The sequence below is a fragment of the Arvicola amphibius genome, chromosome X, assembly GCF_903992535.2.
Source record: "Arvicola amphibius chromosome X, mArvAmp1.2, whole genome shotgun sequence".
NCBI lineage: Eukaryota > Metazoa > Chordata > Mammalia > Rodentia > Cricetidae > Arvicola > Arvicola amphibius.
In genome coordinates this window covers 87,440,743-87,512,831 of record NC_052065.1, presented here as the reverse complement: position 1 = coordinate 87,512,831, position 72,089 = coordinate 87,440,743, and the positions used below count along the sequence as shown (strand labels likewise).

Here is a 72,089-nt window from a genome sequence, read left to right as displayed (position 1 = left end):
AGTCCCTTATGTAAAAAAGCAAAGAGCTTTTATTTAATCAAATTTGCAAACTCTGTTTCTCAGCATGGCCAACGTATTGGAATAACCGGAGAACCCCAAGCTCAGTTAGAAATGGGTTTTTATAGTAGTAAAGGTGGGGGTAAAGGCTTTCTGAGGTTTTAAGACCCCTGACTGGCTGACATTTGTCTAGGGATGTCCTGTTGAGTGTGTGCTGGCAGGTGATCCTATCTACAGTGGTTGGACTGCCAGGCATTTCTTTGAATGATCTGTTCTTGGGTGTTAATAATGTTCTTGGTCAGGTGATCTCAGTTTGAGGTTCCTCCTGCAACCAGACATTGCCTCAGGGTAAACTACTGAGACTCAGGCCTCCATTTAAATTTATCTATGGGCCAGTTCTACTCTGATAGGTGATAATGGTTGGAAATAAAAGAACTTCCTTTGGGTGACCTGCCCATTCTTAGCTTATCATGGCTGGTCATGGCTGGCCCCCACAGGAACTACTGAGGTCTCCATGGATAGGTGAGTTAGAGGGTAGAGTGGGACTTGTAGATTACAAGTCTGACTGATGCTGGGTGTTAAGTAGCTGCCTGTTGGCTAGCTAATGATACTTTGGCAGGTAGTAGAGGGCCCCCGGTTTTGCATCAGTATCAAAGGCCTAGAGAATGGGCTGTCCAGCATGGGAGCTGGTCACTCACATCTTGGTCCCCTCTGTGTATCAGAGATACTCTGAGATCACAGAGGATGGGTTTGAGAGAGGAGTGGGAGTTGTAGCTTACAAGGTCTGATCGATTGGGTGGGGGTGTTGGAGCAGCCTCTCTGCAGGATCCTTGCCTGCTGACTGGCTAGTGAAGCTGAGGCAGGTAGGGGAGGGGCTCAGAATTTTCTCCCAGTACCTAGGGCCTAGAGACTGGGCTGTCCACCTGGGGAGTTGGCCACTTACCTCTTGGTCTACTCTGTGTAGTTACAGTCTGTGCCTAAGAGATCCTCCGGAGTCATGGGGGGATGGGTGGGTTTGGGGTCAGAGTGACAGTTGCAGCTTACAGGGTCCAATCAATGGGTGGGGAGTGTTGGAGCATCAGGTTGTCAGATCCCTTACCCCAAATGAGAATTTTTAACAGAAGAACACAATGACAAAGGAGACAAAACGAACCACCACCACCATCACCACCACCACCCCCACCACCACCAGCAGCAGCAGCAGCAGCAGCAGCAGCAGCAGCAGCAGCAGCAGCAGCAGCAGCAGCAGGGCTATAACCACACTAAAGGAACTGGCCATCCAGAGAACCAGGACAGTGGCCACACACAGAGGCCACGCTTGAAAAAAGTGAGAGTTGTCTCTCCTACCACTACCTCAGGTGGACTCATCATGACCTCTGACTATCAGCGTTCCAATCCACATGCTGCTTATCCCAACCCTGGACCAAGCACATCACAGCCCCAGAGCAGCATGGGATACTCAGCTACCTCCCAGCAGCCTCCACAGTACTCACATCAGACACATGGGTACCGAGCCCTGCTGGAGTCTGTCAGTGCACTGTTGCTCATGTTTCAGGGCTGGCTGCAGCCCTCTGTGGGAACCTGGTGTGGGCCATGAGAATGTACTGTACAACCACATCTTCACAATGTCCAGTAGCCAAGTTCCACCAGTTGTCACAGACTGGGGTGGTAGCTTCCAGGTTGTACCTAAGTTTGGAGTTCGACTTGAAAAGAAAAGTGCTAGCACAGTTGTGTCGTGGTTTGCTACTTCCATAGTTTACTTGACAGGGTTCAGACTGACCAAGCATAGTTTTCAGTGACAGTCTGTAGCAGTTGAAGCTGTGAAATGTGCTAGGGCAAGCCTTTGTCCTCGTGTGTGGTGACTTTCAGTGGAACAGCGTTATCTGAAACAGAGACGTAAAGTTTAACTGGTACTTGAAACACAGATTATGTTAACAAAATAACTGAGATTTAAAAGATTATTTTGTACACCTTTCTTATTAGTGTCTTATCAGTGGGTTGATTCATTTTCTACATAAATCAGTGTTTTATGACCAAGAATATTGCTTGGGTTGTTTTGAAAGTATAAAAGTGTAACCCTGCTGGCAGGGTCGGCTATTCAGGGTCTTCTGAAGGGGTGCTACCTGAAAGACATGGGCTGAAGAGAGGCAAGAGACCAAGCAAGATTCTATTTGTCAAGGTCTCGTTTATTAGGGTGAAGGTTACAGCTTATATAGCCTTGAAAGAGGAACTTGACATGGGGTGGGGGTAGGGGTAGGAACTTTGCCGGTGTAGTGGAAGGTCATCAGTCAGTACACCTGGTGTAAGTCGAAACATGTGATTCCATTAACATTTTTCAAGATAGTTGGAATAAGGGGCGGGTTCCTTTAACGGATAGTTCTCAAGATAGTTGGGATATGAGGTGGGTTCTCTGCAAGCATCCTTAGGGCAATGATCTCTACTATCGTTTAGGACAATGGTCCCTGACAAATCCCCCTTCCTTTTATTAAGGCAGGCAGCTGATAAGTGAAGGGCATCAGGTCAGAATCTAACCACATTGTCAGACCTATAGGAGAAGGGACTGGGACATGGAGGACCCTCCTCTTGAGTGTAGGAGTCTCCTTTCCTCTCCTGGGTGTCTTATGGGTAGTATTAATTATTTTTTATTTTGGCCCTTAATGATGGCCTGTGATGAGGTCTCTTGTCTTAGGTCGAATGGGGACAAGGTTTTTCTCCCCATTACCCATCATAGGGTTCCCAGGGCCCTGTCTTAGTTTGGGGGTGGTCCCGCCACCAGCTGCCCGTACTTGGAGCTCCTCAAAAAGGTATCTAGGAAGACCAAAGTAAGCAGGTCTTTGACCGCAGGGTCCCTGTCTTAGGCTATATGGAGGGCAATCCTCATCCCCTGACATCATGCCATGTTGAGCCGGCCTGTACGGCCTCTGTATGATGTGCTGTTCAGGGGAGGGTTCCACAATATTCCCATCATTGGGCTTCTGTGTGGATTATTAATGAAAAGACTGCGAGGAGCTTCTAAAATAAAAGGTATCTCATATAGATTGAGTAAAAGATATAATTTGGACACCAATGACTCCCTCTCTGGACAAGAAGAAAGGGCACCTTCCAAACCCAGTATTCACCGTTTAGTCTGGCCTATGGTATGTACTCCTTCCTAAGTGCCTTCTCCAACATAAGATTACGAGTGCTGCTTGCCAAAATTTTTTCCAGGGATCCCAAGGTCTAACGGGTTTGGGGTCTGTAACAAGGGTAGAAAATTGAAGAGCGGCTGCAGGTCGTTCTGTCTCTAAAGTTCTGAGGTCCTCCATGGAACCATGAGTATTCAGGCGATGATAATGAACAGCAACGGAATCTTTTGTTATTTCATCAACATGAGTCTTAATAAAGCAGGTTAGTTTTGAAAAGGCCCGTGGGGCAGAGGATAAGAGCAATAATAGTCCCACAAGAGAGCCCAATAAACTAGGCAAGAGTGTGGATAACCAGGGGGAGGTAGAAAACCAGTTTTGATACCAAGATTCCTGTTTTTCTCTGTTTCTTTTTCTTTCTTCTAAACTGTTTTTTACCTTTTGTATGCTATCCTGTACTAGGCCTGTTTTATCTGAATAAAAGCAACATTCTTCTTTAAGGGCAACACAAAGTCCCCCTTCTTTAAGAAAAACCAGATCAAGGCCTCGTCTATTCTGCAGAACCACCTCTGACAGAGAGACTAATGTGTCCTTTAGGTTCTCCAGGCTCTTTTGTAATTCCTGGATGTCTCTGTCCACCGCCAAACTAAGTTGGGCATATTGCTGTTGGGAGGTGATGAGAGGCTATCTCTGTTCCTGCACCTGTGGCTCCTAATCCCAAAATAATAACCAAGGTGATGGCTGTAATAGGTTCTCTCTTGTTTTGGGGCATAGTAGTGCCCTGTTCTCAAAAGTGGAGGAGATCCTCTGACTCATGTATCATCAGACGACGAGTACACAATAATCTTTATTGATCAAAAAGTTATTGGTAATTATATAAGTGGTGAGGCCCGAGGCACAAGCAAAATAAAATTCTTCAGGTGCAGAAATATAAGAAAAAGAGATATTAACAATAAATGTCTGATTGCAGGTATACTGCAATAGTTGGGGAAAGCGTAAAGCTGGTCCCCTAAGGTATAGTCCTATGCCAGAGACCTGGCTTATCGTAAAACCTTCACCGTCAACAGGATGCCACCTTCAATGCTTTGTATCATTAGTTAAATGGTGGGAGCCAAAAGCAGCCACACCTTCATAAAAGGGGGGCTTTGGTGAAAAGCAAACCCAGCATTCCTCATATAGGGAATTATTAATGGCATGTAAAGCAATTATAGAAGCATTGACCATAGATAGAATAAGATCAGCAGAAGAGGGAAGTCCTCGGGGTAAGGTGGGTTGAAAAGGAGGGGCTGTTACAGAGGAACCATTGGTTGGGGTTTGTTTGTGAGATGAAGGACAACTAGGTTGCTCATTGGCCAGAGAATGTAATCCCTTATTGGGGCCTACTGTGGTAACGGTGGATTGGGGACCGTTCTTAGTAACTTTATTTTAAAAGTCACCCCAAAGCCCCTTCTGACCTTATAGAGACGGAGCCCCCATTCTACCCCTCTAGAGCTGGCCCAGTCAAATTTTTTTCCTGCTTCTGTAAAGGAAATTACCAAGGGGTTACACCAGCCCTTAAATTGGCTGTCAGATGCACATTGAGCAGATAGCTTTGGGGCTGGATCTTTTCTCTTTACTTGAATATAATCCCAGGAAGAAGAGGGATTCCAATATGTATCCCCAGTAGTTTCATAGCCCCATGAGGCACAGAAATAATCAGGACTATATCCACATTTGGAGGCCAGGGAGCGATTTCTGTGGGAGGCCCTGGGGCAAACATATATTGATGTGAGAGCAAGGGAGGTCCTACTAAGTTTGGTGGCACAGCCAGGCTCCGTGGTATGACATGAATCTTCTGGAGCCTGAGTTAAAGGGAGAAACTTATCAGCCACTCCCCAATCTGTATGGCCTCCCAGAGCCAGTTTGCAGAGATCTACCTCTAGAGGGCCCCAATCAGAAGTTGCGGCTATGGTGGAGGAGGAGTTAGCAGTGTCACCTGCTTCATTTATGACCTGCCAGGTAAAATTGAAAAGTTGATACAGGGGTGTTGTCACTCCGATATGGTGGACCCAAATTAGAAGGAGCCATAGCCAAGGTGGTTTCAAGATTTCTGTCAGCAACTGAAAGAAAACACAAGAGGAAATTTTCTCAGGGTTTATTTTCCCTGGTTGGATTATACAATTTTATCAAACGCTCAGGGAGCCACCTGGCATTTTGAGCCTTGGTATCATAAATACATGCATGGCCTTTTCCCCAAATAAGTACAGGGTCAGGGCCAGCCCAGACTCCCAACAGGGGGTCCTTCCATAGGGCTTGTGCTTATGTAGATTGGGTAGAAGCGTGCCACAATCTGTCCGCAGCAGACTGCCCCTGATTGTTCAAAGTTAGGAAATTAAGCACAAAGAGAGCATGGGCCAATATTGTCTTAGCATTGCCTTTTATGGGGTAAAGGGTCTCTTGTGCTATTAATTTAGAGATGGTATGCTTAAGAGTCTGACTGGCACGTTCAACAATGCCCTGGCCTTGTGGGTTGTAGGGAATACCAGTACAATGTTTTATATTTAACTGGGCACAGAATTGTTTAAATTTTTGGCTAGTATAGCCAGGTCCACTGTCAGTCTTAAGCATTTTGTGCTGTCCCATCGCAGAAAATGCAAGAAATAAGTGAGCAATGACCTGTTTAGTTGCTTCCCCGATCTGAGCAGATGCATACAGGAAGCCACTATAAGTATCAATAGTAACATGAACATATTTAAGTTTACCAAAGGAGGGGACATGAGTAACATCCATTTGCCATAGTTCCCCTGGGATCAGGCCCCGAGGGTTGACTCCCAGAGGAGGTTCAGGTAAAAAGGTCACATAATTCTTGCAATTTTTAACAATTTGTCTGGCTTGTTCTCTAGTTATACCAAATCTAAGACGCAAGGTTGAGGCATTAAGATGATGGAGTAAGTGAGCAGCCTGAGCCTACTGTACAGGATCCTGTACGGAGACCGAGGTAACTAAACGAGTGCTCTTGTCCGCCAATTCATTTCCCCGCGTCAAAGGTCCAGGCAAACCTGAATGTGCTCGAATATGGCCCACAAAAAATAAATATGAGCAGTCTCTAATTAATCTATGAAGTTTGGAGAACAGTTGAAACGTAGGTGTTGAAGGCTGAATGGTAGGAACCATTTCGAGGACCTGAAGAGCCCTCACAACATATTGACTATCAGAGAACAAATTAAATTCCTGGTGGCGGATCAATTGGAATATGGTGAAAGCTGCATACAATTCTACCATCTGAGCAGATCTGTATGGGGTATCAGCAGAGTAGGCCTTATCATTAATAACATATGAGGCTTTCTCATTTTTTGAGCCATCTATAAACACAAGTAAGGCATTTGGAATGGGCTGCAAGCATGTATTCTTTAAAAATGTAAAAGGTGTAATATTAAGAAATTGGATAAGCCTGTTTCTTGGCATGTGGGTATCAAACGTTCCCTGAAAACCAGCAAGTAGTATGGCCCATTCATCATGTCTCTGTTGTAGCCAGGCTATCTGATCTCCTGAATATGAGGTAACAATAACATCTGGGTCATGGCCAAAGTATCGAACCGCAGTCTTGATACCTGAGAACAGAACCTGATTCACAAAAAAGGGATAGGAGGGCAAAACCTTGGATGAGGTAGCAGGCGCATGTATCCAAAGAAGTGGCTGTTCCTCTTGCCATAGGAGCCCCGATGGCATATAATCAGTGGCAAATGTCAATAGATAAAGGATTTTTTCAGGATCAAAATATCCTGAGCCTTGCTGGGAGATAGCTTCTTCTACCCCTATAAGTGCGGCTTCTGCCTCTAATGTAAGGCTCCTAGGGGAACTAGGGTCAGGATCTCCTTGTAATATATTAAATAATGGTTTTAAATCTCTTGTTGTGAGTCACAAATAAGGGCGTAACCAGTTAATATCACCTAAAAGTTTTTGAAAATCATTCAGACAACGTAAACTCGTTCTTTTTATATGGATTTTTAAGGTGGGAATTAAGGTTGGTTCCAATTGAAACCCCCAAAACAAAAAGTAATAGCAAGTCTGAATTTTTTCTGGGGATATAATAAAGCCCCTGTATTGCAAAGCCAAGACTAAATCCTGAGCTATTTTTTTGTGCCATATCAGCCTTGTCTGCAGCTATTAGCAGGTCATCCATGTAGTGGATGAGGTACGCAGAGGGGTAAAGTAACCTTATGGGATCCACAGATTGTGCTACAAAGCGCTGGCATAGAGTGGGTGAGTTGGCCATGCCCTGTGGCAAGACTCACCATTGCAACCGAGGGTTTGAGCCAACATGATTAGTAATTGGGATGGAAAACACAAATCGCTTACAATCTGCAGGATGAAGGGGGATAGAAAAAAAGCAGTTTTTTTATGTCGATAACAAACTTGTGAAAATCTTTGGGAATAGCAACTGGTGATGGCAGGCCAGGCTGCAAAGCTCCCATGGGTAGCATGGTTTTATTAACCTCCCTTAAGTCCTGTAACAGTCTCCAGTCCCCATTTTTCTTTTTAATGACAAATATAGGGATGTTCCATGGGGATGTGGAGGGCTTGAAATGTCCCTGCTCTAATTGTTCCTGCACCAACTGCAGAGCTGCCTGAACCTTTTCCTGAGGCATGGACCACTGGTCGATCCAGACTGGGTCGTTAGACCTCCAAGGTATCTTATTAGCCTGGAGTGCAGGAGGATCAGTAGCCCTTAGGAAAAAAGGTCTGTGCCTAAGCCTAACCGACCTTGGCGCTGGCCAACAGCAATAGGGTCTGTAAGTCCTTGTTCTTCCTTTCCTAATCCTTTACCCGGGAGGAATCCCATATTAAGCATCTGTTTAGTTACAATTTCATTAGGACTAAGCATGATAACTCCCATTTGTTTTAAGATGTCCCTTCCCCAGAGGTTAACTGGGAGGCCTGGGACTATAAAAGGCTGAATGGTGCCTGAATTACCCTCTTTATCTTTCCAGGTTAACAATTTAGAACTTTGTAAAGTACTCTGGGTTTGTCCTATACCTTGTAAGTGGGTGGCAGTGGAATCTACAGGCCATGCTTTAGGCCAGTATCTGGATGATAGTTCAGTGGCATCTGCACCTGTGTCTAAAAGACCCTGGAATTGTTTATTATCTAGCCATAAAGTCATCATAGGTCGGGTATCAGAAAGCTGTTGTACCCAATATATGTCAGAAGAGCCGGGGCTCAAGGCACCACGTTTGTTTCCTTGGCAGGGGAATTGTCCCATCATAGGTAATGGCAGGGCTTGTGCTATGCGATGTCTAGCTCTAAGAGTTAAGGGGCCTTCAGTAGCAGTGGTGAGCAATTTAATTTCTCCTTCATAATCAGCATCAACCACAGAGGGAATAACAGAAAGCCCCTTTAGGGAGCATGAAGCTCTCCCTATAATGAGATAGAACATGCCAGGAGGAGGAGGGCCATACAGACCAGTCTCTACAATCGTGGTCCCATCCTTGGGGGTTATAATCTGGGTGGAGGAGGGGCACAAGTCCAATCCTGCGCTCCCTGGGGTGGCCCTGTAAAGGGGTTTTGACGTTGGGTTGCTCCCCTTACATGAGCTGGCTGGTACAGAATTGGTGAGTAATGGCCCCCGATCGGGGCCCCTTTCCCGTTTCCCTGAACCGCAGTAGCAGAGGCAGGGGTTAGGGAGTTGCCCATATTATCAATCTTGGTTTTGCATTCCCTTGTCCAATGTTTGCCCTGCCTACATCGGGGGCAGGGTCCTGGAGGGCCACCCCCTCTATTCTCAGGACAATTTTGGTTATTCCCAACTATTGATCGAGAGGGGCATTCTCTCGCAAAGTGTCCCAGTTGACTACAGGTGAAACATGCCTTCCCTCCGGGGCGAGAGTGTCCCCTTTGTCCCTGAAATACTGCACCGATGGCCAGGCTGATTGACTTTGATAGCTGGTGACCAAAATTATCTACCTCATTGCACACCTTAATCATACCAGAAACATCAATGTCCCTCATTTTTCCCCTTAATGCAGCTTTACATGCTGTATCGGCATTCTTGAAGGTCAGCTGTTTGACCAAGGTCCCTTCCATTTCCTCTAGCCCCAAGATGCTTTCTGCTGTTTCTTGGAGCCAACCCATAAACTGAGCATATGGTTCCTGAGGCCCCTGAATGATTTTAGTGAGCGGGGTGGTAGTGGCTCCAGTGGAGGCTGCCAAAGCAGCCTGTGCTGTCTGGGAAAGTATCCCGGTGGACAGTCCTTTTTGCTTTTCTTCATCTGCAAACTTGCCTTTACCGGCAATTTCATCAGCTGTCCAGGAGGCAGTCTGACTTAATGGGTTTCTTCTATTTTTGTTTGCAAAGGCTTCAGCCCTATCGAGAAACTCAGACTTCCAAGTCAGGTATTGTCATCTAGTCAATACTGACTGGACCACCCTGCTCCATTCTATGGGCAGCATAAATCCTTCTCCTGCCAATCCCTCCAATATAGAAAAAGTAAAAGGTGAATTTATCCCATAATTTTTAACAGCAGAGTGAAGATCTTTAATATGTTTAATTTTTAATTTTTTATATATGGGCCAGAAGGTTTCATATTCATTTTGTTCAGGCTCTTCCTCCGAATCAGAGGCCATCTGATCTTGCTCATAATTGTCCTCTTGTCTTGGCTCTAGCCCTGGGGGGTTTCTGTGGTGTGAGGCTGAGACTCAGCAGCCTCTTCAGCTTGCCTGGCTCGTGACCAGGTCAGGACTGGATAAGCCATTTTACGATTAAGTTTAGAGTTTGCCTGTTTGTCTAAAGTCGTGCCTTTTCCCATAGTGAACTGTAAATCCTGAATCTGAGCAGAAAGGTCTGAGAGCTCATGTTGTAATGCAAGCACTTGTTTGAGACCTCCTATTTGCGCCTTAAGTGCAGCTTTTGTATTAAGTAATTCCTGAATCAAGGGAGTGGGCAAAGGCATGCTATGGGGGGGGGGCGGTCAGAGCATAAGGCAGCGGCCACGGAGTCCTTTTTGGCTGACTAAGAAAGACCCGGGGAGTTTTATCCCCTCTACCATACCTTCCTTCCTCATATCTAGCCGCTTCTACTTCTAACTCATTTTCGGACTCTGAATCCAAAGGCTCCTCTGAACTTTGAATCCAGTGATCCGAGTCCTGCTGGCAGGGTTTGGTTTCATTTTTAAGAGCGACCAGTGATGGATAAATGCTTTTAGGCGGTTTTTGGCTCTTATCTCCAGCAAGCACGGTCTCTTTTTGGAGAGCTGTTATAGATTTAATAGGTCCTGGGGAGGGGTCTTTGGGGATACTAATAATAACCAAAAGACAGGGGGAAGGACACCCACCCTCGTCATCTTTATGAGATGGCGGGCGGGATGCCTCTAAGAATTCAGCGACTATCGTTAGGAGACGGGAACCATCCCCTCCGTTTTCTGGACTATTTATGACGTCCCTGATCAGGGACCAGTAGCTAAGAACAATTTCTGGCACAGAATCACCTGCTTTAATCATCTTACTAAGATCTTTGCCCACTTTGTCCCAAGTTTTAGGGTGTATTTCTGGGCCGGTTAAAACTAACCAGGGGCATTTTTCATCTATAAAACAAAAGAATTCAGCTAAATCTCTCTTTTTAACTCTTACTCCTCTCTCCCTGAGTGACTGTTTAAATTCCTCTATGAATTTCTCTTCCTTTGAAAGCGATTGTCCCATGTCTTATAGATGACAACGAACCTGCACCTACCTCGTACTGCAGATCTGTCCGAGTACCACAGCTGATCAGGACTTATTTTCCTTCATCCCAGGACTGCGCCTCCGTTGTCCAGTTAGTTGGCTGTACTTCAGGGTCCCTGTTCGGGCGCCACTGTTACCCCACCGGCAGGGTAAGCTATTCAGGGTCCTCTGAAGGGGTGCTACCTGAAAGACATGGGCTGAAGAGAGGAAGGAGACCAAGCAAGATCCTATTTGTCAAGGTCTCGTTTATTAGGTGAAGGTTACAGCTTATATAGCCCTTGAAAGAGGAACTTGACATGGGGTGGGGGTAGGGATAGGAACTTGGCCAGGGTAGCAGAAAGTCATCAGTCAGTACACCTGGTGTAAGTCGAAACATGTGATTCCATTAACATTTTTCAAATTAGTTGGAATAAGGGGTGGGTTCCGTTAACAGATAGTTCTCAAGATAGTTGGGATGTGGGGCGGGTTTTCTGCAAACATCCTTAGGGCAATGACCTCTGCTATCCTTTAGGACAATGGTCCCTGACACAAAAGAGCGACATAGTTTCTACTGACAGGTTTCAGAACTCCCAAAGATTAATTTCCAACTTAGAGGTTTGTTTTAATTTTCAACCTATGACTTGACTGGTCTTAAAGCTGCTATTTGATAGTAATTAAATATGTTGTCATTGATATAAACCTGTTTGGTTCAGCAAACAAACTAAAATGATTGTCACAGACAGTGTTTTATTTTTCTTGTTGGTGCTGCTGATTTGTGAGCATGCTTTCAGATGAAAAGAGCATGAGTGGTAACCTCCTTAAAAAGGCAGGGCATCCAATTCACATTCTTTGTCCTGATTTTAAAGCTGGTTAGTGTAGTGCTATTAAAATTTTATTCAGTTGACTTTATTTTTAAAAAGTTGTTCACACATATTTTAGAGTGCCCTTACTTCAGCAAAGGAGAAGTAGGAGAGCCTTAGTATTTTTGAGGGGAAAATAAAAAGCTACAATATACAACATACTGTATCAAACTATTTTACATGAATGACACAAGTATTCTGATTAAAAAAAATTGAACATTGTTAAAAGCAAGGTGTTATGTAATAAATCTATTTTTCATAAATCAAAAAAGCAAGAATGGAGAATTAATGTCATTCATATTTCTCATATTGCTTATATTATGGCATGTTAATGTACAAAATTTTAAAAAAACTGATTAAAATGTCAGTGATGTAACCAGCAAATGATTTATATTGCTTCCTTGTTTATCAGGTACCAGGCTTGATAAAAAATACCACTTGCTAGGGTAGGGCCTTTGGGATCAGAAAAATAAATAAATAGTACAATGATGCAAATAAAATAATAATACAGAAACCATCGAATAGTACTGGGAGGGAGTTCTAGTGAATACTGAAATCACCCACGTTTAATTTTCCACACATTTTATACCCGAGTACAACAGGGAGCAGAAGGCAGAAGACTGCTTTAACATTATACAAAGGACAACCCAAACAGTTATTTACTTCAACACTTTGAGACATCAAGTCATTAGCATTCTGTTATTTAGGCAGTGAACCTGCCCTAGTCCAAGTATGCTAAAGGCAGCCATTCCCAACATCAAACCTTCAATTTCAAAAGAAGGAGCAGATATACGGTTGCATATCCTAGCCATCTGTCAGGGTGGAGTGGATCTACCTGTACGGGCCATCTTAATGTCAAAAGAAGCAAGTAACCACATCCTGACCCAGGATGTTTAAAATGCAAGTTGTCAACAATTTTGAGCAACCCCAAACTCTCTGACTTTCAGACAAGGTGGAAATTGACTCACATTTTTGGGCTTCCACATGTTTTAATTTGAAGTATTTATATTAAATATTTAAAAGATTGTTACAATTTAATTTCATGAATTTCATTTAACTTCTTCTTTTAGTTTTCCTGTTTCCAGCGTGACTCTATGTATTTTCTGGGAAAATTTCTGTAGGTTGCTCTAAATTGTTTGCTTTCATCTGATTTAAAAAATAATTTATGTTCAGGTGTTTTAGGAGGCCACTTGTTCATTTCCCATCTGCCCAGTCTCCCAAAATAACCATACAGAAACTGTATTAATTAAATCACTGCTTGGCCAGTTATTTAAGCATATTGCCACCTACCTCTTACATCTAGAATTAACCTATCTCCATTATTTTATATTTTACTTCGAACTCGTGGCCTATTGGCAAGGGTTTAACATATCTGTCTCTGGCAGAAGCTCATGGCTTCTCTTTGACTCTGCCTCCTTTTTCCCAGCATTCAGTTTAGGTTTCCCTGCCACACTGTCAGGTTGTGGAGAGCAATGTCTAGCCTTGGCAATAGCCTTGGTTGTTTGAGGATTCCCACGGGACCCTTTTGGCCTATGACTCAATTAGAAGTAACCTAGTCCCAGGTTACTTCTAAACAGAGCATAGTGGGGAAATTCTGGGAAAAAAACCAGAAGATCAGGTGGGGGGCAAACTCAAAAGTTTGTACTCCATGTCTGATGTCAAAACACTCTTCAGATCTTTAAGGCCTTTCAGCTCTGTTGACTACAACATGCTTCTTTGTCTTGGGCTGGTTCCACTCCCTGTTAGCAGCTCTTCTTGGCAGATATCCCACTGCTCTGACATCTCCAACACTTTGAGGTCTCCAAGGCAATCCAGGCCTCATCTTCATAGCGTCACACAATGACCTCTCTAGGCCTCCATGCAAGGACACCCACGATATTTCTCTGGCCTCAGTGGATTTGCTTAACCATGAAGGGAGATCACATCATGTCTTTCTTCTATCCTTGACTCTAAAGCCAGAACCACATGGCCAAAGTTGCCAAGTCTACAGCTTCCTGGGGTTGAAGTATGGCCCCCTCGTGCAAATACATTTTCACCAGCTTTCTGCTTTTTGATGATTTCTTTCTCTGCTTAAGTTTGGCTCTCTTGGAATTCACTCTGTAGATCACGTTGGCCTTGAACTCAGAAAACAGTAAGCTTTTGCCTTCTAAGAGCTTGGATTAAAGGAGAATATCACTAAGACTGGCCCTAAGTTTTTCTTTAACTACTTTTCATTTTAATTCTTTTTCACAAGTTGGAAGTTTAGGCAGGTGGGGTCTTACTCTGAAGTCACCATTCCCTTTATTCCACGTAGCATCAAGCTTTAAAATCTGTCTACACTTCCTGATGTTCCTTTTCTCCTCCAATGGTAATTTTGTACTGTTCCTTACTCAGCTTGCTCCATTTCATTTGGAATCTGCATAAGTGTTCCCATTAATAACCAAGCAACACAGTTAATGCTAGCCTGTCTGGAATCTTCCTCTACCTCAGGCATATTTTTTGGACGGGGGCAGAAAGCAGCCACATTATTTGCCAAAATTTCCAAGAATGTTCCCTAGGCCACATACTATGTATTACTCTTCTCCTCTGAAACCTCTTGAGCTAGGCCCCCACAGTTCACATCACCCTCAGCACTGCATCTTCTAGGCCCCTACTAGTAGTGTCCATTAAATCATGCTTAAAGCATTCAACAACTTTCCAAGTCTAAGATGCTGAAGTGTTCCATATTCCTCCAAACAAAAGCATGGTCTGGCCTATCACAGATATATCCCAGACCCTGGAACCAACTTTTGTATTAGTTAGGCTTTCTATTGCTGTGAAGAGACACCATGACCACAGCAACTCTATAAAGAAAGGCATTTAGTTGGGACTGTCTTAAAGTTCAGAGGTTTAGTCCATTGTCATCATGGTGGAAGCATGGTGGGACACAGGCAGACATGGTGCTGGAGAGGTACCTGAGAGTTCTACATTAGGATATACAGACAGCAGGAAGAGAGTGCCACTTTGGGCCTGGCTTGAGCATCTGAAACCTCAGAGCCCACCACAGTGACATACTTCCTCTAACAATGCCACACCTACTTCAACAAGGCCACACCTCCTAATACTGCCACTTCCTATGAACCTATGAAAGCCGTTTTCTTGCAAACCACCACAGCCTCTATGACAAAGAAGCACATTAAAAGAGACATGGAGAGGGCAGACTCACCTGCAGGCACGTTGCCCAATTATTTATGTTTCTTCAGAATTCAGTGTTCTGACTTCTGGGACCACTCAGAAGCAGAATGTGCCATGCTTCATATTGAGAAGCACAGCATGCCAAGTACCTGGCTGTTGGGACATGTCTGCATCTCCTACAACTAAGACACCAAGTATTCAAATCTCTGAGCTTATGGTGGCCAGTCTAATTCAAAGTACCAAACACTCCTCTCAGATCTATCCTCTATTCCCTAAACCCACAACTTTGTAGGGGTCTTTTTCACCAATCAAGTCCAATGTGTGCTGTCCAGATTTTCTTGGATGTGTGGCTTTCCACTAGAGCATGATCATGGAGGACTTACCAGGACCAGTAGTATTTTTGTTAATATAGTATATTTTGTTCATATTATTTCCCCTCCCCAACTTCTCACAGGTTCTTCCCACCACCCTACCCACCTAACTTTGTGTTCTCTCTCAATAAAAATAAAACAGGTAGACACAAATTGAAAAACAAAACAGATAAACAAATAATGGAAGTTCATGCCTACCTCATCGTTCCCATACTAGGATTTTGTCTGGATTGTACATGCATGGGGCTTTGTGCATGCTATTACAGTATATAATAATGTACTATTACCCACATAGTTACATATGTGGGTTCCCATGTGCTGCTGCTCTGGTGTGTCTGGAAGAAATGTTTTCCTTGTATTAATCAAAGACTTCTCACTCCTATAGGCTTTTTGCCCTTTTTCCTATTATTTCTCAATATGGGAGGACAAAGTATAATATATATGTCCCATTTGGACAGAGCAGCTGCAGTTTTATTGTATCATCTTGGCAAGTTTAGGGGCTCGGTTTAATCACCATCTACTGCAGTTATAAACCTAATTGATGAGGGATGAGAGATGCATTAACAATAAATCATTAGGAATCAGTTTAATACTGTGACTATTTAGTAGATTAACAGTAGTAGGTTCTCCCCTAAGGGTCTATGACCTGGCTACTCACAAGTGTTTGGCCTAACAATGGTTCCAGTTATGAATTCATTTTGTAAAATAGAGCTGAAATTCAATCCAAAACCTTTGATTCCTTCCATGATGTTCATGTTTCACAAAGTTGACCTCTGAACTCTACATGCACCTGAATATAAGCACACCCATGCATATGAACACAATACCAACATGAAACATAAATTAATTTTTAAAAATAACCTAGGAAATAAAATTGGTTCTTATTAGTAACTGCAGCCTTACATTCTGTGACCCAAATCTTTGACATGTGCTGATATTTCATCAATCAGGGCTATCTATTTTCATGACCTTGACTTTCATGAACCCCTTTGACATATCGGAGATCATGCAAATATAAATTCTATGCATCATGACTCATGATAATATACCAGAACTGTATCCCAGACAATCTGGAATATCCTCCTGTGTGGTGTGAATTATATGCAAGGATTGCACACAAACAAACTCACTATTACTGGAACTGTAAGAGTGCTTCAGCCAAATGGATTACCACTCAGCTGATTACCTTACATTGTGGTGGTACTTCTAATCAATGCCTGGTTTGCTACTCTTCCACAGGATACTCAATAATTATCCTTTACATGTTGCTTAAAAATAAAATAAATAAAAAATAAAATAATTACAGTAAAATAATAAGCGAATGTACCATAAGCTAAAACATGTAAGGGAATCTCATAATCTCAACATAAATTTTCTGTTCTAGATCTTCGCTGTTGAACATGGTGCTGTAATAAATGGGAAAGTACTTTTGAGAATATTCCAAAGAAAAATGCTTCATCAATTCATAAATTAATTTCTCCCTAACAAAGGAAGTTATATAGCTTTCCCCATTATACCTTAGTAAGTTTTACTCTCACTTAAACTGTACTGGTTGTTGTAACACATAGCCATATTTACAGTTGTAAAATGATTGTTCAGTAGTTGAATTTCATTATCAGTTAATTATGTTAAGCTGCTTCTGTTTTCCATGTCTCTGCTCGTGATTGTATATCTTCATTTGAAACTATCCAGAGACATGTTTTAAGTTCCTTTACTCAAATATTCATAACAACACTATTCATGAAAAACATGCAGTATAAATAACACACAGCTAGCAACTTGTAGAGATAACTAAAATGCTATATATCTATGCAATTGAATATTAATCTATCAAAAGAAAAAAAATACTTGTATATTATATAAAATATATAATCTTGAAATACATTTTAGAAAATAAAATGTCAAAATCAAAAGACTAAGTGTTTTATGATACTGCTTATACTGAAAATAGTATTCATGAAAACCAAAGTAAAAATATTAAATTCATTCATCTAAAGGAAGAAAAATTTGATACTCAATACTAACCACCATACCACTTAACATTAGTAATAATTGTTGGAATGTGGTGATTTGAAAAAGAATGGCCTCAATAGACTCCAGTATTTGAATGCTTAGTCCCCAGGGACTGGGGCTATTTGAAAGAAGAATTAGGATATGTGGCTTTGGTAGAGGAAATGCGTCACTAGGAGTGGTCTTTGAGGTTTTGAAAAGTCCATGACAGGCCCAATCTCTCTGTCCCTCTGCCTGCAGATCAGGATGCACCTCTCAGCTAGTTCTCAGCACCATAACTGTACACCCTGCCACCATGTTCTCTGCCATAATGACAATGGAATAAAGCTCTGAAACTGCAAGGAAGCCCTATTTGAGTGCTTTCCTTAGGAAGAGTTGCCTTGGCCATTGTGTTTCTTCATAGCAATAAAGCAGTGGCTAAGATAGAAGGTGGTACCAAGACTGCGCTATCACTGTGAAAGAGCCAACTGTGCTATTGTCTGAGGACTATGGAAGACTTTGGGACTTTGGAATAGAAAAACAGTTGAACACTTGAAGTGGGACTTAGGGACTATGCTAATAGGGCAATGTGGGCCCAGCTCAAGAAGATTCAAAGGAAAGAGTATTACTAAGGTCTAGAGACCATAATTGTGAGACTTTAGCAAAGATTGTAACTGTTTTCTAACTTTGTCCAAAATTTCTGGAGGAACATTAGGAAGTATAGTTGGCTATGTTCAGTGCTCAAGGAAATAAAAGAGTTTAAGTAAATGCCTGATGCTAAATGGAATAAAGGGAGTGGTGACCTCAGAGTGAGACCCCATCCAGCTAGGAACAATAGTTGTAGAAAGCAATTAAAGAAAGCTTAAGCAGGGAAGGAAACCATAATCAACAGCAATCTGATACAACAGTAACTGAAAATGGGCAAAGCTCCCAGTCCCATCAAACAGCAGAATTTGTTAGCTTTAGCCAAGTGCTTTAAAGATAGGGGCTGTGGGTTCTTCCTCTATGCTTACAGAAAGCAAATGAGGCCAGGCATGCAGGCCTCGTAGTCCCTGCATGGAGGCTGGGGACGCCATTTATGAAACTGTGGAGGTGAAGCCAGAGCTGTGGGTTATCTGCCAAGGAGAGCTGCAGACTAGGTATAGAATCATCATCGTAAGAGAGACAAGCATGTTACAGTCAACAAAACTGAAAGAAGTTGGAGTTTGGAACAGAGATTTAGTATCAGTCATGGAGATGCAGAAATTGAAACCTGTCCTGCTAGTTTTTTAATTTACTTTATTCTGGAATTTTCTCACTATGGTCCCTATTCTACCTTTAGGAATGGTGATGTATATCCTGTGCCTTTGTTTTTCTATTTTCCTTTTTAAGGCCTGTCCTGGAACTAGCTCTTGTAGACTAGGATGGCCTTGAACTCACAGAGATCTACCTGCCTCTGCCTCCAGAGTGCTGGTATTAAAGACATGCACCATGGGGGCTAGAGAGATGGCTCAGAGGTTAAGAACATTGCCTGCTCTTCTAAACGTCCTGAGTTCAATTCCCAGCATGGTGGCTCACAACAATCTGTAAAGGAGTCTGGTGCCCTCTTCTGGCATGCAGGCATACACACAGACAGAATATTGTACACATAATAAACAAACAAACAAACAAATAAATAAATATTAAAAAGAAAAAGACATGCACCACCATGGCAAGGTTTGCCATGTGCCTTTGTAAGTAGGAAGTAAGAGATGTGCTTTTTTATTTTGATTTTACAGGGCATTACAGCTAAGAGATTGTCATGAGTCTCAGAAGGTAATTTGGACTTTGGACCTATAAACAGTATTGAGATTATAGGGACTTTTGAAGTTGGACTGAATGGATATTTGCATTGAGATATGGCTATAAGCCTATGGGAGCCAGAGATTGGAAGGTGATGGTTTGAGTAAGAATGGTTCCAATAGGCTCATGTATTGGAATGCTTAGTCATCAGTGTTAGCTATTCATGCCAACGTGAGTAGTGGGGGAAACTTTCCCTGCTGTTCCAAGAGATGACCCTGGAGACCTCTGGCCACCAGTCTCCATCCACCCCAGATTACTCTAGTGGCAGAACTCACCCCTCAAGGTACGTGAGTGGCTATCCCCCATAAGCCATCTTTGAGGAGCTCCAATAGCCAGGCCATGGTCCCCCATCCTAAGGAATGTAATCATCCATTCAAGGTAGGAGAGTGACGAGGCGGTGGCCTATAGAAAAAATCCCACCAATGCCTAAATTTTCCCCAAGAGAGCAGGTCACGTAATCAATCTCTGGTCACCTGAGCAGAGGTGAGGCAGCCATCCTCCTGGGTTTTTCCCTCCCAATAAATCTCTTTGTGTGAGGTTTGCTGTGTGGTATGACTTTGTGGTATTCATTTACTTCTGACTTCCAGAATCTGAGCTGTAATTCAATCAATGAGCATTATTTATGAAGGATTAGAAGATGTGTCCCAGTTGGAAGAAGCGTGTTACTATGAGTCGGTGTTGAGTGACTAAAATATCATATATTATATACATACATGCATACATACATACATACATATCACCATATTATGAGGTTGGGAAAGGTATTCGACAATTCACTTGCCAGAAAAGCATGAAGACCAGAGGTAGATCATGGCACTCAAAAAAAAAAAAAAAAAAAAAAAAAAAAGCAAAGCCCATGCCCACTGGGCATGGCTGTCCATCTGTAATTCAGGGCTGGGGAGACAGAGATAGGGATCTTCTGTTGCTAACTGTGTTAAAGTGAGGGATTGTGTTTTGATGAAATGATGAGGAAAGCAATCGAGGAAGACTCTTAGCCTGAAACTCTAGCAGATACACACACAAATAATTTCAAACATGATACACAGCATATACACATCCATACACATAAAAATGCATCTTATTGTATGACAAATACTTAAAAAATTTTAAAAATGAAAGTAAGGTTTTATTACAAAACGAATAAACAATATTATAATAAGAAAACACTGAAAACAACATAATTTGAAAATTAAGCAAAACTTAGCAATTCTTTGAACATACATACAATACCCACAAAGGAATAAATATTTTGATTAGCCTTCAAGCAATTAAAATATTAAAATAATAGTTGAAAAACTTTTCAAACGCAATAACGACAATCTCCATGTCCATACTAATGATCTTATGAACTCCAACAAAATTTAATAATGAGGTAAATCTCATCTGCATTACATTTTCAAGGACATAAATATGACCAGCTTTCTATTTTATTTTATGACAATAAATTCTGTGGCAACCTAAGCAAAACTGTCGGAAGAAAAAATGTACCAGTATTCTTATTGTACACAGTTGTAAAAATTCATAGTAAAACATTAGTAAATCGAATCTATCAACACACAAAGTGTTGTTATCCAGTAACTCAACTTCTCAAAATGAGATCAGTTTGGTTTCACTATATTAACACACTTAAGAAGAAAAATAAAATGACTGTGTTACCATCCAGAAAAAAGGAACTGGTGAAAATAAGAACTGCTATTATATACAACAAAGAACTAGGGACATTAATATATAAGAATGAAATATATGTGTATTTTCTAACAAAAGTATTTTTGCGGTATAGAATGGTGTTGTGCATGTATGCATATTTGTGTACCCTGTGCATGCAGTGCCCACAAAAGTCAGAAGAGTGCATCTGTTCTTGATGGAGACCTAAAAGTGCAGTGGATTCGGGGGAAACTCAAGGTGTCAAAAGTTGTGAGGCTTTTGTGTATCCTTCCGACCACAGCCTTAGGCCGAGCAGAACAGCCAGTGCTTTAACCACTGAACCATCTGTCCAGCAAAGGCCTGACTTTTAAATGAAAATCTTCTGTTCTTTTGTTCATTCTATTTGACTGTTTGTCTCCAAGCTTGACACCCAGCTTTATAGAATTCTCAGTCATTCAGTGTATAAGTCAGACTCAAATAGTCCACATAAAATTTTCAATCGAAAAAGATGTAGGCAATTGCATAGACACCTAAATTTGACGTGCCGCTGGGGCCTCGTGAGCCACAGCGCGCGGAAGGAGTTGGAGAGAAGTCAGCTGACCGCAGCTAGCCAATTGGAGTCCTCCATTGGGCGCACTAACCCTGAAAAGGACCTGTTGGGGTCCTCAAGAGGGCTTTTGAAGTTCTCGCGCTGTCGTCTCAGTTGCCGCGCCTGAGGTGCTGAAAAAGGTGGAAAATTCGCCCCACTCCCCTACCCAGGTAAGCGACTACAGACGTTTCTTTATGTAAACTGAACCTATTTGGGGATTAATCATCGATTTCATCGGATTTCTTAACAGTTTGGTCCCGTTCGCACGAGGCAGCCCTGTTCTCCCGAGGCACCATTTCTTCGCCCTGTTAGCCCAAGGCATAGGTCCCGGCTCATTTTCTCGAGGCAGCATTCCGGCCCTCTTCGCTTGAGGTATGAGTTCCTGATGTGTGAGTCACATCAATTATGTGATCAATTGCTTTATATTCTCTATTTAAAATGCTTAACCTCCTTTTACCTATTAGTTAAAGTCATATTTCTTAGCTGGGTGTGGTGCCATATTGGAGGCTGAAATAAGCAGACTCCAAGTTCTGCCTCAGACTGGATACATGGTGAGGTCTTCTCTGGTGGGGGAAAACAAAACAAACAACAAATAAAAAACAAATAACAGTACCAAATACATCATTATTTGCATCAGCCTGGGTATCCGGTGTATCCTTGTCTTAAAAAAAATACAGCCAACAAAAAGAGGAAAACATGACCTTTCTTTCTGTTTGCATCATCCTGAGTACATGGTAAGGCCTTGTCCTAAAAAGTAAAACAAAACCAGCAAACAACAAACCACCCCCACAAAGAAAAGAACACACCATTTTTTTTTCTTTGCATATTGGTCTTACTAGTTTTCATATACCAGGCTTTTAAAATGGTAGATGCTGATTTCCCTTCTAGTTTATTTAATATGTATTTTAAAATACTTTTACATCTGAACTAGAAATACCTGTTGGTGATAAGTGTGATTTTATTTCCAAGGCATTTAGAACCTTTTTCAGTTCCCTGCTGTGTCTGGTTGGAAACTTTATGATTTATATGTCTCTGCATACTGAATGTGAGAGTTATAAGTGTTTGCTTCCATGTCTGCCTTTTATCTATAAAACATTTAAAATAATTTTAGAAGTCTAAAATGTATTTTCTCAGATATCTCTGCCTAGAGATGTTTTATAAAGCTAATTTTTCCCATAAGGGAAGCAAACTCCATACAGAGGTTCTTTGATGCCCATCACCTTTTTTGAAATAGATTGGTGCTGCCATGAGCAGAAATGTCTCACTGTCATTAAATGTCTTAGGTTATTAAACATATTAAATGCCATATTCTGTAGGTCTTTGAAGTGTATGAAGACCGTCTATCTATGTAAATGTAGCTCTTTATGACCTTGAAAACATATCTAACGTGACTATAAGTTTGACTATTATAGATGATTATTAATCTGTATTTCTTAATTATATATTACACTTTTAAATGAGATGCATAAACACAATACTCCAAATAAGAGTATAAATATATATATATATATATATATATATATATATATATACAGTATAACAAAATTAAATTTTCATCAGTTGGATATATACCCAAAAGATGTTCAATCATACATACCATAAGGACATGTGCTCAGGTATGTTCTTGGCAGCATTATTCATAATGGTCAGAATCAAGAAACAGCCTAAATGCCACTCAACCAAAGAATGGATCAGAAAAGTGTGGTATAGCTGAGCATGGTGGTTCACACCTTTAATCCCAGCAATGGAGAGGCAGAAGCAGGCAGATCTCTGTGAGTTTAAAGCCAGCGTAGTCTACAAACTGAGTTCCAGGACAGGCTCCAAAGCTACACAGAGAAACTCAGCCTTAAAATAACAAAAGAATAAAAGAAAGAATTGTGGTGCATTTGCACAATATAGTAATACCCAGCGGTAAAAATAATGACACCTTGAAATTTGCAGACAGATGGGTGGATATTCACTCATAAGTGACTTTTAGACATAAAGCAAAGAAAACCCAGTCTACAGGCCATAACCCCAGAGAACCTAAGTAACAAAGAGGACCCTAAGAGTGATATACATGGATCTACATATGAAGGAGAAAAATATAAGATCTCCTGAATAAATTGGGAGTGTTGGAGTCACAGGAGAGGGTAGAAGAGAAAAGGGGAGGAAGGAAGAGTAGCAGATTCAAAAAACCCTTATAGCTCAATAAAAGCAATACAAAAAAGAAAAGAGGAAAAATGTATCCAAATATATATATCAGTGTAAAATATTTCAGATTAATAGTTGGTTTTTGGATTAAAGTAAGTTCAAAAAGTTCTATTTACCCCTTTTCTTTTTCTTTTTTATTTTTTCCTTTTCTTTTTTCTTTCTTTTTTTGATTTTTTTTTGAGACAGGGTTTCTCTGTAGCTTTTAGAGACTGTCCTCGAAGTAGCTCTTGTAGACCAGGCTGGCCTCAAACTCACAGAGTTCTGCCTGCCTCTGCCTCCCGAGTTCTGTGATTAAAGGCATGCATCACCACCTCCTGGCCAGATTTTTAATTTCTTGAAATTTAATTTTTCAGTTTTTGCTATTGTTTCCTGAGCTGTTTCCAGAATGCATTTAAAGAGGATTTACTGTGCATATACAGTGCCTATAAAGTGTTTTTATCTTATTATAGAAGTTTAAGGATTTCACATCTTACATTAGGAGCATTGATCGATTTTCAATTGATGTTTGTAAAGAGAGACAGGTATACAGGTTACTCTCTCTACATTTAGATGGTTAGTTTTGCTAAACTATCAAAAATTAACTAAAGTGTTGTAAACATAGTTTCCTTTTCTCCAGTGGATGCTTTGGTCACTTTTTTTCTTCAATAATCAGGTGATTCTAGATATATGAACATATTTCAGGGTATTCTATTTCATTCCAGTGATTTACACATCTCATTTTGTTGCTGTTTTTGTTTCTATTGCTCTGTGACATAATTTGAAAGCAGCTAATATTTACTTGCTTGTTCCTGTATGTAAGAGGTCTTTCCGTCTTCTACTGTCTTCTTCAATTTCTTCCTTCACTGTTATTAAATTAGCTGTTTCAGGCTTTCACTTCCTCGTTAAGTCTGTTCCTTAGTATTTAATGTTTGAAGCATTTGTGCATGGAATTGTTTTCTTGATTTATTTGTCAATGTCATGGTTATTGGAATATGGAAAAGCATCAGCGTTTGCACTTTTTTGTAATAATGAATTTTTTGCTGCTTTTAAATCCTAATGTTTTCTGTTAGAGCATTTGAGGTCTTTTAATTATAGTATTATAGCAAAGATTCTTAGGAATAATTAAACATCCCCTTTTACTCTTTGTGTATCATTTGCCATTTTTTCTTGCTTTACTACAGTGAACTAAAACTTCATTCAGCATATTGAGTAAGATTGGAGAGGGTGGATGATACTTTCTGGTTGCTGACTTGAGAAAAATGCTTTCCAGTTTTCCAAATTTATTATGATTTTGACTGTAGGTTTATTGTGTTTTATACTGAGATATGTTCCTTTTAGTCTTAGATTCTTCAGTACTTTTTTGATAAAGGCCTGTTTTGCACTTGTAAGATCATCATGTGACCTCTGACTACAAACCTATTAAGAGATGAAACATCCTTTCATACCTAATATAATCCAAATTGATCATGGTGTTAAAATATATTATTAAATTCAGTTTATAAAGACTTTATAAGAAAAAAGTAATACATTAATAATGTTCACCACCAAAATATTTTTTAAATATTTAAGTATGAACTAGACTAGATATAAAGGTATATTTTCCATGTAGGAGAATTTTAGCATTTCCTGTATATTTTAATTAGGTTGTCTTGGGAGCATTTTTCAGGTCTGATAAAATATTTCCTTCATCCATTTGTTTCTAGGATTTTCATTTTTGGGAGATACTTTAATCTTATTGATTTTTATGGATCTCTAAATTTATTTATAGATATCTTTTGTATCTATGAAATTATCCATTTCTTACAGATATTCTTTGAATATGAGTTTTCAAATGTTCATTAACCATTTTCAGAATTTCATTGGTGTTTCTTTGTACTGTTTTCATTTTATCTCTATTTTTACTAATTTATATATTCATTCTCTCATTTAGTTCAATTAAGGATTGTGTCAGGTTTACCTTTTGAAAGAAACCATCTTTTTCATTGATTATTTGTATTGTTATTCGTCTTAGTTACTGTTTCATTGCTATGAGCAGATATGACCAAAGCAATTTACAATGTATTTAATTGGGTGGCTGCTTATAATTTCAAAGGGTGAGTCCATGGCCATCATGATGGTGAGTGTGGCAGGCATGGTGCTAAAGTATAAGTTACAGCTCCCATCTGATCTGAAAGTTGCAGACAGAGAAAGATTGGGCCTGGCATGAGTTTGTGACATACCTCCTATTAGTCCCACTAACTGGGAACCTGCATTCAAACATAGGAGTTTATGGGATCATTTCCTTTTTTGAGTCAGGGTTTATCTGTAGCCCTGGCTGTACTGGATCTTGCACTGGTGTAAACCTGATAATCACAGATATACCTGTATCAGCTTGGGATAAAAGGTGTACTGTTCACAGAGGCAGAAGCTACAAAAACCAGTGGGTTTCAGATGGCAACTGGTGGCTGTTTAGTCTATAAAGTGAGTTCAGAAAGTATCTGTGCTTCTGAAGTTCCAAGTCCCAAGAGGAGTCAAGGTCGATAAAAAGTCCAGAAGGTCCCAGAAGAAGGGGTGGAGCTACCAAAGGGCAGGGATCCAAGAAGCCTTCCTGGGTTTCTACACCAAAATGTTAGAGAATAATAAAGGAACAAAAACCATGAAAGAGACCTAAGTTTGCTCTCAACAGTTGAGACTGTTTATTAGCACAGCAGCAAGGGCCAATGACTTCTCATGGAAATGGAAGTTGTGTGATGGGGAAGGAGCTGGCTAGGGCTCTTATAGGACTGGGCAGGGGGGTTGAGTATCAGTAAGTTGATAGAGCTGCAGAGGGTACATAAGAACTCCTTCTTTTGAAACTTCTCTTTCAGACAAAGCAGACTGTAGGCAGAGTTTTCTTGTCCGGCAGACAATTTCAAATACACTGGGACTTCTATTAATTATAAATGCTCACCTGATAGCTGAGGCTTAGTACTAACTACCTCTTACAACTTAAATTGACCCATTTCTATTAATCTACATTCTGGAATGTACCTTTTGCCTCTGTTCCATTTTGTGTATTCAACTCATTCTGCATCTTGCTGGCAATTCCTCTAACTCTTTCCCTCTTTAGCTCAGCATCCCCTTAGTCTGGTTTTTCACCTAATGTCCTCCTGCCAAGCTACAGGCCACTGAGCTCTTTATTAGACAATCATAGTAATACATATTCATAGTATACAAAAAATGTTTCACATTGCCGGGCGGTGGTGGCGCACACCTTTAATCCCAGCACTCGGGAGGCAGAGGCAGGTGGATCTCTGTGAGTTCGAGGCCAGCCTGGTTTACAAGAGCTAGTTCCAGGATAGGCACCAAAGCTACAGAGAAACCCTGTCTCGAAAAAAACCAAAAAAAATAAAACAAAACAAAAAATGTTTCACAGAATTTCCCCCGTTTTGCCTAACTAAAAGGAAGGTTTTAACTTTTAACAAAGTAAAACTATATATAACAAAAAGAGTTATCAAGAATTGCAGTTACATAATTCATAATTCAGTCTATTTGGCAAAATTAGAGAAAATATTATCTATCATATCTTTGTGAGGCTAAAGTTTTATACCGATTTTACCTTTTATCATAGCTTAGGACAACTCTAACTAGCTAGTCTTCAACTCCATCAAAGAACCCAGAAGGATAAAATTGTTATTTAATGACAGGGACATCAGTTTGCGTGGACAGTTACCCTAGGTTCTTGTATGATGTTGGGGCATCCAACTATGGCCTACAGACCTGGTATATGTGACAGAAATTTCTGAGAAGCAGGGAATTTTGAAGGATTTCTTGCCTTGTCTTGGCCAATATTGGAAGTTATTCACTTTTTTTGCATTTACTGGTCCAGTTTGGACAGTAGCTGTCAGCAATTGAGGCAAAAGGATTTTCTTTGCCCACATGGCTACCTTTTGCCATAAAGAAAATAAATTCCATATGGAGTTTCTTCAGTGCCCATCACTTTCTCTGAAGTAGGTTGTTTATGCCAGCAGGAAACATGTCTAAATAATCTGCATGAACACCACCGAGAGCATACACACACAGTATAACAAAATTAACTTTAAATTTGTATCAATATACAAAATTCCATACAAATATAAATACTTATATTTATACATAAGACTAGGAGTTGCTTTTTTAGTTTAAAAGTAGATTAAATAATCTATTCTTTTATCTTACCCTTTCTATATTCCCCTTTTTCTTTTCAGAAAGAGATCTTTGAATCTAATCTTTGTTTAGCTTTTTTCATTACCGTTACCAATAATAACTTGTGATCAAGCCCCCTTAAGTCATGACAAACATCTAAAACCAAAGTTTGATAATGTGGTTACAGTTCTCTGGACTGTTTCCTGTTGTTTGTGGGTGCTGTTATCTTTGGGGGAACCTTGAAAAATTTGGGACAATAATGAAGTACCAGCTGGAGAAGTCTATGAGGCTGAACGATCTCACCAGCAGTCTTGAAGCTGTTTTAGATGAAGAATTTTAAGGAGACTCTAACAGAGGTATTCTGAAATTCTGGATCACCTGGGCCATAAGTTTTCATTGGTGTTTGGTCCCCTTGCTCTGAAAATACATAAACTTTTTAAAGATAATATATATTTATATTAATACTAGTATACAGTGTACATTGTACATAAGTCAGCCAAATATGAGTTTGTATTATGTGTTTGAGCAGGTAAAATATGCATTACATATCTTTTAGTTCTTTAGGTTCATGTCTTTATGTTTGTAGTTAGGATTTCAGAGGATCTTTCTCTTTCAGACCTGATTTTCTTTCATCCAGAATTAATCCACAGCCTCTCATTTCCTGTGGAAATAAAACCATAACCTCTCCTGCAAAGCAATACACATTTTGACTTAAAATTTGGAAGTCAAAGCATTTTCAAAATATATAGATTGGTTTAATCAAGCAGTTCTTACAATACAGTATGTTCTAGAAACCAAAAAATTCAAAGATGACAGAATAACGTACAGGATCCAGACTCTCTATGTTTTCTAGTCTTTACTTTGCTTTTGTTTTTATATTACTCTACTCCCTCTTTTAGGACTTAATTATTTTAGAACTATTTTGCATACCATTTCTCTTTTCTCTTCCAAGTCTATGCACATTTTCAAACACACTGTGACACATTTAGAGGCTTTTTCCATCTGATTCTGCTTTACTGCATATCTCTATCCTTTTCTGACCACATGAGCCAAACTTCAAACTGTTAAGTGGTGTGGCTACAACCAAAGCCTATGCCTTGGCAGTTGATTCTGCCTCGTTTGGTTCCCTGAGAGCCTAGGTTCATGTCAGAGGTACAGGTGGGAGCAGCATTTATTGCCCCAACTCTGGGAAGTTTTGAGTCCATGCTGTCACCAAGTAGCACTGCTTGCTGCTCATAAACCCATTTAAGTATTCAGTAGCAGGACCTCCCAAAAGACCCATCCATGCTGGTAACACAAACCAGGAAAATGCATCATAAAGTAGGCATGCCTCTGTTTGCCTCTAGCAAACAAGAAAACAGTGGTTACCAAAAATTCAAGTTTGACTCCACTTTTGTGTGCTTGGATTCCTTTTTAAAAAATCCTTTCTGGCTTTATGTGAATGTATATGGCCCTGAATATTGGGTGCCATTTGTAGGTGAATTTTTCCTGTCCTGCAGCTACTCTGAAACACACTGAGTCTTATATTATAAATGCTCAGCTGGTAGCTCAGGCTTATTACTTACTAGCTGTTATAACTTAAATTTACCCATTTCTATTAATCCACATTCTGCTGTGTAGCTTTTATGTCTGTCCCATTGTGTGTGTCTGATTCATTCTGCCTCTGTCTGGTCACTCCTTTGACTCTGTACTTCTTCATCCCATCACCCTTTTAGTCTAGTTTTCCCATCTAACCTCCTCCTGCCCAGCTATAGGTTAGTGAGCTCTTTTTAGCCAATGAGAGTATACATATTCATAGTGTATAAAAAGATTGTTCCACAGCAGCAGGACATCTTGGGAACTGTCTCAACAAACAGTTCTCCCTGAGATATGAATTTGGCTGACTGATAACACTAGTACAATGGCATTAAGACAGTCTCAGCAGGACTTTTGGTTTTCACCTGCCAGGGAATTCTATCAAAAACTATTACCATGTCAAAGCTCATGTAAATGTAAGTCATGGATGGGGCAGGTTTTAACCCACGTAAACATAATAACTTGGTACCTTAAGTCCCATGGTTCTGCTTTTTTCAAAAAGATAGAAGTGTAAAGGGGTTGTAGAATCTTGCTCCATTGTTAAGGAAAACTGATGATGTAGTCAGCAACACTAGGAGGAGTAGGAGATATGAAGATCCATCTAATAATTGTTTTAGCATCAATCGTAGAGATACAGAATTTGCCTGCTGGGTTTCAGTCTTGCTTTGCTCTAGTATTTGTTCACTATGGCCCATTTCCTCCTCTCTTTTGGAATAGTAATGTATTTTTGTGTCATTAAATGTTACAAGTATGTAATTTGATTTTTTATTTTGATTTTACAGGGGTTACATTAAGAGATTACCCTGAGTCTCACAAGAAACTTTAAGCTCTGGAATTGTAAACAATCTCGAGACTGAAAGACTGTGGGAACATTTGAAGTTGGACTGGGTGCATTTTGCATTAAGATATGGCTACAGACTTATGCAGACCAGGGAGTAGGATGGAGTAGTTTGAATGACAATGGCCCTCATAGGCTCAAGTATTTGAATGTTTGATTCCTAGTTAGTGAACTGTTTAGGAAGGATTAGGAATTGTGGCCTTGTTCAAGAAAGCCTGTTACTGGGAATGGGTTTTGACATTTCAGAAGCCAGTTCCAGGCCCAGTCTAACTTTCTCTATTCCTCCTGCATGCAGATCAGAAAGAAAGCTCTCAGCTACTGCCCCATTGCCATACCTGCCTGCCTGTCACCTTACTCCTCACCTTGATTTTCATGGACTAAGCCTCTGAAACTGTAAGCAAACCCCTAATTAAATGTTACTTTTTATATTTTCTTTGGTCATGGTGTCTCTTCACAGCAATAGAAAAATAACTAAGACAATGGGCTCTGTAACATGAGGGCATGCTTGTTGGGGATTCTGTCCTGTCCTGTTCCCACAGCAGGTAAGCCCCAAAGAAAATCACACAGAGACTCTACATTAGATAGAATCTGATTGGCCCATTAGCTTGGGCTTCTTATTAGCTCTTGTAGCTTATATTAACCCATTATTCTTACCTATGTTAGCCACATGGCTCAATACCTTTTTCAGCAGGGCAGATCACATCCTGCTTCTTCCATGATCTGGGCAGGACTGGGAGGAATGGGCTTCCTCCTTCCTAGAATTCTCCTGTTCTCATTGCCTTACTTCTACTTCCTGTCTGGTTTTCCCGCCTGTAATTCCTGCCTGGCTATCAACCAATCAGCGTTTATTTAAACATGTTTGAGAGAATAGAGACAATTCTTCTGCACCAGGGCTCAAAGCTACATATGATTATTAATTGCTTTTCTCTGTTAGCAGCCTGCATAGCACTTTGAAAAATTGTAAGAACTAGTCCTTATGGATGAGACTTGAGGGCTGTTTCCAGATCAGTTCCTCCAAGTCATATACCTGAAATGTGTGGTGTCTTTCAGAGTAACGTCATACCTTCAAGTCCTCATAGGCAGCAGAGGGCAATTACAATAGCTTCTATCCCTTGGGGTGTTTCATAGATTTCCCAAACTAGATTTCAGGATTTTTTTGGGGGTTTTTTTTTGAGACAGGGTTTCTCTGTGGCTTTGGAGCCTGTCCTGGAACTAGCTCTTGTAGACCAGGCTGGTCTCGAACTCACAGAAATCCGCCTGCCTCTGCCTCCCGAGTGCTGGGATTAAAGGCGTGTGCCACCATCGCCCGGCTCAGGATTTTTTTAAACATTCTTTCTGATTGTTTCCTTTACCTATAGACCACTGTGGTATTGTAGTAGGAGTTGCGGGCAGGCCTGCTTTTCGTCCTGCTTGGCTCTTGCATGGCTAGTTAAAACCCGAAATAACAACACACAAACTGTATTCATTTAAACACTGCCTGGCCCATTAGTTTCAGCCTCTTATTAGCTAATTCTCATATCTTGCTTTAACCCATATTTAGTAATGTGTGTAACACCACGAGGTGGTGTCTTACCAGAAAAGATTCAGCACGTCTGACCTGGTGGCTGGCTCCATGGCGTCTGTCTCACTGAGGAGAGGCATGGCATCTGTCTTGGGTCGGAGAATCATAACGACTGTCTCAGAGAGGAGAGGCATGACGTTTTACTAACTTCCCTTCTTCCCAGCATTCTGTTCTGTCTACTCCACCCACCTAAGGGCTGGCCTATCAAATGGGCCAAGGCAGTTTCTTTATTAACTAATGAAATCAACACAAACAGAAGACCCTCCCACATCATGGTATAATGTTTAATTTTATTTGGATTGTTTCATTTCTGTCATTTCCCTTAAGAGTGATTTATACTTTTATTGATGTAGGATATGATGAGGTAGAAAACATTGTTTTTACTTTTAAATAGTTTTTACTTGCCCAGTGACTTACATTGGTATCTATATCACAGAGTATCCCATGGACTGCTGAGAAGATATGTATCCTGTAGCTATTGAATGTAATAGTCTATAGATTCTTGCTCCAGGTTGCTTTCTCATTTCTGTGATAAACATCATAACTGAAAGCAACTTGAGGAGGAAAGGTTTTATTTAACTTTTTCTCTTATATGTCCATGATCCAGGGAAGTCAGGTTAGGAATTCAAGACAGAAATCTGGAAGCAAAAACCACGAAGTAATTATGTTTACTGACTTTCTCCCCCTGGTTTCTTCAGATGAAAGCCATAATTTTTTCTCAAGTATACCTCTAGACTATGTGTTCAGCATTTTAGGTACTTCTGCATTTTTTGATATGGCATTGAGGAGATATTTTCATTTGCTGGGCTTTTTCACATTATAATTTTGTATTGTGACTTCTGTATCACGTTGGATGGATATGTGACACCTTCAGGTTTATCTTTTCCTAGTGTATAGCCATCTGCGGAGGGCTCAGTATCAAGTCCCAAAAAGAAAGAAGAAACCACTGTAATAGCTAAACTATATATAGAAGTGCACACAGAAAGGATTAAAGTCAACTATTGTGCCCCAACAGCTATGCAGCAAATACTCATAGTAGTAACGTACAGTAGATTATTAAGTTAAAACTCAGTTTGGGTAAAAGTAGAACTAATCATACCCAATGTGTGTGAAAAAGACCACATATAGTTGGGAGGTGTTTAGAGGTGGGAATTGATCTAGGAGGACATATGGGCAGTGCTGGGGTCAGATATTAATAGGATGCATTTTATGCATTGTGAAATTTCCAAATAATTAATAAAATGTTCTATTTTAAAAGTAGAAATATTAATAAGTGAATGAAGAGGACAGGAGAAGGAAATAGAGCACTGAGATCTGTGTTGGGATTTTTGTCTTAGCGCATTCACTTCTCACCCAACAGTAGACCATCTGTGAGAGGGAGGAGGCTGCTGCAACCTAAGGCATTTGTGGACCAGAAACTCAGGATTCTCAGTTTCACCAGCAGTGAACCAGAAGGTAAATAGCTTCAGATGTACGACTGATCCCCAGTCTCACACCTGGAATCATCAGTGTCCTCACAAGGTGGCAGAGATTGCTCATTCACATGCAAGTGGTGTGACCTCAGAATTTAAATATTAGTTTAGGGAGAACTTTTTAAATGTTTTTTAATGTTGTTAGGTAAAAGTCAATTTTAAATAGCATTGCTCCAAAACCCTTATAATGGAATCTGGAGTCCTTATTCAATCATATCAGGCACATCTGCGATTGATTTTTTTTTTTTTTACTTTTCTTGCAGGTTTTATTTTTATTGAGGTACAACTAATTGACAAAGGTGTTAAGTTTTCCACAGTAAATACAATTTTGGAAGAGACGAAGTTGTAAGTGTTGTCAGAAAAATGCTCCTGGAATATTTACAGATATTCCAAGGAGCCCAAACAGCAAATTTTTGAATATAATTCACTAACATTAAACAGCAAATTCTTGAATACATTTCACTAACATTTGTAACAGTGTGTGAAATCAGCTACTTTGTTACATGAAACTGCTCAGTCCCTTCCTTTCTAGACTGATTTTTTTCTTCACACATAAGTTCTTCACCAAAAGGAATCACTTGCCCTCTCTTACACTTTGAGCTACAACAAAAGACAACCTTTTTAAGACCCTTAGACATGTGCTTGAGATTGAAATCCTAGAAGCCTCAAGAAAATGAAACACTTTTTAAATCTTAGTCATCAAGTTATTTTATCAAAAGACAATGCCACAAATTGTACAAGATGCTGTAGCAAAGTACCAAATTAGGTAGGTGATAAGCAACAGTTATTCTGTTTTCTGATGGTTTTAATGTTTTTGCTTCAATTTTTTCCTTATTTGTGTATTCATATGATATTGTGTTGTTTTATAATCTAATTTATCATGCTGTTTTCTTTTTATCAGTGCTCTGTAGGCATTTTAGAGGTTTTGTTGTTGTTCTGGTAGTAAAAGAAAAATTTTGGAGCTTTCTGACTCTTTTATGTGTTACAGGGTTCTTAATTCCCCTCATTTTGTTTTTTCCATCATTAACAAATTTTCTTGAATGTTTCTCCTATCCACATCAATTTATTATTTCTCAGAGCCTGAGTGTTTCAAAGACTGCAGTTTTAAACCCTCCAGATTGTCTATTTGATATGCATTTGATATTCATTTTTTGTAACACATACTCATTATTACACATACTCATTATTTATATTAATGTAACTCACTGTGGTATGTCCATACCAACATCTAGGTTACATGAATTATATCTAACTGTTTTGTTACCCCAACCCCTTCCACCTCTCCTAGACCTTAGAAGTCATTATTCCATGATCAGATTGACTATTTAATTTTTACTTTCCACAAATGAGAAAACATACAGCTTTGAGTTGAACAGTTCTGAAGTCTTTGTCTCAAAGTGTACTGAATTATTTTGATTTTATGTTTTCTTTTTCACATTTAGGATTAATTCATGACTAATGTTTCTGAATATTAGTAATGTCAACTTTAAGTTCTTAACCATCTTCCTTCATGTGTATCTTGTAGAGTTTTTGGTGTCTTCATCTGCCACAAATATAGTGATGGGAGTGAGACATTTCAAGGGCTAGAATGTAATTCTTTATATCTTTAATTACAATTAATTTGATGTTTTAATATTTACTATTGTACCACTTTTGTAGATTTATCTTTTTCTTCATCATAGCTTATATACTACTAAGGGAAAATACTGGAATTCATGTAGATAAGTGACCAAAATTGTTTTTTGCTTACTTACTACCCAGTTCGATGACATTTTATAAGACACAGACTATATATACATGGGGGAAAGAGTAGTAACACACACATAAACACATATGGTTATAAATTCACAAGTCTATTTCTGATCTGTGTCCATAGTAGAAGTAGCTGGTGTTGGCTATCTGATTGGTTTATTCTTTAAATAATTTCTTCTTTACTAGCACAGGTTGCAAAGAAGACCCTCTGTGTTTTCCCAGAACTTCTAAATATTTCTCCTCCTGATACAGATTCACAAAAATGGATGCAAAGAACCCCAAAACTCTGTTGGATCTTGCTATACAGTGTTTGCTGAGACATGAGTCTGCAGCAATCCAAGGTCTGGAGGATATTCCAAGAGAAATTTTTATTCCATTGTTCATTGCTGCCTTCAAGGGTGGGCATAAGAATATATTGAGTGAGATGGTGAAAGTTTGGCCCTTTTACTGTCTCCATCTTGGAACATTAACTGTACGGGAGCCTCATCGTGAACTCCTGAAAGCCATGATTGAGAATCTTCCAGTATGTCCTGCAAACAGCACTGCTTCTTGGTAAGACTGTATAATAGAGACATGGTAAGACATAGGAGGTAATACTACAGCCTGATACTCTCTTAGATGGAGAAACTAGTGAATGCTGCAGGTTTATTTGTGAGACTCGGCTAAAACTTGGTAACACATTAAAGACTGATGTTTTCAATATTCCTTAGGAAATCTGTTATTGAGGATTCTATTGATGGGTTTATGTAACGGGTTTTATTTAAGAAAAGGATAGGAGCATAAAGACTGGAGGGGATTTAAAGTGTACAAAGGATCGGGGGGGGGGAGGTTGAATTTAAATGGCAAAGTCATTTTGGTAGTTAGTACAAGAAGTACCAGCTATGGATAAAAGGATTTGTTCCTATATGTCATCATTGATCCTACTGTGTTTCATTATCATTTGCTATTTCTCAGATATTCTATCTCCTCTTACCCCTACAGGAAACCTAAACTGAGGATCCTAGATTTAAGGCGAGACAGTCACTGTAGGATCACATGCCCTCAAGTCAGCATCGAATCACCTTTCTGTTTTCACTCTTGTACTTATTCTGACCACTCTATCACGAAAATAGAAGGACAGCTTCGTTTTATAGAGTTAGAGTCCACAAGCCAGTTACCTAGGCCTATAGAATTACTAGTGGATCTTTCCCTAGGTGTTTCCTTAATGGAAAAGGAATTTTCGGCTTTGCTTGTGAGGAAAACTGTGGAGAGTTTAGGGGCTTTGCACATATGCTGTCGAGATTTACAAGTTGTTAAATTGAGTGACTGCAAACGCGCCCTGAGTTTTCTTGATCTCAACTGTGTTAATAGGCTGTTATTTGATAAGGTTTCGCTGACTGATATCACCAACATCCTGTCTCAGATGAGCCACCTAAAGAGCCTTTGTCTGCTTAAAGTCCCCTTTAGATCTCTGGGTGGGAAAGTCTTTAAAAATTTCCTTAGGCATTTGCAACGTATGGAAAACCTTAAGGAACTCAAATTGTCTTCATTCTGTCTCAAAAATCATCTGGACAGCGTGCTCAGGTAAGAGTTTCGGGCAGGTTTCTGGGTTTCGTGGATAACTCTTGGGACAACATAGAAAATATTCATGGGTATTCCTAAACTCCTCAAAACCTTTTATGCTTTCCACTTTGTCACTTTGGGGAATTTCAAACTGGAGGTGGAATTACAAAAATTAAGCGGCCAACAATTTAAAGATAAGTGCAGAAATATAAAGGTGAAAAACCACTAGGCATCTAGATATGGGAAGAAAGAGGAATTGAGATTGTGGAAGACTTTTTTCTATAGCACTGATGCACATAATCATAGATGCCAATGGTTTACAATGTCAGACCACTTTACTAATTTGTAGTCACCAAGGCATAGGCCATGAAATTAGAGGATGGTATTTAGTGACTGACCAAAGGTAATTTTCAGTTGACTGCTCTTTCTGATCCCTTTCCACAAAAACATGAACTGAAATCTACAATGGATAATATTTTAAGAATCAATTGTGTTAGTTTTCCCCTTAATATTTCTTAAAATATCAATTACAATACACTTTACACATTATTAAGATTAAAAGAAATTGTATCTCAGTGTTGAAAACAAAACTTTCAGCCAAGTGTGGTGGCACATGATTTTAGTCTCAGCACGCGGGAAGCAAAGACGGGTAGATTCTCTGAGTTCAATGCCAGTATGATCTCTATAGTGAGTTCCAGGACAGCCAGGACTACATAGTAAGTTACTGCCTAAAAAAAATTTCTCAGAGTCACAAAACTATAAAGCAAAGTACAGATTAACGCATTAATAATCACTTATAGCACATGTGAAAGTAGTTTATTCTGGATATAAAGGTACAGTTTTTCTCATTCAATCCTCATTCTTCAGAAGTTTTATTGTTGTTTTCTTTCTACAGAGTTCTGCCACCTAATCTGGAATTTTTGTATCTGTCATTTTGTGATATATCGTACAGAGACTTCAGATTTCTAGCCCAGTGCCCTCAGGTTTCCCACCTAAAGATGTTGAATCTTAGTAACAGCACAATGTATTGGGATAACTTTGAGCCCTTTCAAACTCTTCTGTTAAATCTCTCTGGTACTCTTAAGCATCTAGAGATAAATCATTGCCTTATAAATGATTCTGCAATCTCTGTTCTTATCCCTGCCCTAATTCGTTGTACTCAACTCCGTATCCTGTCCTTTGCTGGTAACCCCATCACAATGCCTATGCTTGTGAATATCATGCATAGTTTAACACCCTTGATGAAGCTAAAATATGTGATTTATCCTATCCCTATGCATTGCTATGAACGACGGCATTTTCAGGGCAGATTAGATCGACAGAGGCTTGCTACTGTACAACTACACCTGAAGGCAATGTTACAGGTTGCAGGGAGGCGTGACATGAAATGGACCACTTACTCAGAGTAAATTTCACAGTCTAACACCAATTCAATCTGATATGTACTACTTAAGTACTAAATGTTATCTCCTGAATGCAACATATAAGGTTCTTATATTGAGGGAAATTACATATAGGGAAAATACATAAGTAAACTAATTCCTATACAGAATAATTTAGAAAAACTGGAGGACTTCGAGAATTCCTGTGTATCTCTTGTCTACTATGATATATTTCATTTTACTGATCACATTGTGTCCATGTAATACAGGATGATCGAGTCCTAGTTTGCTATATTTCTGCTCATCCTGTTGGTTCAATTGTTGGTACACCACACAAATCAGAACAATGACAGCCTTTTCTGCCTATATTTGAGGATATGGTGGTGGGTTCTTTTATGAGACAATGTTTTTATCCCCTAAGTTACTATAGGCTGGTTTTGGTTGCTTTGGGGAAACCATCAAGATTTAGTAGTGGACAAGGAAAGCAGGCAAGCAGAGGCTCTGATGTTTCGATATAACCTTAAGAACATAAATATAGTTGGACAATTCTTTGATGCAGACCAACTGTAAAGTTTCCACTACTTCCCATGAAGTCTTCCGTTGGGTGTCTAGCCTTTGTCACGTGAATTTTTAGGTGGGGATTTAGGATCCTTGCCATAATATTCCCTCTACTTTAGTTCTCCTATTCTACTCCCAGTTCTATCAATCCTGTACATTTCCTTAGCTGGATAAATCATTCCCTACATACATTTTGCTTCTCTTTTCCATTAGCTGTGTCCCATTTGGTATGACACATACTAGACATGTTTGAGTACTGAGTCTAACTGAATTTCTACTCCAAAATATAACACAAATATAAATTCAGTTTGCATATCCTAGAATTACTTAGAAATGGTGTATGTAAAGTCAGTAATTAAGAATTTACACTGGGCTAAGGAAATGCCTCAGTCACCCAGTTGCTTACCACACAATCACTCCTGTGCTCAGCTCCCAACCTGGCATTTGTGTAAAAAGCTGAGCATTACAGAACACACTTGTAACTCCAGTGTTGAAAATGTGGAGGAAGGAAGATCATTTGGGGTTACAAAACCAGACATTCTAGCAATTTAGTGGATTCTATGTTCAGTGAGAGATCTGCCCTCAGAAAATATGTATAGAGGAAAAAAACAGATATTGACTTTTGGCATGCATGTGTGAGCATGAGCACATACGTGTGCGTACAGGCACATAGTCAAGTGCATGAACCTTCTCCCACACATGAACACGGACACATAAAAATACCTTACTCACATTGTTAATTTCTGTAAATGCATACTGCATCTAAAGTCATGATAAAAATACAAAATTAGCATTTGTTGAAATGTCAAAACAACTGCATTTCAGTCACTGAGTAACAAAAAGAATAGATTGTAAGTAATAATTTTCACATGATTTTGTCCTACTGAAATAAATTAGTAAAAGCAATGGCTTATTTGTTTATTTTTTTTCTTTTTTAAGTGAGGTCATGTTTGTTTCAGTCTGACCACAGAAAAAAGTAATTGAATTTTGTTTTTAGTAGTGATACTGGTAAATGTATCAAACTATATATATATTTGTTGGTTTTTCCAGACAGGGTTTTTCCGTGTAGCAATGAAGCCTGTCCTGGAATTCACTCTGTAGGCCAGGCTGACCTCAAACTCAGAGAGATCCACCTGCCTCCACCTCCCAAGTTCTGGGATTAAAGGCGTGTACCACCACTGCCTGGGTTCAAATTATATTTTACAGGCAAAATGGAATAAGAAAATAGAAAGGCAGGTTATACTTGTTTTTATTAATTTTCTTCTGGTGGTAACATTCTATTTCTAAATTAATAAGAAAAAGAGTGTTAAAATATGCTGAAATTCAGGTGTCATAATTCTTTTGTGATATAACATTTCAAATTCGTACTTATTTTTCATAATGCTTGCATCATTATATAATGCACAAAATTTCAAAAACCAACTAAAATACCAGTGTATGAGCAATTTACTTTTGTTATTTACAAGTTTAAAAATGTAGAGTTTTTGACAATTTATATTAAATAAAATATTAAAATTAAGTTTACCTGTTTCTTTGAACTTTTTTTGGTTTTTGTTTGTTTGTTTGTTTTCCATGTGGCTGTCACTCTGTATTCTCTGAATAAACTGAGATCTTGTGCTCTCAGAAGAACGCATCTGACTAATGTGTTAGCAGTATCAGAATACTTGGGAAGATGAAACTGGACCAATATTGGCATAGTTTCTCTCTGTGTCTTTCCTTGGGAGCCATGTTTCTGTCAGAGACACTGCACCCTGAGGTGAAAACTAGACCCTACAATGAATAGAGAACTTGGAGTTTATTCCTGTCGTACTGATGATGTGAATGGTATTCCTGGAGACTCCCGTGCAATCTGGTGCTCTGGATACTTTGTTTTCCATAGATGTGAAAGGTAACCTAAGTGAGTGTGCTCTATTGCTTCTATAGGGCTGTGATAAAAACTTCAAAAGCAACTGAGGGAGGAAAAGGTAGATTTGACTTACATGTCCCAATTTCAGGCCATCATTGGGGGAAGTCAGAGTAGGCATTTGAACAGAAGCAGGGGCAGGGAAGATGGAGGAAAGCTGCTCAGTGTCTTTCTGCGGCTTGTTGAACAATATGTCTTATACAACCCAGGACCAGTTGCCCAGGAGGCACTTCCCACAGTGGGCTGGGCTCTATTTCATCAACCATTCATTAATCAAGAAAAATGCCCCACAGACTTGCTTACAGATCAATCTGGTGGAGGCAGATCTTCATCTATGGTCCACTTTCTCCCCGTGACTCTAGTTTCTATAAGTTGACAAACTAGCTACGGCAGTAGACCTCTCTCTTCTGGACACACATACATAGCTTCTAAACTATAACTTTTCCTTTTTTATTCCCAATACCTTTCGTTACTATCACAGCATAAAAGAATATGACCTTCAAAATACCAAATCCTTTAATTTTTTTCAGTATATTAATAGTTCAAGGTCTCTTTAAAATTTCAAAGTTTCTTAACTGTGATTTCCTACAAAATTAAAAATAAGTTCATAAAAATTCCATAATGAAACCTAATATTTGGGGGGTGATTTAAATGTATGTGTTTATATATTTAAAGCATTTTAACATTTTGTCACATTTCATATACAAAACACGTATGCATGTGTGCAGTTCAGAGACAAATTGTAGGAGTTTGTTCTGTCTTTCTGCCAGGTGGGTCCAAGGGATTGAACTCATGCTGTCAGGTGTGGCAACAGATGCCTTTACCTGCTGTTCTGTCTCCCTGGCTCCTTTAACGGGCGTTTAAGAAGTTCAGAGTACCTTCTTTTGTAAGACAGTATAGATTTATCTAGTTCCAAATTATGTGTGATAGATTAACATACTTTGTTTGTATTTTAATTCGTTATAAATCATGTTTTGTAAACCTAACAGCAAAGTTTTTACTCCCCTCAGCCTTAATTTCCAGAATTACCATTTGAAAGAGCTGAAACTTAAATATTCCACCAGGAGGCCTTAAGTGAACATTTCTGTACGTACACTTTAGTTAGAGCCAGCTGAGATAAAGGCTTTGAATAATGGATTTTTCGAGAGACATAAAAATTTAAAAAGGGGACTGGAGAGATGGGTCAGCGGTTAAGAGCACTGGCTGCTCTCCCAGAGGACCTGGGTTTGATTCCAGCACCCACACAGTGGGCACAACAACCACCTGTATTTCTAGTTCCAGAGGATCTGACACTGTCTTCAGGCCCCTTTGGGCACTGTACACACATGGTACACAAACATCCACGCAGGAAAACCACTAATACTGATAGAATAAAAAATGGAAAGATTAAAAGTACAGACAATAACCCCCAAAATCCAAAACCAACATTTTGAATTAGATTTATTCGAAATAATTTAGAATGATGTGGGATTTGAAATAATAAATTAATAAGATATTGTAGTTTTAGCTGTATTTGTGAATTCTGTTTAGGTTACCTAGAGACAAATCTTGGTCCATCTTGGTGAGTTAAGAAAAAGTTGATGTAATATGATACACACTTTAGGTATGTATTTCTGGTTCACCAACACTTCCACGTGAGTCTCACAGATGCAGCTGTACTTAAAGTGAAATTCTGGTACCTGTGCATGTAGGTAAGACTTGATGGCACAACTGCACATTAAGGTCAGACGTTTCCCCCACCTCCAATTCCAGATGTCTCTCCATGTTTCACTTGTCCTAGATGAATTTCTCTCATGTTCCTGCACATGGCTGTGATCTGCACTCTGAAATCACTGCTGTTTGCCAGCCCTATAGCTTGACACACCTGACCTAGAAGAGAGGCCCTGCCCCATGCAGGGAAGCCTCGACTCTATAGTCTCAAAAGCTCAGTTGCTTACACCTCGCATGTACTCCTTCCATTCCCAATCACATCTCTCTGTCCAAGGAAAATCCCATCCCAAACTGAGAGGCCCACAAATGTCAATATCTAGTGTGTTGGGGTCCCTGGGTAAGGGTCTCATGCAAATCAGGACACGGGATGCCGAGTACGAACAACTGCATAACAAGCTTTAGTTTGTATGTTTTTTATACAAACTAAAAGGCATTACCTCAACTCTGGACCCCCCCCCCATTACTCATGTACTTGATGATGAGAAACTCTTATCTTACCTTGCAAGAAACAATGTCACATTAAATAACTAATTAAAAAGGAAAGAAGTACACAGAAACAAGACAAAAAGTATACAGAAGCAAAGCACTTGTTTATACATCTGGTAGAGTGTGAAGAACTGAGCTCAAAGGCCACTACCTTATCCAGGGTACAGATTCTGACAGAACGTTTGGGAAATGGGCAAAGAATGTATGCTTTCATGTATGCTTGGTTAGCCAAGCAACCGTTTCCCAACTTCATCCCATCTGTCCCAAGAAGAGCCTGCACTCTAAGCCAGTTGTGTCTCCACACACAAAGCTCAGAATCATAGAACAGTATCCCGCTGCAATGGCCCCAATGGAGGAGTGTCTATGTGTTAATTTTATTAATAAAAAAATCTGCCTTGGCCCTTTAATAGGACAGAAAATTAGGTAGGCGGAGTAGACAGAAAAGAATGCTGGGTAGCAGGCAGTGGGGAGACGCTTCAGGCAGTCGCCATAGTGAGTCGCCATGCTTCTCTCCAAGATGGATGCAGGTTAAGATCTTTCCTGATAAGCCACACCTCGTGGTGCTATATAAATTACTAAATATGGGTTAAAGCAAGATATGAGAATCAACCAGTAGGAAGCTACAGATAACGGGCCAGGCAGTATTTAAATGAATACAGTTTCCGTGTAATTATTTTGGGTAAAGCTAGCCGGGTGGCGGGACACAGCCCCACTGCTCCTTCTACAGATTGGCACCCAACGTGATGGACTAAATCCACTTAAAGACCTGAAAAAGCTTTAAATAAAGGAGAGAGAGAGTTTAACACAGCTTTTTGCTGTTTGCTAGGACTTGTCATAGAGAGATTTCCTGTTTCGGCAATAGTGGCAGAGAAAAAGCTGAGTCATTTTTAAACGCGGCTTTCTGGGGCTGTGCTGCCAGTGCAAACTCTTCCTTTAAAGCATTTCAATGGCTTTTATAGGACTGGATGTTTGTGTGCCCACTCGGGATCGGAAAGAAAGTACTCTGAGACCATGCCAATGGCTCACTGCTCCCTGCCTGCACCTGGGCATATGGTGGAATCAGGCTTAGGAGAGGGGGAGAACATGGCGGATTTCTGCCGCCATACAGAGAGATGTTTTCAGACTGCGCAGTGCTCTGCACGTCAAATTTGGCTGTAACTTGGATGAAAAGAGTTTCTGTGCTGCATGCTCAGTCTCAGAATTAAACTGCTGAGTGCAGCTCCAATGTGGACTGCTGTGTACCTGGAACTGTGTGCGGCTCAGGGGCACCAAATGACTGAGGCAGGAGCAGCTCTGGCTCTGCTCCGCCATGCTGAACTGTGCTGACCTCAGGCAGAGACTATCAGAATTACCATAATAACAGAGCAGTTAAGGTTTAGACTGGGCAGGACACTGGCGGTACCGTATTACCTCTACATGGCGTGACTTAAGTTTTTAAGAAGTGCTTAGCATTTTAAGAAGTGCTCCTGGATAGTAAAAAAATTACAGATTCACAATAGGACAGATTCAGACATAAAGGACTTTTAAATGAGTCACAATGTTGGACAAATGTACATAGGCTTGAGAGAGAAGAAAAAATATAGAAAATAAAGTTAATGCCTTAAAAAAGGGTAAATTCTTTAAAGAGACAGAGTGCAGATAGTTGTAGATTAAAAGAAGTAAAGTGATAGAGTAAAAATAAGCCACGTAAAAATGGAAAATTCACAGAGAGTCTGGATTATGTATTTTGTTGTGTTTTCTTTGATATTTTTGACTGTAAAGGAGCTAAATACAGCTAAATATTTAAATGAATACGGTTTCCGTGTAATTATTTTGGGTAAAGCTAGCCGGGTTGCGGGACACAGCCCCGCCACTCCTTCTACATGGCTCCTTCCCCATTGCAAAGATGTCCCTTACCTTCAAATAATTACGGTATAAAATCTCCTCTGATTTTTATCTAAGCTTTTTAATTTGACATTTCCAGTAATATTTATTAAAGAGTATATCACAGTGCCCTGCGATTTCCCTTTTAACATGTGCACAGCTCCTGGTTCTTTCACCCAGCTCTTTGTTTCAATACCCATTGTTCATACGCTGGCATCATTCCTCCATCCTTCAGTGATTTCTAGTTAAATTGTTTTCCAAATAGTCTCCAAAATTAAAATGCTCAGAGGAGCTGCCTTGGTAGATAAGAATACTTGCTGCTCCAAACAGATGATCTGGATTTGGTTCTCAGCACCAATGTAGGTTGGTTCACAAATTCCTATAACTCCAGAGTTAGGTAATCTGACACCCTGTTCACAGAGTTGTGTGAAATTGAACTTGCATGTTCAAATGTACATAGACATACACATATATGCACGAACAAAATTTTTTTAAATTATAAATTGGTTGGTCTATTAGCCTAGGCTTTTTATTAATTATTGCATGTTAAATTAATCCATAATTCTTGTCTGTGTTAGCCATGTGGACTGGCACCTTTTTTATTAAATTATATAATTTTACAAATTTTCACCTCCTCCCCTCCTCCCATTTTCTTCCCCTCCCTCCAACGCCCTTCCCCCTCCCTCTCCAGTCCAAGGAGCAGTCAGGGTTCACTGCCCCGTGGGAAGTTCAAGTTCCTACCCCATCCATCCAGGTCTAGGAAGGTGAGGATCCAAACAGACTAGGTTCCCACAAAGCCAGTACATACAGTAGAATCAAAACCCAGTGCCATTGTCCTTGGCTTCTCAGTCAGCCCTCCTTGTCAGCCACATTCAGAGAGTCTGGTTTGATCACATGCTTCATCAGTCCCAGTCTAGTTGGCCTTGGTGAGCTCTGATTAGATCTGTCCCATTGTCTCGGTGAATGGACTCACCCATCACGGTCCTGACTTCCTTGCTCATGTTCTCCCTCCTTCTGCTCCTCATTTGGACCTTGGGAGCTCAGTCTAGTGCTCCAACGTGCGTCTCTGTCTCTATCTCCATCCAACGTCAGATGAAGGTTCTATGGTGGTATACAAGATAATCATCAGTGTGGCTATAGTAAAGGGCCAGTTCAGGGTCCCTTTCCTCAGCTGCTCAAGGAGCAGGCAAGATGTCCAAGGGGACATCTCCTTGGAGACCTGGGAACCCCTCTAGAGTCCAATCTCTTGCCTACCTTCGAATGGCTCCCTTAATTATGATATATACTTCCCTGATTCCATATCTAAACTTCCTCCATCGCAACTGTCCCATTCCCCCAAGCTCTCCCCCTCCTCCCCTTCTCACTTCTCTCTCCTCATCTCCCCTTACCTCCATCTTACCCCCAACGAACAAAATTAAGTTACCAAGAAAAAAAAGTGAAAATATTTTCTTACAATCATGTAAAGGGTGAATATTTGTGGAGAATTTTTTTACTTTATTCCTATTTTTATACTAGTATAAAGCTACATTAGCTGACTTTCAGAAATCTTAAATTTTTCCCTCTGTTTGTCAAAGCTTATATAGTGTCACGTTTTAACTCAGCTCATACAGGAGAATCCAGCAAACAATATCAAATACAAATGATATAACTTTGCCAAACTGAATTCTGAAGTGGCCCTGTTTTCCAAAAGAACAGAAGGTTCCATTCACCCTGAGCTACGCATACAAGGAAGGCCCTCTGTTTGACCTCGGTAGGGTAGGTCATCTTGAAGTGCAGAAGCTGCCGTGCTTTCTCCAGCTTTTCTCTCCATGGACACAGCTCTCAGCTCACGAGAACTTACACACTACGTTATAGAAGGAGGTTTTGACTGTACAATTGCCAACAGTGTGTCATCAGATCTTGGATTTGAATGTGCCATGGTTTTTGTCTTTGATACCTCCACATTTCTTGCTTTCTCCCTTTGTTGTTTTTGACATTTTAATTAGTATTAGTACATGGATATAATGTGTTTGGAGCCAGTATATCTCCAATTTCCTCCCCTCTATTCCTGTCGTGGCAGTGTGTGCCTGGATCACCAGCACTGACACACACAGAGATAGGTGGATCCTGGGACTCGCTTACCAGGCCTTCCTGCAAAAATGGAGAGCTGCAGACTCAGGAAGAGACCCTGTCTCCAAAAATAAGGTGAAAAGTGATCAGAGAAGACATCCCAGTGTCAACCTCTAGCCTCCACACAAGATACACACACACACACACACACACACACACACACACACACACACACGGAAATCTAAAAAGAAAGTAGTCCCCTGACACTTACTTGCCTTTGGTTCCCAGAGCGAGACAAGCAGGTAGAGACCTTACCCTCTGGAGTTGCCTTGCCGCCAGTTCAGCAGACATATTTTAAAAATAGCTTCGACAGAACTTGGTGGCTCACACATCTGATCCTAGCACATAGGAGGGAGAATCAGGCAGAACTATGTGAGTTGAAGACTTCCATGGTTTATGTAGAGTGCTCCAGGAGAGCCGGTGAGGCCTTCCCCCAAATTTTTTATAATCACTACTCCAGTCAAAAGCCAAGTTGAGGGGCTTTTCCCATATTTGTGCCTACCCCATTATCCTTGTCTCTGTGGGTCATTACAATTGCTGTTGGGGTTAATGGTGTGTTTTGACTCTGTTTTGATTTTTGTTTCCTCTTTTATCTGCCCGTTTCTCCGCTGCCATCTGCATTTCTAAATATCATGGATCTGCTCTCACACATGCTCTCGCTCTCTCTGTCACAGTCTCTTTGTTTCTTTCTATCCATCTCTGTCTCTCTGTCACTGTCCCTCTCCCATCCTTTTGAAGACAATACACCAAGAATAAATATCTCTGTTCTCTGTTAAGATTCTGAACTTCACAGACACAATCAACAGACTACACTAGGACTTCTCTCCCCACATTGCAATGGTGTCCTCTTGCCACGGCCACAACCTTATTTTTCTCTAACCTTGTTCTAGTTTACAGACACTCTGATAGTTACTTTAATGTGCATTCTTTTCTCAACTCATTCTGTTGCTCAACAAGTTCCCGACATTTTCCCACAATTCAGAACAGTGTACTGGATACAAATTCAAGGCCTTTCATTTGCTGACTGTGTAGGCACATTATCTCCATTCCTCAAGCTTTAATCTGTAAAATGGGAGTGGGTAAGAAATTAGCCTCACATTGGTGCTGTGCACAGAGAGTATGTGGAAAGGACAAACACCATTTCATTGCAGTCACTTTTATCTGTTCCTCTGTATCTTGGTTGGGAATCACTAGACATGCCACTCCCAATGTGTACACTGATGGTAATGAATATTCCATCACTTTTCTACTTGTCAGTTCTATTGACCTATAAATGATACACAGAAACATACAGATTAAATTATATAGAGAATTTCTTTGATATATATATATATATATAGTGAAATGATTACCTCATCAGAATTAATGACCACATCCATCAAATCTTATAGTTACCTTTGAGACAGGAATACACATTTAGTCTCTAAAAAAATTTCCAGTATAATATGCATTACTGCTAAGTACAGTCACAATCCCTGTACTATACATTAGGCCTACAGAACACAGACTCACTGGATACTCCAGTCAGAACTTCATGATAATTCTAAATTTTCTTTAAATCCCCATAAGATTATCAGTGCCCCCAAACAACCGGAAGTAGCCTGGAATACTATGCCCATATTCCCAAAAAATGGACTATGGATATTTTCCATTGTATAAAAAAAAAGAGGGGGGAGTGGTGCTGGAGAACTGTCTGTATGCTGTCAATCATGTTTTGAATAAACGCTGATTGGCCAGGCAGGAAGTATAGGCAGGCCAACCAGACAGGAAGTAGAGGTGGGGCGATAAGAACAGAATTCTGGGAAGGAGGAAGCCCATTCCTCCCATTCCTGCCCAGACCAACGAGAAGCAAGATGTAATCTACCCAGCTGAGAAAGGTACTGAGCCATATGGCTAATATAGTTAAGGATAATGGGGTAATATACGTTATAGGAGCTAATACAAAGCCTGAACTAATGGGCCAATCATTTTTATAACTTATGAAGACCTCTGTGTGATTTTACTTTGGGGCTGAATGGCTACAGGAACTGGGCAAGACAGAAACCCCGACAAGCCAGCCCTTATGCTACACACTGAGAAAATGATTTCCCTCTACAATGTCATTTGCTCTAGCTTTGAAATTTCTGCAGTCAAGACAAAAGGAATTCCATAATTTAAGGAAGCCAAGAATGTAATTCTACGCAGATGAACTCAAGTATTTCGGATATACAGACCTTTGGAAAGCATTCATTGTTTTCAGTTTCATGGAGGGACAACATGGATAAAAGTGAAGCTTTGCTCCTATGAGTGCACACACCCACGTGTGCGTGAGGAGGTGATTGTGTCTCCTCTAGCACTGTACATTCCCAGGTGCAGTTTTCCCCATCAGAGAGTGTACACAGGCTTCTAGGTTGAAGCTAGACTTGCTGGGAATGGGTGAACATAAAACGGTCACAACTAGTGATTTAAAACATTCATAAAGCTCAGACTGACACCATCCCTTCAAGTTCCTAGTCTTTGTCTCACTCTCCAGAAGAGAAGGTTGTTGAGACTCTCAGAGGAAAAAATCCTGATTCTGGCCACTAGGGGGGCACCAAGGCTGTTTCCTTTTGAGTTGTTTTCAGTTAAGTATCTTAAATGTTCATTGCCACAGAGGTTCTGTGTGGCAAATCTCCACACACATTAAGATAATTCTGTTTGCTGTTGACCTCAAATCTGCATTCCATTCAATGGCTCATCGTTTTCTCCCTTGGTGCAGACTGAATTCTGCAAACTGTAGTGTGGTGACATTTCAGTTGTATTTTAGTAAATACAGACTGCCTGAAGATCTGAAAGTAAAACAGCCCCACTAGTCAGCCTTATAGACCAGGTTATGGTAACATACACCTTTAATCCCAGTAGCCACAGTGGCACACACTTTTAATCCCAGTGGTCCACGCATTTATCCCAGCCCTGGAGAGGCATATAAGGCTGGGGGAGACAAGTCTCAGTCACACATTCTCATTCTGAGATTCCTGAAGCAGGATCGCCATTTCAGACTGAGGTTCAGGTAAGAGCCAGTGGCTGGCTCTTTTGCTGTTTGGATCTTCAGGTTGAACCCCAGTTTCTGACCCTGAGTTTTTATTAATCGTGCTTCACTGTCGAGATTTCTCTCCAGGAGTCGAGTGTGGGTTCTCCAACATCCCATTCTTTTAGGGGGTCCCCCAATCTCCTCCAGTCACTATGTGAGCTCTGCACACAGCTGTCAGGTCCTGAGCCAGCATCTCCATCTGCTTCCATGCACTCCTGCCGTCCCTGCCACACGCTGGTGATTCCCAGGGGCTCCAGAACTACCTGGTGTTTTATAATACGGACACTCAGAGTACATGTCTCTAGCATATGCTCTGGACTAAAGCTTGAACATTCTCCAATGACATGTTTGGTGAATCTTTGTTGTCAAGGCAACACAATTGGGAGGTGGTAAGTCTTGATAAGCAAGGCTTTGTGGGAGGCCCTATGCCTTTGGTGTTGATCCTCTGAAGGGATCGATATAGTGAACCCAGGCCTGTGTCTTTTAGCCCATGCTCCCTAGCCACGAGAGGGCTGCTTTTTCTCTACCATTCACTCAAACCAAAGGATGCTGCCTCACCACAGATCAAAAGCAAAAGAGTCAAACGGTCCAGGACTGGGGTTTCAGTCCTACTAGAAAAACTGTGCTTTTGCTTTATAAGGCAATGCTCTAAGGTATTTGTTCCTGTAATGAAAACCTGAAGGACACGATCTTCCCTTACACCTATCAGGATTTTCAGAATAATTAAATTCTGTATTTAGGTTCAGTAACTCATTTTTTTTTTTTTTTAAAAAAAAACAGCCTCACTGTGCCCTCCATGACTTGAAACCTGCGGTAGAAATCAGGCTGTCCTGGAACTCACGGACATCTGCATTCTTATGTATCGTGGACATTGCAATAAAATTATGTAGCATGATGCCTGGCCAAACTGGATTTTTAAGAAATTGTGTTCATTTTGTGGCATGGAGAATATAAACCCTGTCTTTGTAAATTCTAGCTAAGCAAAGTCTCTGCTAAGGAGTTACACTGCCATCCCTGAGTATTTCTGTTGTTGGCTGTATCCATGCCAGACAAGAATTCTACCAGGGAGAATTCACCAGCTCCAAGATTTTTCTTTAGATCTATGTGGATGGACCCTTATTTTATCATAGTGCCACCTTGTGGCGTCCTCATGAAGTGCAACCAGAAGACAACTGAAATTCTGGAAGGAGGAGGCCTAGGTTCAAATCTTTAAGAGAGGGAGGGGGCACTGGTGGCCTCTAGGGAAAATTAAGATAATTTCTGCATCAAATAGAAAGTTCTGTGCTACAGAAAATGAAATATTTTCCATCATTTTTATGTTCTGAGACCTTTGCACAGAGATCTGTACAAATAAAAGTGGTCATGTGTCATTTTTTACTTGCTGATGTAAAAATCACAGCACTCATACTAAAGGGAATAAGACATACTTTATTCTGGAGCCATTATGAGTGACCACAGCACAGGATCACAGATTGGGGTTACCCAAACTTCTACTTTCCAATGAAGAAGCAGTTTCATGGGTTTTTAAAAATAATATGTTTACATACACACACACAGAGAGGAGGGGGGCAAACTATGGCAAGTTTAAACTACATGGATAGGTACACCAGAAAAGCCAGAAAAAGAGTACATTGAGTTTGGGGAAGCTTTTTCATAGGCCTAAAACATTGTCTGATAACATCTTACTCCTGGATTTGTGGAAGCAGGTGTTCGGCTAACTTGGTAACTTCTAAGTGCCTTTTATTTATGGTCACAAGATGTTCATTCTAAAGTCACAGCTTCTGAGAGGATTTTCTTCTCAGAGGTGGACGTTCTGAAAGAGAGTTGGACATGGAATGGCTATTCCTGAAGGTACCACTGGCCCAAGATAAAGTAAACAGCCTGTAAGTTCAATGTCTCCAGAGTGCAGAAATTCCCACTGTCCTTCAGTCTCCGTGGTCAAGGAGGCTCCTTCCATGGTCCATGTGTTCATGCTGTGACCTAGCTTCTGAGCAGGGATTTCTTTCTCAGAGTAGATGACAAGGTGTGTTAGCTCTCTCCAGGACCATGTTTGCATGAGATTTGTTTGTCTGACACCATCTTCAATTTTGTTGAAATTTCAGGTTTGTGTTTTATGTCGACAGTGATCCATACTGGGATACCTTAAACTGTATCTCACCAGCCTGCTATTGATGGGAATTTTCCATCGTCATAGCTTTTATTGCATACAGTGGTAAATCTTGCAAACACTTGTCTACAATGAAATCTTGAAGGTATTCTTTCAGAATCACAAAGTCTGTATTTTTAATTATCCTTTGCATTACAAAGGCCATTGACAAACTTTATTCCTGACAACACAGTGGAAGTGCCTGCTCTCCCGCACACTGGGAATCATGTGAGGTGCCGCTACTTTGACCACCTACAAATCATCTTCCATTAGTTTTTACTAGAATCTACTTTCTGCCATTAGTTTTACTATAATGTGCTTGCAAACCTGCATAGAATTCCATGCTATGGATATGAGAGTCAGATTTATAATATCATGTTACTTAGGATGTTATAACAGTCCCAACAACCTAGAGGATGGAGCTGACATATTTTCCACATCTGTACACTGCTAAAGAGCCTAATTCACGCTGTTACTGGAACCTGTGGCGACCCTTGAGGTGGATGCTGATTGGTACTAGGGAAATTGCAATGGCCTATTTTGAGTTCTTAGTCTTGTAAGTAAATTAATTGAGAAATGAAATCAGAAGGAAGCTCAAGGACAATTTTTACTGATTTGAGATAAAAACTGCAGAGTTGACAGCCTGTGGATCTTGGCATTTGCTCAGAGAGGGAAGCTAGAGAAGAGGGAGAGTTATTTGTACACTATTTGTTATTTGTATGCGGTCACACGGCAAAGGGAGCAGACAACTAAAGAGACAGAGAAGCTGTAAGAAAGCCCAGAAGCCCAGGGAAAGCAGGCTCAGGCTTGAGGGGAGGACTGGTAACTGAAAAGAGTCCTTGTCTGATCAGATCTGCAGGGCTGTGGGAGGAAAGCTCTGCATGTGTCTGCACTGTGGAGGGCGGCTTTCTGAGAGGGACAAGGACCTTGTCTCGGTGTGCAGAAAACTGTTCCTCCCTTCTCCTTAGCATTGATCCAGGAAAATCAGCCTGCATGAGGGGCTGTTGCTTCACCAGATGACTGCCAGACTCTGCTTAACTAACTCTTAAGGGACCATCGATGTGAGAGTCTGTGACAGTCATTCTTCAGAGCCATTTACAGTCATGTCACCAGCCAGCCACAGCCAGAGCTGTATTCCATTCTTTCCATCCCGAGGAAGTAGCTTTCCCTTAAAGCAACTCATCAGAGTTTTGGTATCTATCCTCAAATAATTCTTTGATTCTCTAGGAATTTTACATTATGTACCCCAGTCCTGCTCACCTCCCAGGTCCTCCACATCTGCCCATCACCCCTGCAGTATTTCCCTAAAAGAACTCCCCCATGAGAGACCCAGACCCCAGCAGATCTGTAGCCATAGCACAATCCCTGAGCACCCTGACTCTGAACCCAGAGCCAGTGAAAGAAACACGTCCAGATTCTGGAATGTAAACCAGTGAGAGAAATGTCTTATCCCTGAACCCAGAGCCAGAGAAAAACACCCTGACCATAAAACCAGAGTCAAAGAAACACAAGAACACCCTTAGAATCAGAGCTAATTAAAAAAAATGCTCTGACCCTGAAATTAAAGCCAAAAGATTAAAAAAGACCTGTGGAAGAAACACAGTTTGGCCCTGAAATCAGACCCATCTCTGCCCTGGACCAACTGAAACACAGAACCAACCAATCTCTGAGCAGGAAAACCCAACCAGTCCCTGAGCAGGGAAGTAGCTGCCTCAGGTCTAAAGGTGACCTCACCCTGTCCTTAGCAGGAAGCAGCATCTTCTAGTCCAGGTGTGACTGCCCCTGACCTTTCTCTGCCCTTAGTTCACACACCAAGAAAGACCAATTAGGAACAGGCAACACCTCACTGCACAGGGAGAGGCCAATCAGAAAAGAGTAAACAAACTCCAGGTGTCCTCATGCTGAGAGAACATTGTTGCGATTGTCCCAGACCTGTAGCAGCCAATCAGCTCAGTTCAGATACCCCTAGTCAGTGTTTGAGACAATCCTAAATCTGTAACTATGTATGTTTGGAGGACTTGCGCCAATCCTGAGTCTGTAGCTAAGCAGGTTTGGAATGACCCAAGCCCTCCCCTTTTGGCCTGCCCACTATAAAAACCTCCTCCCTGTTTGCTGCTCATGACTCTCCTGCTCTGCTACTGCTGCTGCTTTGAACGGACAGAGAGACCCACGTTAACCCACAATAAAGACTATTTGCTTTTGCATCGGATTCTGTCTCATGGTGGTATTTGGGGATCCAGACTTTGTGCATAACACCCCAAATTTATTATAATCAAAACAAGCAACAACAACAACAAACCCACCTCGCTCCTCATTCTGTCCCACCCCACCAACACCTCTACATTCATCCTAGTGGCATTGAAAACTGCAGTGTGTCACACAGTCCACCCTTTTGTCCAATCCGCGCCACCCAGAAAATGTTCATTGCAATGAGTCATTGGTCTAATTCTAGACTCTGGCACAGCATCATCACTGGACCTCATTGGAACTCCTCTCCGATAAGGTGCTGTTGTCCTGAGTCATGGAGGTCCTTTGGCTATGGTTCCACAGGGCCAGTCCCTTCACACTCTCCAGCAGGTCATAGACGAGGTAGATTTAGGGTCGTCTAAACCAAGGCCTGTAGAAGGAAGCAGCGGGCTGCGTTCCCGCCGCCCAGTTCCCAGCAACCGGCTAGCTTTACCCAAAATAATTACACGGAAACTGTATTCTTTTAAAACACTGCCTGGCCCATTATCTGTAGCCTCTTATTGGTTAATTCTCACATCTTCCTTTAACCCATATTTAGTAATCTGGGTAGCACCACGAGGTGTGGCTTACCAGGAGAGATCTTAACCTGCGTCCATCTCGGAGAGGAGCAGCATGGAGACTCACTCTGGGGAATGCCTGAAGCGTCTCCCCCACTCTACTTCCTTGTTCCCACAATTCTGTTCTGTCTACTCCACCTCTCTTAAAGGGCCAAGGCAGTTTTCTTTATTAATTAACCAATGAAAGAAACATAGACAGATAACTCTCCTCCATCATTTCCCCTTTTTCTGTTTAAACAAAAAAGAAAGGCTTCAACTTTAACATAGCAAAATTACATATAACAAAACAGTTATCAAGCAAGTATTACAGTTACAATATTTAAATCTATTTTATCTTTTATCATAACTAAGGAAAGCTATAACTATCTATTTATTCTTCAACTCCATCAAAGACTCCAGAAGGATATAATGTTACCTAAGTAAACAAGAAATAAGTAACTTATAAAACTCTAGAAATGACAGAGACAACTCGCTGCCTGGACAGTCACCCAAAGTTCCTCTGTACCGTTGGGGCATCCATCTTCGGGCTTCAGGCCCACAGTATCCAGCAGACATTTCCATGAAGCAGAAAAATTCCAAAGACAGTTCAGTCACTTTCTGCTGTGTCCTGCAGAACGTCTCGCAGACTCTTTCATGAATCAGGAATCCCGAAAGACCATCTCACCTTTAGGCAAGTTCAGCAGTCCTCTCTCTGCGGGTTCTTTGTGTCCAGTTTATGGAACAGTCCAGGCAAGAGCAGTTTCTTGCCCAAATGGCTAACAAACTCCATAAGTAGCCTCTTTGATGCCCATCTTCCTCTTGAAGTAGATTGGTGCTGCCAGGAGCAGACGTGTCTCATTGTCATGAAAAACCCTAAGTTATTAAAACATTAAATGCCATATTCTGCAGTCTTTGAAAGATATGAAGAATGCCTATCTGAAATATATCTATGCACATCTAGAAAATGACTAACATGACTACAAGCTTGACTATTAATCGATGATTATCCATTAACAACCTATATTTCCTAATTATACATTACATTCTTTAAAATGAACTACAATCACAATAGCTTAATCAAAATCAGAAATACATATACATATAACAAATTGACCTTAAAATCCATACCAATGCAAATTATTCATATCTATATCATATCCCCCTTTAAATGTAAAAGAACATTTATAAACAATATTTGGGAATGTGGGCGCAGTTATTTCTCTCCAAACTGCTTCCTGCTGAGTGGGGGCGTTGTTATTTAGGTCTTTCATGGTATAACCTGTGTGCTAGGTTCCTCTCAGTTGGCAGTTGAGTGAAGTAATTTTTTGAAGATGTTCACAGCAACCTTTCAGGAGGGCGTGGTCTATCATACCATATTGGGATAGAAGCAATCCACAGAGTCTCGTCCTCTGTGAAAACAAAAGAAGAAACTCTTTTCCAAAGCATCATGTTCTTAGATCCAAATCCTGAAGTCATACCATTAAGATGTCCATTCTGGTCTAGCCTGGCAGCCCATATAATGAAATGTCTCTCTGTACTTAGCTCCTTTACAGTCAAAAAAATCAAAGAAAACACAACAAAATACATAATCCAGACTCTCTGTGAATTTTCCATTTTTACGTGGCTTATTTTTACTCTATCACTTTACTTCTTTTAATCTATAACTATCTGTACTCTGTCTCTTTAAAGACTTTAACCTTTTTTTTTTAAGGCATTAACTTTATTCTCTATATTTTCTTTTTCTCTCTTTTAAGCCTACGTGAGCCATTTAAAGGCCTTCTATGTCTGAATCTTTTCTATTGTGAATCTGTAATTTTTTACTATCCAGGAGCATTTCTTAAAAGGTTAACCACTTCTTAAAATCTTAAGTTGCGCCAGGTAGAGGTAATACGGTACTGCCTGTTTACAGCCAAGTCTAAACCTTAACTGCTCTGTTATTATGGTAATTGTGATAGACCTGTCTGAGCTCAGCACAATTCAGCATGGCGGAGCAGAGCCAGAGCTGCTACTGCCTCAGTCATTTGGTTTCCCTGAGCTGCACACAGTTACAGGTACACAGCAGTCCACATTGGAGCTGCACTCAGCAGTTTAATTTTGATACTGAGCGTGCAGCACAGAAACTCTTTTAATCCAAGTCACAGCCGAATCTGAGGCGCAGAGCACTGCGCAGTCTGAAAACACCTCTCTCTCTATGGCGGCAGGAATCCGCAAATGCTGTCCCCCTCGCCTAAGCCTGATTCCGCCATCTGCCCAGGTGCAGGCAGGGAGCAGTGAGCCATTGGCATGGTCTCAGAGTACTTTTTTTCCCCGATCCCAAGCGGGCACACAAACATCCAGTCCATAAAAGCCACTGAAATGGTTTATAGCCAGAATTTGCACTGGCAGCACAGCACCAGGAAGCCGCGTTTTAAAATGACTCAGCTTTTTCTCTGCCACTATTGCAGAAACAGAAAATCTCTCTACGGCACGTCCAGGCAAACAGCAGAAAGCTGTGTTAAACTCTCTCTCCTTTATTTAAAGCCCTCTCAGGTTAAAAACCTGAGTGGATTTAGTCACCACGTTGGAGCGCCAATCTGTAGAAGGAAGCAGCGGGCTGCGTTCCGCTGCCCAGTTCCCAGCAACCGGCTAGCTTTACCCAAAATAATTACACGGAAACTGTATTCTTTTAAAACACTGCCTGGCCCATTATCTGTAGCCTCTTATTGGTTAATTCTCACATCTTCCTTTAACCCATATTTAGTAATCTGGGTAGCACCACGAGGTGTGGCTTACCAGGAGAGATCTTAACCTGCGTCCATCTCGGAGAGGAGCAGCATGGAGACTCACTCTGGGGAATGCCTGAAGCGTCTCCCCCACTCTACTTCCTTGTTCCCACAATTCTGTTCTGTCTACTCCACCTCTCTTAAAGGGCCAAGGCAGTTTTCTTTATTAATTAACCAATGAAAGAAACATAGACAGATAACTCTCCTCCATCAAAGGCCCAGGATGTGGGCCTAGGTGACAGCTGAGTCAGTCAGCTCAGGTCTCTGGAACAGCCTGGCCTCAGGCAAGGATCAGAGCCAGCTCTCCCACAGCAGTTGTGAGAGATAGGAACATCTCTGCCTTGAGGAGTGAGGCCAGCTCTCCTTCTACAGTATCCAGGCACAAAGCCAGCTATCCCAGGACCAGTGAAGGTTGGGGCCATCACAGCATGCCCTGGACTTTCAACAGACATAGTTCCTAGGGCCCCCTGTGGTAACACAGGCAATGGACATCAACACAGATCTCAGTTGTAGCAGAGAAGCTAATGCAGACATGAACCTCACTGGCAGCTCAGGCTGGGACATCACCATGGCCCCGGTGGCAGCACAGGGCACCCATATCAGTATGGCCCAGGTGGCAGCATGTTCTTCAGACACCACCATGGTCTCAGGTGACTGACCAGATGGCAGGTATCCACACAGCTCTCAGTGGTAACAGGAACCATAGACAGCAACTCAGACCCTGGCTGCTGTAGGGCCACAGACCCAGACATAGCCCTTGGCAGCAGCCTAGGTACAGATGTCACCTTGGTCTGGGCTGACAAGCAGGATACCACATCAGCCTGTTCCTATGGCCTTTGCTTCTTCAGTTATGCCCCTTTCCACAGCAAGTGATTCTGTCTGCTTCTCTTTCTCTCCCATTTCTCCACCATATATTAGCTTATCATAGGGGCACCTACTCAACAGGTGCTGCTAACACAGGCATGTGGATGTCTTCAGCCAGCCCGAACCGCGAGGACCCAACTTGGCCCATCATTGTCTTTCACCCATCTGTGCCAACTGACAATTGGGTCATGAGAGGAGAGTGGGGGAAGAGAATAGAGGAAGAAAGAGGAACAGGAGCCATGAGGTCAGGAGTGAGTCAGGAGACCAAGAGACATGTATGGCCAATATGACTGGGTTATATAGGAATCTGAGAAGCTTGGGAGGGGAAGCCCAGCCTAGGAACTGAGTAGGAGAATTTAGGGCAGGGGAAAGTATATGCCAGCCAGGATGATCCTGTAACAGGGAGGGGCCGAGGGAAACTGGCAACCAGAGCCTACTTAGGTGTGTTAAATAGGCACTTTAATTAGCCATTTGTTTTGAGTTTGAGACCTAATACATAGATACATATATTAAACAGTGTCTATACACACATTTAAATATTTTGTTAAATACACAGTACACCCAAGTATATCCTTTTGTTTAGTTGGGTTTCTATTGCTGTGGAAAACACTATAACTTAAAGCAACTCAAAGAGGGATGAGTTTATTTCCTTTTTCAACTCTCAGGTCATGCTGCATCAGAGATGGGAGTCAGGGCAGGAAATCCAGTAGGGAAGGAACTGGAACAGGACGGAAGTCAGGGCATGAACTCGAGCACGGCAGGAACCTGGAAGCAGACTCTGAAGCAGACCATGGCAGAAGCTAGCTTATTTAATTGCACCTCCTGGTTTGCTTGTTCAGCTTTCTTGTAGCACACAGAACCACCTGCCCAGGGATCGCATTCCCTAGAGTGAGCAGGGCACTTCTATATCAATCAGTAACAGAAAAAATGCCGCCACAGACTAGCCCACATTCAGACGGAGGAATTTGCTCAACTGAAGTCCACTTCGCAGATAAATATAGCTCATGCCAAGAGGATTGAAAAAAACTTACACTGAACATCTTTTATTTTAAGTTATTTTTTCTTACATTATTTTAGTTGTGCTTGTACCACATGCATACACAAGTGTCAGGCTGAGAATAACTTACAGGAGTTGGTTCTCCCACTATAACATATGGATTCAGGGACTTGGACTCAGGTTACCAGGCTGGGTGGAGTTGACTTTACACATTGAGACAAATCTTGCCACTTTCTAATAGGTTCTAAGAAGTTAAGAATGCCTTAATTTGTAAGACAGTACAGACCTATCTGGTTTGTGAATGGGTAGACTTATGTTTTCATGTGTTATAGGTCATGAATGCTTAGTTAACCTGAAGCAACTCTAGATTGGATTCTTTAACGTCCAAAATTAAGCTTTGAAAGTGCTGAGTCCAGAGTCTACCACCAGGGGGCTCACAGTCAACACTGCAGTATTCTTGTTGCACTTGGGCCTGACTGAGAGAGAGAAGAACCACGGAAAGGGGGAATACAAAACAACCAGACTAGCAGCAACCCTAGAAATCCACCTCCCATTTATTTTGACAAGGCATGGGAGGAATAATTTGAATAGGCCAGTCAGAATAATTTCTGAGTGATGTGAGCATCAAAAATGTGAGCTTTAATTTTTTATCTTTATTTATGGACCTTTATTATTCCCTTTTAAGGTCTCCCTTTCAAGGGAGGGATGCTGCAAGGGCAAAGGATAAATAAGGAGGAACTGGAAAATGAGAGGGACTGGGGTGCATGTTGTGACATTCCCAAGAAAACAATTAAAAATGTTTAAAAATGTAATAAGGTGTGCGCTGAAGACAAGGCTTAGTGGTCAAGAGCACCATCTGCTCTTCCAGAGGACTGAGGCTTGATGTTCAGCATCTTGATGGGAGCTCAAACCCATCTGCAACTCCACTTGTAGGGAGTTGATGCCTGTTCCTGGCCTCTGAGGGCACTGGGGCATTGGTGCATAAACATACATGTAGGCAAACACCTACGTACATATAAATAAATAAATCTGGGAATGCACTAAAATTTTGAATTTATACATACATTAGTCGGCTATTTTTAGGAATTCTAGAGGAAAACTGTGTTTTAGGCTTGTGGCTCAAATTGGTGGCTTCAGCAATGGATAATGCTCTGTGACTGATTCTAGGTAATCACTGTGTGATGGCTGATGTGGACTGCCTCCTAGAAACCACCAATGGGGGAAGATCTTTCTTCTCCAGTGTCCTAGGAAGTCCCTGAAGCAAGAGGCGTGGTGTATCTCAGTGACTGGGCTATCTAAGGTTTATGTGCATCTCCCAGATGAGCTAGCTGTTGGAGACCAGAACAAGCCATGATGTTTATGTAGTCTTCTGATGTGGTTTCTGTGATATCCTGAGGCCAGACACCCCCTGCCACCATTGTTAAACCTCGAATCTCTGGAGTCACATAGAAAGGACTGGAAAGAGCAGTTACCTCTTCTCTTTGATGTCCAGGGAATGAGAATGTAGATAAATCTCTGATAAGATGATTGTCATCAGCTTTGTAGCCTACATCAAAACAGTTAACACGAACACAGATTTCTACACATATGTTTAAACATATAATTCTCTAAACAAAATGCACACAAATTGAAATATAAGTAAAAATGTTCATCTTTGTCCCACAATAAAACCAACACCCGAGTGCTTATTCAAGCATCAGACGGCAGAGATTACATCAGCTGGCCCATCAAAGTGACACAAGATGAGTACAAACAGCTTTCAGACACAAAACAGAGTTAAAGATTAAACTACCTGTAGACAGATGCCACACAAGGCTATGGAGAAAAGCAAGCAAACGGGCTTACTGCCACACATAACCAGATATGGCCTGTCACATCAACAGCTGTCCAACAAATGGAAAAGGCTGTCAAAAGGCCAGGAGCTGTCCATGTGCCATCTTTACATATTGATACTGAGGGCACAAAACAAACCAGGGTCCATATGGCATGAGAGCAGGGAGGAGAGAACAGCATCAGGACCAGCAATGAAGAGGCCAGTAGGCAAGGAAGACTGAAAACGCTGCCTCCCTGTACGACAGGAGCTCATGTGGGAAAGCTAAAGAAATACAAACAATAGAAGATGCTGGAATCAGCGCTGAGAGTGGCCTGGTGTTTATGAGCATATGACTTTCCCCACTGGGCACACTCCGGGAGTCTTCCTTTTCTTACCAAAATGTCTCTATTTCTAACCAGGACTACTGTTCCATTTCTTCGACCTAAGGCATATGACCCTGAAAGCTTCAGCAGGTCTGCCGCAAAGTGATGCACAGCTATTCCACAGAACAGATTTGTCCAGATCAGAAAACCAAAGGCCTGCTTTGTGTTTCACAGCTGAACCCATGTTTAAATCTCAGGAACATGATCCCTTTAGCTGCTCTACTCAATCACATTGAGGTTAAAAGACTCCTGCTTTGTTTATTGTAGATTATATTTTCTACATCCTAAAGTTCAGTGTGACTTCAACAGTTAGTCAGCCAGGTAATTTCTTAAGGCCTTTTGTCTGTATTCCCTGCTTCTTAACTTGTTAACTTGTGTAAGCCGGATGGGGACATTTGTTTTATAGCATCCCTCAGGACTGAAACATTCTATCTTACAGGGAAGCTCCTTAAAGCCGAAAGTAAACAAAATAGTTTCAGTAAGTCCCTAAAACTGACCAGATTAACTAGCTCCCACCCTATCCCCCACAGTAAACATCTGAAATATGCCAAACTTCCCAGGAGATGCCTGAGCAGCCAAGGAGCCTAAAAAATCAGGGATCAGCTGAGCTACTTGGAAGAGGTTTAGATCAACTGAGGCACCTACCTGGAAAGGGCATTCTGCAACCTGCAGCCTGAGTAGTTTGTTCCAGGTTTCCAGCTTTTGGGAGGTGGTATGCTTGCTGGGGTGGGGTTTTGATCATGCTGCTGCCTTGAGTCATCAATGCTCCTGGAAGTAATTCTTCACCCACATTCTTGTAAGCAACCCCAAGACAACTCATGGGTTCATCAACATAGACTTTGGTAGTATTTGTACCATGGCCTCTCAAGCCCCCTATCTAGGGTAAATAGTTGTATATGTGTTTTGTGTCTCTCCAGGAAAACTTTGTCATGCAACATTAAAGTTATTCCTTGATTTTCCCAGTAGATCTCTTCAGAGTAACAATGTTCCTTTCTTTATTTACGAGATGGTTTAATCTCTAGCATTATCAGATCCAAACTGTGGACTCTTTCCTCGTGCTTGCTTTTGGTTCTGCCAAGCCTCTGATCCTGCCTTCTTATTCCAAGAAAAACTATCTGGACCTGTAGTGATGAGCGGCGGGCAGGCCTGCTTTTCATCCTGCCCGGCTCCTGGCCACCGGCTAGCTTATGCTCTGAAATAATTACACGGAAACTGTATTCTTTTAAACACTGCCTGGCCCATTATTTTCAGCCTCTTACTCACATCTTGACTAACCCATATCTAATAATGTATGTAACACCATGAGTGGTATCTTACCAGGAAAGATTCAGCATGTCTGACCTGGTGGCTGGCTCATTCACATCTGTCTCCCTGAGGAGAGGCACGGCGGTCTGCCGCAGAAAGCAGAGGCATGGCGATTTATCTCACTTAGGAGAGGCGTGACATCTGACTGAGCCATCTACCTCACTTCCTGCTTCCTGTTCAGTCTACTCCACCCACCTAAGGGCTGGCCAAGGAAGTTTGTTTATTAGCCAATGAGAATACTCCATCATTTCCCCTTTTTCTGTTTAAACAAAAAAGAAAGACTTTCACTTTAACATAATAAAATTACATATAACAAAACAGTTATCAAATAAGAATTACAGCTACGATATTTATATCTACTCTATCTTTTATCATAACTACGGAAAACTATAACTATCTGTCTATTCTTCAACTCCATCAAAGACTCCAGAAGGATATAATATTACCTAGGTGAACAAGAAGTAAGCTACTTCCAAAACTCTAGAAATCACAGAGACATCTCGCTGCCTGGGCAGTCACCCAAAGTTCTTTTTGTTTATTAGCCAATGAGAATCCTCCATCATGGATCCCTCTAATAATTTCCCTATGTTACATCATCCCTCAACTTGAAATATTTTGTATTAATATATTCCTCTTGCTTCTATTCAATTAATCATATTAATTGAACTCATAGAAGATATCTTTTTATTTAACTTATTTTTTAAATATTTATTTATTTATTATGTATACAATATTCTGTCCCCATGTGTGCCTGCAGGCCAGAAGAAGGCACCAGACTTCATTATAGATGGTTGTGAGCCACCATGTGGTTGCTGGGAATTGAACTCAGGACCTTTGGAAGAATAGGCAATGCTCTTAACCACTGAGCCGTCTCTCCAGCCCCTATTTAACTTATTTTTAATTGAATATAATTTTTTCATACAATATACTCTGATCATGGTTTCCCCTCCCTCAGTTTATCCCAGATATTCCCCATTCCCCCCTATTCAGACAACCCACACCTTCTGTTTCTCTCTGTTTGGAAGAGAAACAGACAAAAAAATTAAACAAACAAGCCATAATTTAAAACAAAATAACAAAGAGAAAACACAAGAAACAGACACAGAAAATAGAGGGAACTAATTTTTCCCTTGCAAGTGAATGTCCTTTTGAGACAACTTTTTGTTTAGGAATGGGAGTTTCTGTCCCCTTACCATGCTCAGTATTGGGACCCTGTCTGCCATGAACCTATGCATGCCCTGTGCATGCTGCCATAGCTTCTGTGAGTTCACATGTGCATCTATTCTGTTATGTTTGAAAGACATTCTTTTCTCTTGATGCCATTCATCTCCTTTAGCTCTTACAATCTTTCTACCACCTCTTCCATGTAGCAAACCAGAGCCTTGGTGGGGAAGGTTGATGATGGCATCTCAATTGTTACTGACAGTTCCAAATACTCTCACTATTTACACATTGTTCACATGTGGGTCTCTGTGTATCTACTGCAGTAGGAAGCTCCTCTGGTGATGAATGAAGAAGGCTCTGAACTATTTGCACATTGTTCACATGTGGGTCTCTGTGTATCTACTGCAGTAGGAAGCTCCTCTGATGATGAATGAACAAGGCTCTGGTCCATGAGCATGGCAGAATGTCTTTGGGAGTCATTTTCTTGCTATGTTCCTTTAGCAGAACAATAGCATTTGGTTTTCCCCTTGGCCCATGCCCTATCTAATCTCAGGTTCTTAGTCACTCAAGCAGTGTCAAGCATGGGTTATATCTTGTGAAGTGGACATAAATTCTAAGCAGAGAGTGGTTGGCTGTTCCTACAATATTTGTGCCCCTATTGCACCAGAAAGATCCAGAAAGAACTGGGTCTCAGAGCCCTCAGTGTGTGCTATGAGTAATTGCCAAAGAAACAACCCTGAAATGTATGTATGCACACATATGTATGTGCTCATGCATACAAATGGATGTGGAGGCACAGTTTTCCAAAACAGAGCTGATACGGGAGCCCCTGACATGCTAGGGCTTCTAGCTTCATGAGTGAGTCATGGGGAAATGTTAAGAAGTCTTGCCCTTCTTAGGTAAACAATCTGTGTGGGGTCTTTTCAAACTGGAAAGTGGAGTCCAGTCATCAGAACCATCACTGTTAACCTGAGTGCTAATCAGAATGGTAAGCCTCTCTTCAGCGATCATGCCTTCTGATCGCGCAGCTGTTGGATGTGAGGACCTCCCAAAGCCAGCTTCTGACTCAGACCTGTTTCTCAGTGAGTTCATCTGCTCCCTGCTTCTCATCTCCTTTCCCTCTCCAAGCCCCATCCCCAGAAGGAAGTCTTGCTCCTGGCTACCAGTTTAGACACATAACAGCATTCCAATACTACCTCCCCAGTTTAGGGATCTGGAAATCATGCCTCAAATTATCACATGTGAGTCAGCAAAAAGAGTAATTCAGACAGTAGTAGGTAAGTCCTCCCAAAGCCTTGCTTCTCCTTTGCTGAAATTGTCTCTCATTGGTTGCTCAAGAGAACTGGTCACTTCCCGAGTCTCAGCAGGTTCCTGTGTGGTTTCTCTGACCACAAATAGCCTAGTGAGGACTGTAAGTTGTCCCAAATCCTTTTTCTGTATGGCCATTGTTTCGTTTCAACGAATTAGTGTTATGGTGGAAATCTTGCATCATTCAGATTACCCACCCTTGAAAAAACTCTCCTGATCCTCCTGATCCTCCTCTTCTTTCTCCTCCTGCTCATCTTCCTCCTCAGTCAAGTACTAAGATGCACTAGGATATATTAAACTCTGCCCAGGGAATCCCTACCTGTGATGCAAAGGCAGTCAAAGCTCTCTTTACTTCTCTTTCTGGCCTTAAAGCAACTGGAACCTTATGTGCTCTTCTTTGAGGTTCATCTACATCTTTCAGGCTTTGCAGTATTGTGGTTCTGGAGAAGATGGACATTGATTCTTTTTAAAGGAGTAAGACTATGGTAGGGAACCCCAGTGGATCATTGTGTCAATACTGCTCATCTGTGCCTTCCTAGATTCTGTCTATGTCACTGAGTAGTACCAGATGCTGGGGTGTTCCAACCTCTGGATCCAGCCCTCTGCAGTGCCAATCCAGTGTGTCTGTCCGTATCTCCATGGGGTAGGTGGAATTATGAGGTGTGAAAGGGGTTGAAATTCCATTTCATTAAATCTTTGGATAATCCGAGGAGCAGGCCATCTCACCATACTTGGATAAAACAGAAAGTTGTCCTTTAGGGATGGATCAGGGTAAGGTAATGGATGAGCAGTTCTGTGTTCAGAATCAAGTCACTCCCTGTTCTATGCTCTCCTCTTTTAAATTGTGTGAATGAATGTGTGTTGTGTGTATCTGTGCTGTATGTGTTGTGTAAGTGAGGGTCCAGTGAGAACAAATGTGGGGACTACTGGAGGATGTCATGTCTATTCCTATATCACCCTCCACTTATCTTCTGAGACAGGGTCACTCACTGAATCTCAGTGTTGCTGTTTCAGCTGTGCTATGGTGTGGGAAGTCCTTCTTTATATGTGTTACTTTTATTGGTTAATGAATAAAGAAACTCCTTGGCCTGCGATAGGGTAGAGTAGAGCTAGGAAGAGAAAACTAAACCAAATGCTGGAAGAAAGAAGGTGGAGTCAGAGAGAAGCCATGAAGCCCTGCAGGGTATAGCTGCCTGACAGAACTTTACCCAGTAAGCCACAGCCACATGGCGAAACACAGATTAATGGAGATGGGTTAGTCTAAGATATAAGAGTAAGCCAGAAATATGCTTAAGCTATTGGCCAAACATTATTTCAATTGATACAGATTTCTGTGTGATTATTTCTGGTCTGGGCAGCCAGGAACGAATGAGCAGCCTCCTACAACAGTGCTAGCTGGCAAAAAAAGCTGTTAAAATGTGCCCATCTCTCCCTACACCAATGCTGTGGTCACAGGTATCCATGGTCATACCTAACTTTTATGCAGATGCTTGCGCTTGTCAATTATGTGTTGTTTCCACAGCAGGCACTCTTTAACACTGAGCACTCTCCCCAGTATGCTCAATTCCTTTTAAGGATTTTCCCTAAGTGCCCAAGTGGAGCATAGTGAAAATTTAAATAGAAAATCAAGACTATCTGTTAGCCCCTAGCCAGAAAGAGCTATGGCTCATTATCCCCTGGGCATTTCCTTAGGATAGGAGCACAAGTGGATGGGATTGCCAAGACCAGGACCGAAGATCAAGACATAGCCGATGAGGCCTGGGTCTTCTGGGTGATCAGAGATGGAAAGGTGGAGAAATTTGGCTCCAGAATCACAGAGCAAGGGGAGAGACAAGCAATTCAAGACTGGATTACTCTCAGTGTCTCTCCTCAAGAGCCCATGCGGCTGGGCACATCCCACTTAGAGATGGAGAGCTCCAGAGGCAGTCTGGTGATTTCCTTAGTCCAGGTAATGAACACCTTGACTATGGGTCTACTATTCTCCATTTTCCCCACTGGATGATCATATATGGTCCCAATTTGAGAGTGAACCCGAGTTGGCAGCATTCAGGGACTCATGACTAAGAGGCTCACAGGGCTTGTGGCTCTATTTGTAGGAGACTGTAGGTGCTTCTGCTGTGGTTACAGTGTGTGTAAATTTAGAGACCCTGTAGGGTTTTAGGAGCCTGAGTTTGAGTGTGCTAGTCAGGTCTCCAGATGTCTCCCTGTGAGGACTATGGCTGACATACATGACCAAAAAGGAATGGATCAGATAGGACTCTGATCAGTGTTTGTCACCCCTCAGAGCTGTCATGTGTAGGATGGGGCTCACTCTGTCTTCAACATCAGACACATCTTACATCTGGAATCTTCTCAGTAAAATAAACTTGGCTCCACTTCACTGTCATCGTCTACATATTGGGCTGAGGCCAGCCAGTACATGTGGCCCCTTACCATTACTTAATTCCTTTGGTTCCAATAGAACCTCCAAATCATTCCTTCCTGAGGTCTTCCCTGGCCAGTCTCTGACTGTGTGCACCCACCTAAAAGTATGGCAGGCTCAGGTGGACCTACCGCATGTCTGTTTACTGCCTATGGGTATCAGGGGTCAGAAGAAACTCTAGTGCTGCATGGGCTACTGTGGTGCTTGTGACCTCCCAAATGGGCCACTTTTGTGCATGTTCACATCTTGAAATATCCTGAAGAGCCTGTCGGATTGTTCTAATTATTTTCAGATGGGATCCCCTGGTGGCATTTCATTTACAGGTGAGACTTCCTAATGAACCTGCACTTCCGTTTTGAGATTCCCTCCTGCAATTGAACTTGCAGGTAAGGCCTCAGTGTACCCCAAAGCCCCAATCTGGCTTTACTACTATATTTAAACTTCAATGTGAGAGTCCCTGGGGCAGCTTGGTACCCAGATGAGATTCCCCAGTGAAAATGCACTTGGAGATGGGCCTGCTTATTTGATCATTCAAGGATGATGTTTGTGCAAATGAAGGATGATGGTAGTTCTAACCAAGACAGTCCTAGGTACATATGAAGGACCATGCTTACACCTCTCTGAGAAGTCCTGCATGCAAATAAATGATGTACTTGAACAATTTGCAGGCCTATCAATGACCCATCATGGCAAGTTCTCCCGCTGTGGCCTGGGTAATAAAATAGTTTCAAACCCTACTAGAGTTCTTCAAGGCTTGTGGTGGCAAAGTTACCATGCAAGCTGTCTTGAAACAGTCTTTCTTGAATCGCCTTTTAGTGACAAGGCTGTGCTTTGACAGCAACCAGCTCTATTTGCCGTGTAACTTCCTCAGGGTGTGTGCAGAGTCTTCGATGGAGCCATGTTGACATGAAGGCAGTCATGCTGGCTGTTGGACTGCTTTCCCTTCACTGAAAACATGCCATGACAGGAGAGGAAATTCTAACAGTTGGTAATGAGGAAGCTAAATTTCTTGCCCTCTTAAATATTGGCATATTTAGAGGAAAAAGGAAATATATTTATTAAAGGAATTGCTTACAATGATGGCCTATCATTAACATTAGCTGCCATTTAGACATTCTGTTACCTGCAGTACCAGTGCCCAGGAAGAATTGGTGCTCTCAAATATCAGAGTGTGAATAGGAAGCTGGTAGCATGATTATTTAAAAACATATGAATACAGTGAGATTCACTTTTATTTTCATAGATGTGAACTTGTTGTATTACTTAAAAATTCATATACTAAAGCATCAGTATCCATTGTGGTTGTTTTTGGAGGCATGCCCTTTATGTCTGTGATTACTTTTATATGAGGTTATAAAGGTGGGAGCTGTTAACTGTTGGAGTTGTTGTTTATAGTTAATAAGACACTGGGAGCCTTCTTTCCATGCCCTCCCTTCATGCTGTGCCCAGTAGGAACACAGTAAGAAGATGATCATTTTTTCTTTTATTGAGATATACATTTTTCCCACTCCTCTTCCTTCCTCCCCTCTCCTCTTCCAACATCCCTCTGCCCCTATGCACCCAATTTACTCAGGAGTTCTTGCGTTTTTCTAATTCCTAGGTGGATCCATGTATGTCTCTCTTAATGTCCTCTTTGTTGTCTAGGTTCTCTGGGGCTGTGAACTGTATGTCTAAAAGCCACTTATGAGTGAGTACATATTATATTTGTCTTTCTGGGTCTGGGTTGCCTCACTCAGGATGGCTTTTTCCATATATTTGCCTGAGAATTTCAAGATATCATTTTTTTTTACTGCTGACTAGTATTCCATTGTGTAAATGTATATATTTTCCTTATCCATTCTTTGAGGAGCATCTAGGTTTTTTCCAAGTTCTGGCTATTACGAATAATGCTGTTATGAACATAGTTGAGCGAATGACCTTGTGGTATGATTGAGCATTCTTTGAGTATATGCCCAGAAGTGGTATTGCTGGGTCATGAGGTAGGTTGTTTCCTAATTTTCTGAGAAATTGCCATCTTGATATCCAAAGTGACTGTACAAGTTTGCACTCTCATCAGCAATGGAGGGGTGCTCCCCTTACTCCACATCCTCTCCAGCATAAGCTGTCATCAGTGTTTTTGATTTTGGCCATTCTTACAGGTGTAAGATAGAATCTCAGAGGTTTTTTGGTTTCCATTTCTCTGATGGCTAAGAAAGTTGAGCATTTCCTTAAGTATCTTGCGGCCATTTGAGATTCCTCTGTTGAGAGTTCTCTGTTTAGGTCTGTGCCTAATTTTTTTGATTGGATTATTTGTTCTTTTGAAGTTTGGTTTCTTGAGTTATTTCTGTTTTGGACCTGAACCCTCTGTCCAATGTGGGGTTGGTGAAGACCTTTTCCCATTCTGTAGGCTGTCATTTTGTCTTGTTAACCCTGTCCTTTCTGTAAAGACAGAAGCTTCTCAGTTTTCGGAAGTCCCATTTATTGATTGTTGCACTCAATATCTGTGCTACTGGAGTTATAGTTAGAAATGGTCTCTTGTGCCAATGCATTTAGGGCTCCTTCCTACTTTCTCTTCTATGAGGTTCAGTGTAGTTGGTTTGATTTGTTTGGACAGGAGTTTTGTGCATGAGAATAGATATGGATCTAATAGCCTTCTTCTGCATGTCGACATCCACTTATGTCAGCAGCATTTGTTGAAGACGCTTTCTTTTTTCCATTTTATAATTTTAGCTTCTTTGTCAAAAATCAGGGGTTCATAGGTGTGTGGATTGATATCTGGGTCTTCAATTTGATTCCATTGGTCCTCCTGTCTGTTTTTATACCAATACCAAGCTGTTTTCATTACTATAGCTCTATAGTAGAGTTTGAAGTCAGGAATGGTGATGCCTCCAGAAGTTCCTTAATTGTACAGGATTGTTTTGGCTACACACACACACACACACACACACACACACACACACACACACACACACACGTAGTTTGTTTCCTATGTAGTTGAGTATTCTCTTTTTTTCCAGAAAAGGCTATTTTTTTATTCAAGTAACTGCAAATAGGAAATCAGAGAGGGAGCCCCAGGCCGGAACAAATACTGACCACTCCTCCCCCACAGAATGAGGGGAGGTGGCCCTACACCCCTTTCCCATCAAAATGGATCCCCCTCCTCACTCTGCTGCAGCATCTAAGAGGCAGGGCCCTATTGTCCCTGTTGTGGGGTGGTTGGTAGCCAGCCTGCTGCACCCTAGCTCCCCTTCCCCCTAGAGTGTCTCGGGGAGAATGCAGGCAGAAGGGGAGGATGAACTTTTGGCCCTGGTAGCAGAAGCAATGATGGGTGTCTAAGAATGAACACTGAACAAAAAACAACACAACTGTCCAGAGGTAGTTTGTGAACAGAGGAGAAGATGGAACCAGAACCTTGGGGGGCAGGGAGGAGCAAAAGGAGGGGGTCAAGGCTAGCTCCTTGGTGCCCCACTGGAGGAAGGGTAACAGCCTAGAGTGGGGGAGGTGAGTTAGTGCTTCATCTGCCTTAGTTGAATGTCAGAGAATAGGACCTCACCCTGGAGATGGGTGTGACCCCCATCTGTCACTGCATTGGGTCCCAGGTGAGAACAAGGTGGGTGGCCCATCATGTCCGACTTCCTGTATTTCCAAGGGACTCTAGCCAACCTAATGCAGGGTCTAGGTACGGTCCATCAAAAGTGACCGAGAAACCCACCTGGTGACTGTTCGGTGAGGGGTGGGGGCATGCTGGGATCTATGTATCCCTGCATCTACCACACTTCCTGCGGCCAGGTCAGCTAATGGGGCTTGTCTGAATTGAGATGGGGCTGGGGCCCTTTAAGGCCAGGGAATGCTCCCAGGATTCTGTACAAGGAAGCCAGGAACAGCAGAGCAGAGGGGACCTGCAAAAGAAAGAGCCCAGAGAGCCACGTCTCCAGGGTAGTGCACAGCAGGGCAGGCTGCGGCTAAGTGGAAAGTTAGCCTTGTCTGGAGAGGGCAGGTGTATTGGGAAGGAGGGCACAGGGACTGAGCCAAACCCTGCTCCAGTGGGTGCCGCAGAGCCTGCAGCTGGTGCGGTAGTGTACAGTGGGGGTGGGGAGGGGGCTGGAAGCAGGGCTTCCGGTCCCAGGGGAAGCTGCTCCTGTGGTGGCCAAGGAGCAGGCGGCACTGCGTGTGGTCACTGCTCCTCCTCCGAGGATTCCTGGGAGATGCCCTCCTCTTCCTCCTTCTCCAGTTTCTTGGGTCTGTCCCTCGGTTTCCTCCCTGGGGCTGAGGCCGTTTTCCGTGTCTTGGTGGCACCCTTATTTTTGCTTCCCTTTGGTCGGCCCCAAGGTCTCTTGGGTGTTGGCACTTCACTGGGCTCCTTCGGAGGCTGCGGGGCCTCGCTTCTCACTCCCGTTCTTCTCCTGCTTGGAGGCCAGGGGCTGGCTGGAGTTTGAGCTGGACTCGCTCATCTTTGTTCTCTACTGGGCAGTTAGGGGGACTGGCTGGGATGGCCTTCTTGGAGCCGCGCCAAAACCAGAAATAGCCCCGACTCGGAGTCCCAATTTGAGCTGTAGTTTATTATTCTTTTGAGGTCTGTGAAGAATTTTGCTGGGATTTTGGTGGGGATTGCATTGAATTTGTAGATTGCTTTTGGTAAGATTGACATGCTATGTTCATCATACCTATCAAAGATCACGAGAGATCTTTCCATTTTTTGGTGTTTTCTTTTTTTTCTTCAATGATTTAAAGTTCTTGTCATACAGGTCCTTCACTGGTTTGGTTAGAGTTACCCCAGTATATTTTATGATATTTGTAGCTATTGTAAAGGGTGATGTTTCTCTGATGT

The 72,089-nt window shown here is 41.4% G+C and overlaps 1 protein-coding gene and 1 pseudogene across 1 annotated transcript; one reads left to right on the top strand and one right to left on the bottom strand.

Moving 5' to 3' along the window:
- Window positions 1-34,995: 34,995 nt before the first annotated feature.
- LOC119805577 (melanoma antigen preferentially expressed in tumors-like) lies at window positions 34,996-37,684 on the top strand. The gene is made up of 3 exons (XM_038317537.1): window positions 34,996-35,285; window positions 35,715-36,296; window positions 37,171-37,684. The coding sequence occupies exons 1-3, from the start codon at window positions 34,996-34,998 to the stop codon at window positions 37,682-37,684; spliced, it is 1,386 nt and encodes a 461-aa protein (XP_038173465.1).
- Window positions 37,685-71,353: 33,669 nt separating this feature from the next.
- Window positions 71,354-71,712, bottom strand: LOC119805390 (annotated as a pseudogene).
- Window positions 71,713-72,089: the final 377 nt, after the last annotated feature.

What these genes read in the sequence shown, in the direction of transcription:
- LOC119805577 (XM_038317537.1), top strand. Translation starts at nt 34,996, where the DNA reads ATGGATGCAAAGAACCCCAAAACTCTGTTGGATCTTGCTATACAGTGT. An exon ending in GCAAACAGCACTGCTTCTTG is followed by an intron (nt 35,286 to 35,714) that starts GTAAGACTGTAT and finishes TTACCCCTACAG; the next exon opens with GAAACCTAAACTGAGGATCC. An exon ending in CATCTGGACAGCGTGCTCAG is followed by an intron (nt 36,297 to 37,170) that starts GTAAGAGTTTCG and finishes TTCTTTCTACAG; the next exon opens with AGTTCTGCCACCTAATCTGG.